This window comes from Pagrus major, chromosome 21, assembly GCF_040436345.1.
Source record: "Pagrus major chromosome 21, Pma_NU_1.0".
Lineage (NCBI taxonomy): Eukaryota > Metazoa > Chordata > Actinopteri > Spariformes > Sparidae > Pagrus > Pagrus major.
The window spans coordinates 4,799,087-4,871,175 of NC_133235.1; the positions used below are offsets into that span (position 1 = coordinate 4,799,087).

General features: G+C 39.9%; 3 protein-coding genes across 3 annotated transcripts in view; all 3 read right to left on the reverse strand.

Annotated features, from left to right (window-relative positions):
- Nucleotides 1–18,720: 18,720 nt before the first annotated feature.
- Nucleotides 18,721–24,223, reverse strand: LOC141016478 (tiggy-winkle hedgehog protein-like). Its single transcript, XM_073490863.1, has 3 exons — nucleotides 23,927–24,223; nucleotides 20,703–20,964; nucleotides 18,721–19,391 (listed from the first exon to the last, which is right to left on the reverse strand). The coding sequence occupies exons 1-3, from the start codon at nucleotides 24,221–24,223 to the stop codon at nucleotides 18,721–18,723; spliced, it is 1,230 nt and encodes a 409-aa protein (XP_073346964.1).
- A 27,304-nt stretch (nucleotides 24,224–51,527) lies between these two features.
- atg10 (ATG10 autophagy related 10 homolog (S. cerevisiae)) lies at nucleotides 51,528–56,432 on the reverse strand. Its single transcript, XM_073491267.1, has 7 exons — nucleotides 56,303–56,432; nucleotides 55,321–55,427; nucleotides 55,067–55,219; nucleotides 54,672–54,855; nucleotides 52,865–52,962; nucleotides 52,670–52,767; nucleotides 51,528–52,400 (listed from the first exon to the last, which is right to left on the reverse strand). Exons 2-7 carry the CDS (start codon nucleotides 55,423–55,425, stop codon nucleotides 52,280–52,282), a joined length of 759 nt encoding a protein of 252 aa, XP_073347368.1. The 5' UTR covers nucleotides 55,426–55,427; nucleotides 56,303–56,432; the 3' UTR covers nucleotides 51,528–52,279.
- An 11,302-nt stretch (nucleotides 56,433–67,734) lies between these two features.
- The window catches only part of fam110b (family with sequence similarity 110 member B), a 7,098-nt gene continuing 2,743 nt past the window's right edge, over nucleotides 67,735–72,089 (reverse strand). The window contains exons 2-3 of the mRNA XM_073491861.1: nucleotides 71,321–71,727; nucleotides 67,735–69,209 (exon numbers count right to left, since the gene is read on the reverse strand). Coding sequence (XP_073347962.1) covers nucleotides 68,312–69,209; nucleotides 71,321–71,727 — 1,305 coding nt within the window. The 3' untranslated portion in view covers nucleotides 67,735–68,311. The remainder of the gene's footprint in view (nucleotides 69,210–71,320; nucleotides 71,728–72,089) is intronic.

A 72,089-nucleotide genomic window follows, 5' to 3' on the forward strand; every position in this document is an offset into this window, starting at 1 on the left:
CGTGTCTGGGGGGCAGGACTTGCCGGTTTTGTCTCCAAGATTTAAACGTTACAAAACAGTACTTCACCTTTCACAGAATCTCACCATGGCTTAATAGATGTACTTTGTCTATCATGAAAAGGATTATGACGTGATTAAAATCACGTATACATATTTTTTCCTAGATCTAGCTTAATACTTGTTAAAACCAAGACATATCAGAGACATTTACTGGTTATAACCATAAACATATTAAACAGAATATTTCTCGTCCAACTGTACCAGGACTCACCATCAGGAGGTGCTGTGGTTCCACCAAACACAGGACAGATTAAACATTAAAACTTGATCTCAGTCAATCTTAATCGTAGAGAAACGGGAAAAAGATCAGTTTTATGAACTTCTTTCACTGTTTCTTAATGTGTTAGAATTAAGAGTGTGAGATACTGACTTAATGGTTAATTAGAAATGGTCTGAAATCTGGAAGAATACAGAGGCCATTTGAATGGAATGTCCCACAGATAGTGAGACCAGATGTGTCGTAAATAACAGAAGACAGAGTAATAGCATAGAACACAAGTCAGAAGGTGTCTGGTGTCCACTCTGGAGAGTGTGTTTGTGGATCAGAAGTCAGACAGACAAAGAGGGTGAGAGAGAGAGAGAGAGACATCAGGCGTGTTACTTAATCTGGAAATGTAAAGACATTGTATTAACACAGTCTCTGATGACCAGATAGCTCTGGTCCCTCCTGATGTGGAGAGAGTAGGTAACTCCATGTTTCCTCAGACTGACCTGTGAGGGAAGGATTTATCTGTTTGGAGGGGAAAGTAAGTTCAAAAATGGGAGTTTAGTTGTAAATTAATTAAAACTGTCCTCATTTGAAGTCTTTATGGTCCAGGAAAACACTGTCCTCTCTGCCAGGAGATAAGGTGGCAGCCTGTAGCCTGTAAATCGTCTTCATCCATATGAAAGGAGTTAACAAGAACAACAGGGCCTCAATGTAATGCAGAGGCGATGGACATGTGTTCCTACAAAAGATTCAACTTGAATAATTTGTTCATCAAGATCTGATGTGTAATTAAAGTGTTCAATTAATTTTTGAGCAGTGTAGTTTTCATGGCACAGTGCTGTAGATCAAATAGGGAATCTCGCAGTCTAAGGAAAGAAGCTGCTCTGTAGTCTGGTGGTACGGCACTTTGTTTCACCCTCATCATCTTTTGTCAACAGGGCCTGAAATGAAAGTTTCTTGTGTTTAATATGGCCCACACAAACACATTGAGCTACAAGGAGGGATAGCATCTAGTGGATAAGAAGAGGATATTAGCTGATTAATTATATCATGCAGAGGTGACAGTGACAATAATCCAAAATGTGTTAGCCACGCAGGTGGGCTGTTTACAATGCAGAGGTCTCCAAGCTCATGTGAAATTTGCAGCCTGGTCCCTTCGATATTATTGGTAAAGAATCTATGAAATTCCTCACATTTTTCAGGAGACCTCTCTAACGGTTGACTGGGAGGGGGGTTGATCAATTAATTGATTTTTTGAAAAAGGAACTTTGGGTTATGAGAGTGGTTGGTAATAAGATTAGAATAATATGATTTCCTTGTATTCCTAACTGTAAGAAGGTAGGTGGCCATACGGTTTCAAGTATGTCAAGCAACACTTGAAGATTATCTTTCTTCCATTTTCTCACAGCTCTTCTGCATTGTCATTTGAGATCCTGATTTTGTTGGGACATTATGCAACATTTATAGGAAATTTAAATTTGGCTACCAATGATAATTAATGATTATCAGAGATAATTATTAATCATACTAAATATATAAGATTTAATTCACATTAAATCACCAAACAAAGTGATGTCTAGGTTTCAAGATGCAAACAGACAAAGAAAAGCTACAAACAAAATGGTTGAACAAAGGGAACTACAACATGGCCAGCGAGGGGTGGACTCAGGTCCAAGATGGCAGCTCACCACATGTTTCTTACCCAAGACCATGCAGAGATCACATTAACGGTCAAACTCTGAATAGACCAAATACACTAAACACATGTGCATACATCAACCAAAATTGAATGGTCCTCGAGCCATGTACTTGCTACATATTGAGGACCAGAACAAATTTTAAACCAACAGAGTGTTTGGAAAGTGAGGACATTTTGTCCTCACGACTTCAAAGGTCTGTAAAGGATAATACTTTGTTTTAAGGGTTAGCTTATGGGACTACAAACACCCAAAGGCATCTGAAAAGCTCTGGCTCAGGTTTCAGGCCTCTTGATGTCAGTACACTACCATAAAGAAAAGATCTAGGGAGTCTGTACAAGACTAAAGAAGACAGGTAAACCAACCAAACCAGCCATGATGACCAATGGAGACCAATGGACCAATGGAGTTAGGGTTAGACATTTAGTTGTGATGGTTACGGCTATGATAGAGGCTAGGGAATGCCTCATCTCAGTTAGTCGTCACAAGCTTAGAGGTATGTCCTGTGTGTGTGTGTGTGTGTGTGTGTGTGTGTGTGTGTGCGTGCGTGTGTGTGTTGTCTACTCCTGTGGCATACACATATCTACACATGGCTGTGCATTTAAGCACTTCTGTTTAAAAATGCATAACACTCCCTGTTGCATGCCTGATTTCTCATTGTAATGCCACATAATCTTTCTTCAGTTAGACCATGCGGACCCTCTCTTGTGCTGTGAGAGAACAGCAGCACATTTTCAGGATAATGCCAATTAGCTGTGTCTAATTCTCCACATTTCCACCTCCAGGCACCTTCCAGAGAAAAGAATAGCTGAATATTCTTGCTGTATTGTAGCAGTAGGGTAAATCTTTGTGTGTGTATGTATGAACACATATGCTCTTGGTGAGGAATTTTCCCTGAGCCATGATGGATTCATAACGATATTATATTTAATTGTAATGTTTGTATAGCTACTAATTCATACTCTAATTCAGGGTGCACCAATCTTCATTTCCTTTCCTTTGGATCTGGATAAAGGGATGGATCCAGGGTCCTTGGCGATGGTAGGCGCTTTACAGAGTGCCACTCTAGCTTCATAGTCTATTCATTAATTACATTTCATTCAGCTGGCCTCCTGCAAGACCAAAAATGTATAAAATGGAAAATAAAATAGAAATTATAATGATGAAATCGGATGAGGAAACGCATATGCTTGTGTTGCCTCCCTGACTGGATAGCCAGGGAAGCTGCAAGTCCTTGGTCTTGCCTGTGGTAAGAATAAAGGAGATACACGTTGCGCTGGTGTTAACTTCACGGCAGCAGGATTTTTTTCTTCCTCTTTACATGTAAATCCGCACTTCAGGTATCAACATTTCTACAAAATTATCAAAGCTAATGGCCTGAGCTTCAGTCCCACTGTTATTTCAGATGGCCATTTCAACGCATGGGTTAATAAAACAACACTTTGCTCACATGCTCATCTTCTTAACAAAAATACAACTCAATTATGCTATTTGGACTTAAACAAATCCACTTCAAAACAATAATGAGACATCCTCTCATGTTCATGAAAAATAATAAATGAATTTGTTTTTACTATGTATTTTTAACCAACAGTTTCTCCAGTATTATGAAATTACCTTTTTACTCTATAGGCTATATAATCTACTTTTTGTCCATGTTCTCTCGAACCAATCATGAACCAAACATTATCCTGAATCAACAGTACACCATCTTCAGAAAACATATTTTCTCACAACGTGGAAATACAACAACTACATTCTTAATGCATTCACTTGATCAATGGCGCTGCACTTTGACTTCACAATAGCATTTCCTGGGTTTGGCAAAAACACATAACTCTATCCATTTGGCTACAGATAAACACCAGAAAACCACATATTGCATGAAAACAGATTCATTAATAAGGTGCAGAATACATTTAGTGCATTCACAGGTGTTTTCCTGTTGTTCTGGGTCAGCTTCACACACTACGACGCAGGTCCGCTTAGCATTAGCCAGTTAGCATATCAGCCGTCTCTCAATTCACATCAAACTCTCTTTATAACTCGTTACTTTGGCTCGTATGTACACAACTAATCCTCGAGTCACACGTTCAACTCTTAACACATAGCATGTACACCTGATTATATGCATATTTACTGACCTGTGGTAAGAATAAAGGAGATACACGTTGCGCTGGTGTTAACTTCACGGCAGCAGGATTTATTCTTCCTCTTTACACGTAAATCCTATCCTACCACCAAGCACGATGCGCCACCTAGCGGCCTGGACGTGCCAGTGCGGTGAAGTAGTGAGACTGCAAGTGAATGATGAAATGAATGAAAATGAATGAAAAATGATGATAAAAAATTATAGTAGGGGTGTCCGTTTTTCTCTTATCTAAGCATTTCAACTTTTTCCTATTGTTTCCAACCCTCTACACTTGATCCAACTTGGAACCCTTTGTCACAGGAAAAAGTAAGAGACATACAGTATATTAATGCGTATTGTATTTCACTTTATATCTTTCTTTGATTTGTTTTCAATTTGGCATTTTAAATTTTCTTTATTTATATATTCTCACCCTGATTTTTTTCTTTATGAGGTTCCACGTCAGAGTTAGCAGACTCTCATGTTGATCTTAACAATTTTCTCACTAATTTCATATTATCACAGAATCTTTAAATCTTACCCACACAGGGTAAGGTGTCAGGCTGTACACACTACAGAGGACAAACTTTAGACTTTGTTTCACTCTTGATTTAAAGGTCCAGTGTGTTTGTGTGCATCTAGCGAACATCTGAATACCCCTAGCTAGACCCTCTCTAGAGCTGGTGTTTGGTTTGTTCATTCTTGGCTGCTGTAGAAACATGGGGATGGAGCGTGGTGGACTGTGTAGAAGAGGACCAGCTCAAAAGTTGATATAATAAGCTTATTCTAAGGTAACAAAAAATATTTTCAGGTGATTATACACTAATGAAAATGGAATTATTACAATTATATTCCATTACTGCCAGTAGATCCCCATAAACCCTACACAGTGGACCTTTCAATATTATTCTATATATTTTTAGGATATTTTTATTACTGATCATAATAAGCACAATCTGGTACTGTCATGCTGATGTTGTTCCTTGAACAACACAACAACTGACCAACCATGTTTTTGTAATGTCATACTGTAGCTTTGTGACTCGGGGAAAAATACCGGAAAAATATGCACATGGGAGAAGTCACCTATTCTAACACACGTTAAACGTTGTGAAAGTGCATATTTTGACTCAAAGCATCTTCTCCTAAACCTCACCAAGTATTTTTGCTCCCTAAACATTACCAAGTGTTTTTATTTCACTACACAGAATACACATCCTAGATTAAGGACAGACTAAAAAGGTGAGTTAAAAGTTTTCTTTGAAAGATTGCCCCCCTCAGATCCTCCAACAGGCCATTCCACAAGCTGGAGCCATAATGCAAGGACAAGCTCCAAAAGTCTTGAGAATGATGATGAAATTCAGTTTTTCAATTGTATTATGAAGCGGTTTTGTAGGATATTGTGTGTTCCACTTGCAAAATAAATTTTTTGACACGCTTTCTTTGAAGTGTGATGATACAAGTGTGAGAGATGAATCCTGCATGGAAATTTGATTGTAATTAACATGGTATACAAATGGGTTAGAATAAAATTATAATAAAGTTTGTCGTTGGTTTCTGCCTGTTAATGGGCAGTTTTTTCTCACCATTGTCGCCAAGTGCTGGCTCATGGGCGAAATGTTGGGTCTCTGTAAATAAGTGAATCAAGGAGTATGGTTTAGACCTGCTACATTTGGAAAGAGTCATGAGATGACTTTTGTTGTGAATTGGTTCTATAAAAATAAAGACAGATTGATTGATTGATTGATTGATTTGATTATCCTCATGACACTGTATCATTTCATCTGCTTTATCTGTGCTTTTCAGATTATAACCAATACAGTCCTTTTTACCTGTTTAAATATCTTTAAAACTGACTGCAAGCAGTTTTTGGTGGTAAAGTTAATTTCTGGAGAAACTCTGTGTGATCTGTCTGGCTTTGCAGCCTGTGTGAGTTCAATTCCTACGTTGATTCTCACAACATTCCATCAGTCATTTGATATATTAGTCAGAATACGATGCACCTGCTGGTATCCTGATCATTTATATTTGTTTAAACGAAGCATCAAACTAAACTGTTATACTAGGGTTGCCTAAGTTCAAACTGCACCATGCTGAAAGCTATTTTCATTTAAATTGTGCAATTTTGTGTGTTGTATTAACTAACACTAGACATTTCATCAGCCTTTCTGCACAGCCAAAACCTACACATTCAGTGCAGTTGTACTAACTGTTGTACAGTTAGATTAGGAAAGCCAGAGTGCCATGGCATGTGTAGATGCTTAATCCATGCTACAGCCTTCTCATCCAAGATAAGAAAAAAGATATAGTGATTTTAATTCCACTGATCAGCTGCATGCTGGCAACCCAAGCATGCTTGGAGAAAGGAACTTTCAGGCCAGAGGCCTGCTATACCTTTGTGTCCCGACTCAACAAAGTCAGGATTGAAGAAAGTGAAGAATGCCTGAACCCCCTCCCAAAGGATGCATGAAATGAAGAGAGAGAGAAAGAAACAGAAAGAGAGAGAGAGAGAGAGAGAGAGAGAGAGAGAGAGAGAGAGAGATGCAGGTTCATTAGTGTAGGCTAGGATAAGAAACACTGAGTTCAAACTTAGATTTCCTGCTTTCTTTTCTGGTTACTGTTCAGATTTGAACAATGCAGGTACAGTCTGTTTAAAGTTTCCTCCATTCAGGGTTCTATTGTGCTGCTGAACACAAATCCATTCATACCTGGTCGTAACCCACAAAACCTCTTTGTCTTGTTTAGTGTCCTGTCACCATAGTTTAATTCGTGTTTTGATGTTGTCATGTCTTTTGACTAGAGTTTGACTAGAATGTTTGACTATAAAGCTGTTGTTTGTGGTTTCTGTACATTTTACAGTTCGGTCACTGAACACATTTTGATTTACTTAAATTACTACTCCTTATTTCCCCTAAATGAATGTGTGTTAAAAGACATACTCTTGTCTGCGCAACAAGGGTGATTTATTGGTATTATTGAACAGACTAGGCTCTTATATCAGATAAATATTGGTGCATTTTGATTACTTGGTACAGAAACTACTTGGTTAGATTTAGGAGAAAAGCTCACATGGAAAACAAGCCCTGTTCCTCTGGGTGAAAGTCCTGTTTGAAACCTACCACTCAACCACAACCCTCACCCCTTTTGGAACTTGGCTACTCTCTGTACAGTGTCTGGTGGAGCAATTGCTTTGATATATTGTACAAGGTACAAGGTAAATTTAGTCCTTTGAGTCCTGCTAAAACTACTTTAGAAAATAGAAACTTTTCTGTTCTTTTTTAACCAGGGTGGTGATGTGTGATGACCGAGATAGGTTTTCACGGTTTTCATGGTTAACTTTTTCACATTCCTGTTAGCCAGCTAAGCAGTGTTTGGTTATTAAAAATGTGGCCAATTGTGGATAAAATATTTCTTCTGAGCTTCAGACTCGTCATTTTATGGCTAATCTCAGCGTTTTGAAGGGGGAGTGTGGCACTGGCACACTCTTTGATTCAAAGAGTCTTTCATTGGGGGGGATGGTGGCTCCCGGCTGGACAGATCACACACCAGTAGGCACTAATGCAGGAGTTCGCTGGATACTAGTCAAAACATTATTTTTTAGATGCAGGTGAAATGTGTCTCCATACCGTTATATTGTGGGGAGTTAAAGGTGAAGTTCTTCCCTATTTGGAACACAGTACAGTGCCTCTCAATGCATCGTAGACAACGGTGTGTGTAATGTGCATCGAAACTGTTGCACCCGTTCATTCCTGTGTAAACTGCAAGAGACCATGGCATCAGCACTCCAGGAAAAAAAACAAAAACACTTGAAAAGCAAACATGTCGGCTGCGCTGTCTTGAAATATCCGTTTCAATAGAATGTGACACAGGTGTTAGTAAATGAGGCCAGGAAAATTAGAGGGAGATTTGTGCCTTTTATACCAACTTTACTTACGTAATTCCGTTATCATAAGAAATCAAAGAAAAACAAGAACAAATCTCATGAAAACTGGTGAGTTTTTAGAAGAGATTTGTAATTAGATGTAAATGTAGTCCAAGTAAAAATTACTTTGGATTAGTGAGTAAAACTTAAGACAAAGACAGACAATTGTAAGTAAAGATTACTTGAGTACTTGTGACTTTTTGACAGTGTAGTTTGCTATATAGTTAGTTAGTTAGTTAGTTAGTAATAATAATTACTAAGAATTTGTGTGATGTGATGGAATGAGTGGTGCAGTGTCTTGTAATAGGGTGAATAGTGTCTCTGTCGCAGTCACTCTATCCCCCTATCACTTGTTTCTCAACTTCAGTGAGAGGGTAGGTTCACATGGATTTTGTGTAGTTGTTTACATTTTAGAACAAGTCTGCAGTTACTTCAGCTGTTGAGGAGAATGTTGCAACGCTGCTGTACTGTGAAGCTCCAGAAATGTTTTGTGGACTACGAAACTTCACCTGATTTACTATCTGCATGAGGCTGAGTCAGTAATGACTACATAATCATTTCTGTTCCTTTAATGCAGTGTTCCACTCTGTAGCTCAGCTGACATCCTTGCATATTTAACGCTACTAGTCTTAGTAAAACTGCTTACATTTTTTGGTCTAAAGTGTACCACAAATTCAAGAAGAAATATGTATTAACTGAATGAGACTAAAACTCTTCCAGCACTTAACAAAACCTCCAAATGTAGAGCAATATTTTATTTAATAGTTCAAAATCACTAAAATACATTATTTTTCTAATATTGGACATTTCAGTGATATGAGTATTCCTATGAAGAGTGATGATGTGGAGGATGACAGACATTAAACTCCTACAGTGATATTGGACATACAGTTTATCAAAAATTGGAATGCCTTTAATATTAGTACCTAGGTTTTTTTCAACGATTGAAATGAACATCAGAACTTACTATGCACAGTTCACTGTTCCAACTGCACTCAAGACCCAGAAATAATGAGGGCCTAAGCACTGACCAAATGAACGGTAAGACATTATTTTTTCTTTTGCATGTGTAACCGGATGGTTGTTTTATGTTTATATATTTCATTTCTCTTCTGTGTCCCTCAGTCTATGTGTATTTTGCAGCAGGCAGGACGATCGCAGCAGGTGTGTGGCACGCCCCTTACCGGCACCTGTAGTGTAGCTGCGTCATTGGCCGCTAATGCGGACCTGTTCATATACCCCCGCTGTTTGATTAGTCTCTCTCTGTCCTCTGCCGAAGCGAGTGCTGGCCGGTGTGCAGCTCCGCCGATTCGTGGTATCCCGGCGTGGTATGTGCCGTGTGTTCGTTCTCCAGGTATGTAGCACAGTCTCATGATGTTGGGAAGATGTTATAAGGTGCCGTGTTGACAGTCCTCTGTTGTAGGTTGGCGTGTTGGGCCGAGATGGTGTGTGTGTCCCCTTCCGGTTAGCTGCTGCTGCCGCCGTAGCTGCTAGCAGCGAGAGTATCGATGTGAGCAGGCTACAGCTAACCACACAGGTAACCAGAGCCTCAAGCTTAGTGCTAGTTGTCTGCTAGTGTTTATGTATTATCACTAACAGCTGGCTCTGTTTCTTTTAAAGCTTGCCTGGCGTTAGGCTGCTGTTTGCCCTGCCTTGCTTCTAGCCTCCTTTTCTTTTCTCTTTTCTTTTGCCTCGTTCATTCAGGCCTATAGTAAATAGCTGCTCTGCCTTCGTCGTTTAGACGCTCTTAACGTTGTGTGTTGTAGTTCAAGTGTGGTCAGCCCCAATCAGACTCGTTGGTGGGGGGTTAGTACAGCAGTTATAGTGGAGGACCTGCCAAACTTATGCATGTTTTCTTGTTTTTCTTTCGTTTTGATTTGAGTTTGCATTTGATTTGTATATAGATATATTGTTTTTTTCGTTTTGATTATTTGAGTGTGCAGTGACCTCTGCTACAGCTAGCTATTGAAGTTGCCTCTCTTCCTAACTGAACCGTTGTGGGTTACTGTGTTGGCTGAACATAATATTCTTTGGAAATAAAAAGAACTATATACATTTTTTTTTTTTGAGAAACATAACTTAATAAAGAAATTATTTTATTGTGAGTAATAAATAAAATCTGTTAAATGACCTTACATTGTGCCTGTATTCATTTGTGTACTGACCTGTGCATGGGTTGTGTTTTTGGGAAACCCTCTGAGAAGTTAAAGTTAAAGGAGTATACTCTTTAGGTGCAAGTCCTAAGGTGGCGTTGTTGGTGTTACATAGATTCTCTAGATCTGCCACTCGCAGTTCAACTGAGATCACCGCACATGCAATGCAATTACATTTTTAAGGGGCTAATCATCCTCTAAAACTCATGAAACTTTGCACACATATCAGAATTTGCGATTTTAAAAAATATTTGATCGAATTGGCTCGCTATTAACACCTACATTTAGGAAATTCGGTACACACGTCTATCTACGAAAAAGCTTTCGAGTCTCATGAGCTCACCACAACAGGAAGTCAGCTACTTTAAATTTTTGTGCTCATTTTTGGCAATTTACAGATGTTGTATTGTAACAAACTCCTAGAGATTTGACCCAATCAACTTCAAATTTTGTCAGGGCAATCTTAATACATTTGTGATGAAAATCTATTAAAAGGGTGTGACCATGGTGGCGCAGCAAATTTCGATGATTCACCATTAAACAGGAACTGTTTCTCCACTGTGCATGGGTGTATCTGCCCCAAACTTACACGATTCATGACAGTCCCCGCCTAAACACATCTACATGCCAATATTCAATTACAATCATAGCACCCCCTAGTGGCAGTAGGACTGTGAGAATGACCACAATTACGGCTGGATGGTGCAGCAAAGACTGATCCACAGGCAGGTTTAAGGTGGGTCACAGAGGTGGTTCTTTATTCTTCCATCTCAGCAAACAGCATAAACACATTAGTACCACGTCACCCAGGTGGTCAAAATGGCACCTATTTATAGGGTGTCACAGCTAATGACCCTGGAAGATTCCATCCACCGGGATCCACTGCCTACCAACATGTTTAACCCACCCTTGTTATTCCTGTATTTACACCACATAATCGGTAACCTAAATACACACCCTCATTTACCTCCACTAACAAAGAAAATACACATATCCACTTCATATTGCATTTACTAAAATACAATACACACATCCACCACCCCCACACCAATTTACACTCGGTTGCCTACAGAACTATAAAAGCGGTGTCCGTCTCCTGGGGAAGCCTTTTGCCTGCACACCCTGAAGACAAAAGAGTGGTGAGTACAAAACACACTTGACTTTTTCAATGCATACACTTATTGAGCAACACAATACACATTCTTAGCTTAGCTCCTTGTTTAAGCAATTAACACATTTAATATGCACATTTAACCCTATGTCCCTCTGCTCTAGGTGGAGCTGCGTGGCCCACACAGCACCCACCAGCAAACCCAAGACCCGACAAAGGACAAATAACATGGCGACCAATATTCAATAAATACAGTAAACACATCCATACAAATGTGCAAAAAAGCAATGTGTTTAAACGTATTGTGCAAATCTCCAAAAAAGTGCTGTTGCTCCTCTTAAAGTGTCTGTGCAATTATTAAAGTGCATATGTAGTCACACTCAGTCCAAAGTGCGTGGTGCCATGTGTACAAAACCAGGTGACCATGTGATCTTCGTCACAAGGACATGTCATATTTTAAAGTGATGCAGCCCTCCTAGCCAGACAACCCAATCTGCCTCAGACATGCTGAGTAAACACAAGACCTTGATGATGCTGGTTTGTGAAGATTGTGAGTTTTCGTGGCACAGCATGAGCATGGCAGCACGGCAAAGATCAATGTTTTGCAATGATTAAGGAAATTGCTATAACTCCACTGTACATAGTCAAATCTGCTCCAGACTTAGACTATATTATATATAACAATCCCTGCCTGAAGACATTGCCATGCCAATATTCTGTCATAGTGCCACCTAGTGGCAACAGGAAATTTCACTTTCTATACTTTTTACAACAGCCCCTTCGGCTAGTTTGAGGTACACGCATTATATTGGGTGCACATATCTATCGCACCTTCTTGTACATAAAAAGTATCCTTGTATCGCTACCTGAATCCAACAGGAAGTCAGACATTTTTACTTTTTCTGCTCATTTTTGAGCGATTTACAGGTGTTTTACAACAACAAACTTGTCATGGTGTGATCGGGATCCCTTCCTGTGTTCCCCTGTTTTGTCCTACTAATTATCCTTTTCCCTGCGAGTGTGTGTGGCTCGGGCGTGGCTTCCCCAGCAGGCAGCACCAGGTGTCCATCATCATCATCCCCTGGCAGTATATGAACCCCGGCTGTCCATCCAATCCTCGCCAGAGTATTCAGTCTCCCTACGCAGTATCACTCCTGCCTCGGCCATTCTCGTGTGTTTTGCTCTTGTGCCTGCTAGCTTGAAGGCTAATGTTTTGTGTTTTTGCCTGTTCCAGATCCTCGTGTTTTCCCCTGGTGCCTGCCTGCTTGTCCGCCTCCCACCTGCCTGTTCCCTCACCTGCCTTTTGTCCTTTTGGTTTGTTTTTGGGATCAAAAATCTACATCCTGCTGTGAGTTTCAAAGTTTCAAATCACAAGTGCAGGCAGATCCCTCCTTGTGTTTGTGTGTCGCTCGGTCGCTCACAGCTGGATGTAAATACCGGTGTGTATCTATCGCGAGTCTCGTTCATCTTGTCTGGCGCGGCTTCCGTAGTGCAAGCGGCTGTGAGGGAGACTCGTGTGAACGTGGAGCGTGCCTCCAGGCAAATATAGTATAGTGACTGTTTAGGCTATAAAAATGTACTAAATGACGTTGTTTCGAGTAAACTCTGGATGTCGCCACTTCAGGACACTTGGATTGCAGCAGACGAGCAGTATGGAGGAATATTACAAAGTTTTTGTGTAGTTTCATGGACCTTTTCGTCTCGGACACCATTTATGCCCGTTATATGGATTTTTGCTGCAGGAGGGTACCCCCGCGGGTCTCCAGCTGCACTTTGAGGAATAAGAAACTACACCGGACTTCTCATCAGCATGAGGGTGAATCGATAATGACTGAATTTCGTTCCAGAGTGAACTATTCCTTTAATATACTTGAACCCAACTTGTAATTAGTGTTCTCTTGTGCCACAAAGTGGACACAGGAAGTCACACTGACCTCCTCAAATCAGAGAACCAAATCCTGCCAACAGTACCAGGTCCAGACTGGAAACAAAGGGGGATCATGCTTTTATGGTTCTCGCTCCGAGGCTATGGAAAAAACTCCACCTAAATATCAGAGCAGCTTAGTCAGTGCCACAATTTAAAAAGCTTTTTTAAACACACCTGTACAGACAAGTATTTTTATTTGCATAATGTATTTTATTTCAAGTCTTAATCTTGCTCTTTTATGTTTTGTCTTATCTGTGTTTTATATTGTTTACTGCTGTTTGCACCAGTATTGTATTTTGTGAAGCATCTGATTTTATTGCATTTTATTTGCTTAATTTGTCTTTCTTGTACTGTATGCTATTACACAGTACAGTTCAGTGAAGCACCTTGTAACTCTGAAAGGTGCTATAGATATAAAGTTTATTATTATGATGCGCAGTGTCCAAACCACATGAAATTTGGGAGGCATGTCAAACAGTGAAAAGTCCTGCTGCTGGGCCATGGCTGCCTCATGCTTCTTGTAGTTTTCATTTTCTTAATAAAGGATGGGATTCATTTTTTCCCTCTTAAAAGAAATGGCCTCCAATCTCTGGCTTCCTGTATATTTAAGAATGGATTATTTATTTTTACTACTGATTTCTCAGATTATCTGGCACTGGCACAATGGTTGATCTGAAAGTATAATTAGATAAATACAAGATTAATATATACGGTGTTTGAATGTTGGTTTAAAAACTGATTTTACCCACCATACCTTCTTCACCTTTTTTTTTAGCTGTGTCACATTAGGGGTTGCCACAGCTGTAACAGTTTCCCGCTCTTCCCACTTGTGGCACCAGTGCTTCATCTGTTGGCTGCCATGTTGTACTCCTGAAGCTTTAAATGTATATGACTATGCATACTACCCACGTCTGTAACCTTATAATTTCTGATGTAATTCTCTTAGCAGACACAAGAGAGCACCAAACACTACAAAACAGGACGACATGATCTCACCTCAGACTGCAGTTGAAATGGTCTGTGGACTAGATTTTGAGAACTTTCATCTGGCATGTGAACTAATGTCTCTCTGCCTGATTGGCAGCTTATCAGACTCTTATCATAAAGAGTGCTGATCCTTAAAGTTGGCTGCTCACTAATACCTCAAGTTTAATATAGATAATATTTACCAACCATAACAGCGTCGGCTGGTAATGTTTTCACCCTGATTATTTGTGTGCATGTCATCATGGCAGAATGTTTTCCTGGAGATTCCTATTGTAGCGTCAACCACGCTTGCCAACCCTCACCCTTTTCCCGCTGTTTCCTTCCCAGGGTCACAATTCTCCTGTATTTCTCCCAGTTTATACATTTAGGGGCAGGGGCAAAAAATAGATGAATTAATGAAAACTGATGAATATTGATAATTAGTTATTAGTTAGTATGCAGCGCAATAAAGTCACAACTCTACTAGATACAGTTTTGAAACATAATGGATGTGTAGCTGAAATCCAAATGAAGGCTGAGTTGAAAGATGGGTCTGGTCTGACCCATGAGTACTGAGTGCTCATGTAGTAATGTTGTAATGACTACTACTACTACTAACGGCATTTGTGAATACTTGATGAAAGGGATAACTATAGTCACACTGTGTTTTATCCCAATTTGATTGCAATAGAAATGTCTATTGTATAAACTGTACTGTATGTCAGAATTTCTATATTTGATGGTAGGAGGTAAAAACATTTACTGTTTGTGTCTTCGTTCAAGGATGATGATTTGAGAATGATTTACAGGATGTAAAAGTCATTTGTCAGATGTGTTACTCTCATGTATCACCAGTATCACCTGCCAAAGCACCCTACTGCATCACACCAGTCTATTCAATTCAATTAAAATAAAAAATACTCTGCTTAGAACATTAATATGTGTCTGATATGGTTTTTCCACAAAAAAGTATAATTATCACATTAAAATGACCCTCATTAAAAACTTAAAGGTTCTGCAAACATTTTTTTTACTTACAAATTCCCAAAGCCCTCTTTGTAAAAACCATCAGTCCAAAACCTAAAGACTCTTTATTTTTCCTACCATAAATGACACGAAGAACAGCAGCAAAAAATTCATTCAAGAAGCTGGAAACAGCAAATGTTTGCACATTTTACTTTGAAAAATGACTAAAATGACTTAAAACACAGTCAGCACTCCTGATTTCTTCAATGATGTGCCCTCTCAAAACTGAGAGCATGCAGGCCAGGAGTTCATATCTGTACTGTCTCAGATGTTCCTTTAAACACAGCAGCACTCTGCAGATGTTTTTGTACTGCTGCATCTAGTGATGCTACAAAATCCACCAGTCCTCTGAAAACACTCAGATTTTCTGAGCATACACTTTCATCATGCAAGCTCAAACGCACCACAGAACTTTACACAGTGTATAATTTTAGACAAGATGCGCCTGTTTTTGTCACCCTCCTCATTGTCTTCGGATCCCTATCCTGTAGTCTTCATCAAGCTGAGCAGCAATATTTACTCTACCAAACATGCCAAGACGCATAGTATTTTCCATGTTGCTCTTAGCTTGTTCATGCCTTTTCACTTTTTCTGCAAAGTGCTTTAAATTAGTCATACCTGACTGGATCCATGCTGGTTCGGTTCATTTTTGAAAAGGGAGGCAGAGAAAGCAAAATTAAGTGCCGACCTCACTGCATGCAGTTAGCCACGATTTCTTAGCAAATCAGCCTCATGAAAAAGACCGGGTGAACTATCTTCCTCTGTCTTGCACCGGCTGGTCAGGTCCGAGCTCTTTCACACTAAGCTTTTCCTGCAGTGTTCTCCTCTCAAATGACGTTGTTTTCAGCAACTTTTCTGAACTTTCTTTGTCCAGTTGGATCTATTCTTCCCATCTCACTCTACCATACAAGGCTCCTCCAACTCTACAGACTTCTACGTCATCTGCACCTACGTCCTAATAATAACAAAAACACAGAATAATAACCACCATTAATAAATGGCAGATTTATAGTTAATTAAACTTCAGTTAATAATTATTTTACTGCTGACAAACAATGATTTCATGAAGGTTTACAGTTAAGTAATTATTAATTAATTATTTATAATATATAAAATGTTAATGTGTGCAACAATAGTTTTCTTTCATGATCAGAATCAAATAGTATTTATCTTATCAGCTATGATTAAATATATAATTTATAGACTATATTGCACAAACTAATGATAACATAACATAAGCTATAGCATCATTATTAATGATCATTTCATTGTTTGTAAACAGTGAAATAACCACTCACTAAAGTTTAATTAACTATAAATTGAATATTGATGGTTGTGAAACACAAACAAATGAAAGCAGCTTTAAATGTATCTGCATTGGTATGGCCATGTCCCTCTTCACAGCTGACCTGTCATATGTTGCTATATATGCAACTGTTAACCTTTTCCCGTCATGAACACCTAGTCACAGACACAGAAAGGGGAAAAACAGCTACTGAACATTTAAGGTTCAGTGTAGCTAAGCTAAGCTTTGAATAACTCCAAACAATGAGATTAATTCCTTCTGCAACTGCTTAACATTGAGGAATGTTTGCATAACTAATCTGCATAATGCTCCTGATTAGGCACTACTGTGCTCCATAGACATACTGAAAACTGCAGAGTTCAATTTGTTCAAATGTGATCAACATTGTATTTATCAGTGTAATCCTACAGTGATACTGATGGTTTATCATGCTTTATAGCCCTTGGGTCTGTAATATAATACATTTTGGGGAGACTGGCCTGTGGGCTGAGCGCCTGAGAAGCTATGCCCAAAGCAATGGTTGTTAAATGTTTGAGGTCAACATCCAGTGTATAAAAAATATAATTTATTAATGTCATACTTTATATTCATCCATGAAAATAGAATTGACCCTAACAGTCAGTTATAACAATCACATTAACTCTGTATTCATTCATCAGAACTACATAGATGAATCATTCAGCAGACTCAAAAACATAAACAATTTGAGCATATTCATATAACACATAGACCATTAACATCCTTTCTGTCAACAATACATAAACAAATAAATAAATATCATGTAGAACAATCTCTTGTATGTCTGTATATATCTGTATATATATTAAATGCAATTTCATTTTGAAAGGCTTGTGCCAACTGTAAAAAAAAAGGTTCCAGTATCTTTGACAATTCAGAGTCATCATACATTAACACAATAGCTATGGCACTGACAGTGCACATGCCCTCATTTATACAAGGAAGTCCCAGTGACTTTGATCATGTGTCTTTTCCCAGACAAATTCCATCAATTTGGACTCAGGTATACTGTAGATATCAGTAGTGGCAGCTACATTCATGTTATATATACTTACTGGTTTCAGAGGAGAAATATCACAGTTAAAGTTAAAACAATGTACAAACCTAGATGGCAACCCTATAGATGGGACCACTAAAATGCTGCATGCATCTGCAGGCAGCGGCTGTTGGCTAACTGCCTAGAGGAGCTACACTTATAATTACGATAGGTACCTAACTGCCCTCAGAACCACAATGTTACATTATATACTTGTAAAAAATAGCATTCTATAAACACAATTTTGGAGTTGTTGGAAGGTATGTGATTACTGGAGCTAGGCTTCTCTATCAGTGTTACATGCTGCTTCTCCACACAGGGGGAGTCATCTACTGCAGGTCACACACTGACTAGGGATAAGAACCTCCTACAAACCCACATCAAAAAACCTGAACTATCACTGTAAGCTAGGGCGCAACCTTGGGTTCTGCTCATATCATTGAGATGGCCATTGTGCTGGATGCACACAGAGAGGAAATCATTTTCTCATGTGATGCCAGATGAGACAACAAAGAACAACAAACATTTCCCGAACAAAATGTGTAATTTCTTTAAATGGTAATTTCAGTTTTAACATGGGTGTCATTTTTGTAGTTTCAGCCATCTTTCTTCACCATAATGATAACACCGTACTTTCCAAAGTTGACTGCTGAAATCTGGGAACATGGGGACATCACTCAAGGAAGTAAGAGAAATCAAGAAACACAATCAGTTAGACAATGTCAGACAGGTTGTAAACAAACCCAAGGTTAGCCAACTTACTTGAAAGAGCAAACAAAGAAGATGTTTCTTGCTCCATCTGACTTTGTTGTCACAGTGGCGCTGTGTTCCCAGATCTCAACAGTTGTTTTTGAGGGCACAGTGTAACTGTTCAGAAGAAACTACAAAAAGAAGATCCAAGTTTTGACTAGGTTTAGGTATCATCCATTGCCGATGGCTGACAGTCATTGAGAACTAAGCCCTCTGAAGCCCTGACCCTAGTGGTGACAAAGTTAGACTGAAACATAATTAAATTTTTTAAAAAGTAATATTTGTGTGCTGTCTCAAAGGGGACATGTGTAAGGGAGTGTATGGTTCTATGGGACACACAGAAAAAAAAACAAAAAAAAACATGATCTTTTACTGCAGTTTGAATGTCTTTTAAAGCATTCAGTATATCTCAGCTTTTTGGGTGAAAAGAGTCGCTGTCCAAAAGCCAACCTCCCACATGGTACAGGAGCTCTGGATACCAGTGGACACCGTCCGCTTGATTCACACTGTCGAGCTCTTTCAACAGCCCAACCAGTGACAAGAAGGAGTGCCACAGTCGTACTGGTGCGAAAACCGAGTGTGCAAGGTCATGATTATCAACCACAGCATAGCAGGATGCCAAAACCCCATCAACTATGATGGTTCCATGAGATGTTATAGGTGCATATGATCCTTCATTATGCTCCACAGAAATTCTTATCACTCTTGCAGAGATAAGATGGTGTGGCCAGTCATTCCCAACAGCATGAAGCCGCTGTCCTGGTTTTATATCACTGGCGAACACAGCCCTAATGTCGCTGTTCTCGGTATTGTTGTTTATAACAAAGACAAGGTGAGTTGGAGTCAGTGTCAGTCTGTGGTGTGGCTCATCAGTCTCTAGGACAAAGAACTCTCGGGTGTGGTGTCGGTCCTGGTCCAAGAACATAAGAAAATCACTGGGAACAATATTTCCTTGTTGGTCAGTAGCCAGCACCTTATCCCCCACATGGAGCTCTTTCAGTGGTTTAGTCCTTCCATCTGCCAGGATCACCGTGGACGAACCAGGGAAGCAACCTCCAGACTTAGCTGCCACTGAGTTTTCTGTAAGATTTATAACAGTGGAACTTATTAGAGTTACTCTGCTATTTATTATAAAACCTGTGATTTAAATGGGAAAAAGTTCCAGAAGGAATATGGGGAAAGTTATCTGTGTGAATCAGAGTGTGTCTTCCTCCACAACCTGAAATCATAGTCTGGTGAATATGACTGAGGGATAAGGACTTTTTCATTTAATGCAACACAGTCACCTTGACTTAACTATGTCTCAGTAAGCATAAAGAAATGTAGGATAGGAGGCAATACCCTAATCCCAATAAACCCCTTGTTCAGCCTAGGGGTGAGGTGTCCTGGTTCTTGGTGGGATAGAGGGGGTGGACAAAGCGTTAGGGCTTTATGGCCCTCCAAACTGAGTTTTTTCAGAACTCTCTGTCATTTCAATATGGCTAACTAGCTAGCTAGCTAATGTTATTGTTTGTTTGTACATGTCAGTACTGCATTTTGATGTATTTGATAACATATGACACACAAAATTTAAAGTCGGGCAGCAGAGTTGCTTCACCTGGTACCGCCCCTCTAATATCAGTGCGGACCCAGATAGCAAAACTGTGCCAGATGCCCTCATCAGGCCCATATACTGTGTGGAATGATGGCACTTGGGCCAGTTCTGGTTTATTAGGTTTGCTCTTGGCTGATATGTGGCTCAGATCTGGCAAACGGGCAGACCGCTTAAGTGCCATCATTCCATGCGGTCTTTGGGACAGATGAACATATGGGGTGTGGGCCAGATCTTGCCTGCAACAATTCTGCCAGCTGGGCAGTAACACAGCTGAAGACGGCATATTTGAAATGTCCAGTTAGGTCCATTCTCATAAACTGCATCGACAACAACTGATGACGTACAAGGGTCAAGAAGGGTTGTGCCATTCCATAGGGAAATTTCAACCACGACCCATTGGAAAACTGTTCTAAGGGGAAAGTGGGCACTTGAAAACGAGGAGTAGGAGTCAAAATTGGGATTGAGTCTAGATCTTACAGGTTTCATCAAATAAGACCAGCTGCTACAAAATGTTAACAATAAGGTGATCCACCATTGTTGTTGTGTTGCTATGTATACCATGTTTGACAATGTTTGTTGTGGATGTACCTGTCACAAAAAAAGAAAAAAATTGACCTAGGAGTACATAAAAAAAATGTTGTATGTCAGCATGGTGAAATATAGCCTTGTATGTATATTGTTTCATTCAGTGATAAGATTTTATATCACATACAGATGAATGGCCCTGAAAATTGCGCTTTGCATTGAGTCATATTCTTTCTATGAGTGCCATGTAATGACAGACAAAGTCTACCCACCTGCTTTCACAGAGCAGTGGATGTGGGCTTTGGACTCATAGTAGACCCAGTCAAAGCCCGCCTCCACAGCCAGCCTGGACAGCATGCCATACTTGCTCTTGTCCCGGTCTGAGGTGGTGATGTCCACCGCTCGGCCCTCATAGTGCAGAGACTCCTCAGAATGATGGCCGTCCTCATCCCAGCCCTCTGTGACCCGAAGTTTAACCCCAGGCCATTGATTCATGACTGAAATAGCCAAAGAGTTCAGTTTGTCCTTACACCGCTGAAAAACGAGAGACATGTCATGTTCAGATTATCAACATACTGTATATATCAGAAATGTTTTTTTAAATTAAAACTGGGATTATACTGTGAGGGTGTCACTTCAATGCACACTTAGTGTAAAGTATATCTTAGTTTCTTACAAACTTTTTAAATGATCATTGCAGTTTATTCCATATTTGGTCATAGCTTCATCTAATCTAATCATATTAATGTTAGTAAAGTTGCTTTTTTTCCCTAGATCTCAGCAATACACTTTACTTAATATAACTTGAGTAAAATTTTATTTTTACCAATAGAAATTATGGCCATTTCTCACTCTAAACTAAATAAATATTTTTATTATAATATATTATATTATTTGGCACTATGTTGATTTGTCTTGATAATATTCCGTCACAGTTTAATGTGGGCATTTGGCAACACGTTTTCACTCCAAGCTTCAAATACAGCAACTTGGTTAGTGGCCTTAAGCCTCTACCCCTTGAGTGTCAGTTTTGCACCTAAAGTGCTCCAGGTTCAAGTTAGCAATAATACGTATGTAATGTCTGGTTAGACTTTCAAATAAAGCTTTCTGACAAACATCTAATATGTTAGGACATATTATGACTTTTGGGCTGCTATTTATGTTGTGAAGCGATGGTTTGGTTGCGTTCAGACACAAAAACCTCTCGGTAGATTTGTGAAAAGTTAATACTTTGGGTTACGAGAACTACATTCAGTCATGTCACTATACGTTACATAACTTCAATAAATTACATTACTTACTTACATATCTTAAAAACAAATTAATCTTGACACTTGGTCACATGCGACCCTCCCCCAACTTGGATTGTCTTGCTCTTTATACAACTACACTACCTCTATACCACTACTGCACTAGAGGTACAGAAATGAAACTGGGGGTAACTACTCTGTCGAACTTAAAACTATAGGGCCACTGAGAAAGCTGCTTTACTTGATGTGTTGAGAGTAAGAATGGGCTGCATTTGGTTTTGGTGTGTGCTCATTTTAGCTTGATCATTATTGTGATTGTTGGCGCACTTCATATTGCAGGATCAATCATATTGCAGCTCCTGCAGTATAATTAAGCTGTATGAAAGCTTGAACAATTTATAGTCTTGTATTAAAGCACATGCCTGGTCTGAGTACAGGTTAAGCTGCATCTTACACTTATGAAGGAATTAAGAAACATGTCCCTTCCTAGTTTGCGACAGAATGACATCCTGCTGTCATCAGGGTTACTTTCTCTGATGATAAAGCTGAGTACTGATGAAACAATTGATCTTTGTGTGAAAACTGCCCTTTTAAGACACAATAAACCAGACACTATTATTTGCAATGGGAACTCATCCATCCATCCATCTACTCTGCAGCCTTTGACCACATATTCTATGGGGGGGTTGCGGATGGCTGGTGCCCGTCCCAGGTCTCAGGAGTGACACTCAGGGTAGACCAGTCACCAGTTTATCACAGGACTGGACTGACTGATTTACAGGCAATTCAAGGTATCAGTTGCCTGACATCAGTGTTGTATCCAAAAGTCATTTTTTAAGTAAAAGTAAAGATATCATGTCAAAATATTACTTTAGTAAAAGTGAAAGTCACCCATACAAATAGTACTTCAGTAGAAGTCTTAAAGTATCTAATATTAGGCTATATGTACTTAAGTATCAAAAGTACAATTATAAGAAAAGTTTTTTTTAATATTTATTTTTCACATATTTACATGTATCGACTGTATAGTATGGGTTGACCAATGATCGGCCTAGCTGATTATCAGGTCAGATCAGCATTTTTCTAATTATCGTATTATCTGTTGTGTTTTTTTTTATCTCATTGCTGATAACATAACATTTTATAACAATTTCACTGTTTATCAACAATAAACCTTTTTTTTCTGCCTAAACAAACTAAATCAACAAACTCTCTTTGTTGTCATGACTGAATAAACTGACCTTAAAAGACAACACACTTTATACTGTTTTACTTTGTTTATATGTGGCGGACCCTGCCACCTTTATAGCTTCAAAAAGTGTTCTGGGACCTTATTTTCCTCTGAGATTAGTTTGTTTATTACCTCATTAATATTGTAAATATTAAAAATGAATTTGAATTTCTTTTCCAAAACTACATTGTGCCCCTTTAAGCAATATAAAGATTTATAAACATCAGCTGTAACTTTATAATGACATCCAAATAATGTTTATAGATGAACTACATAGTATTTATTAACCATTTACATGGTATTATAAACATAATATGTAATGTAACTTTACAATAAACAATTGCTTAAGAAATGGATTTTGAAACATTGAATTATCTGTTAACAGTCAAATAAGTATTCACTAAAGTTTAATTAACTATAAATGTACCATTTATTAATGATGGTTATTATAGTGTTACCAATACATTAATTTAAATATATGGTACTCTGATGCATCATGTAATGTAACTAGTATATCTGTAGAACGAAATAGCAAAAAATGTCAACCAAAAAAAGAAAAAAGTAAAGCACAACAAGGCTACCTCAAGTTGTAGTAGTAGAGTAAATGTACTTAGTTACATTCCATCACTGCCTGACATGTCATTTTTTGTACTTTGGCAGGTCGCCAGAGCCATGAAGTGAAACGTTAAACTTCAGACACCAGCCTTTTATATTAACCCTATTTAAAATATTAATAGTAATAATGTACAATCGAAATGTGTCCGAATGACAGGGAATTGAAAAGGTAGTATGTCTTTTGACATGTTCAGAATTCACTGAAAGCTGCATGGGATAAAGAGAAGCACACTGGGCCGGTTACTGACAAGTTGATTGATGTACAGACATCACGGTTCACTGGCACCAACATTCACATATGAAGAGCGCATCGGTCAGTCAGTCATCTGCTCTCTATATAAGTAAGACCAAATGAAAAAAAAAGAAAAAGAGTGACACAGGCTTAAATATAGTTTCCTACTTGTGTCATGAGCCGGTCCGCGTTGGTGTTCTCCTCATCCTTAAAAATAATATCGGGGTTGTAGTTGGGAGTCAGGTCCTTGAATCTTTCCGAGTTGCGGGTGATCTTGCCTTCGTACTTTCCGCTGGCTCCCAGCGTTTTCTCCGCCACGTTGGGGATGAATTGTTTAAGAGCAAGCGGTGTGAGCTTCTTGGGGTGCCTCCGCTTCCCGTATCCCCTGCCCGGTCCGCAACCAGAGGCGACGGACGCCAGCAGCAGGCAGAGGGCCATCGACAGCATCACTCTCATCAGGACCATCTCCGGTTTACCTGAAGGATCCGGGAGGAGGTGAGGGTGCCTCGGATTGATCTTAGTCTTTGTTTGTCTTTTCTTTCCTTGTACGTATTTTACAACTACAATCAGAGCACTGCAGGTGCCATAACTACTGTAGGTCTGTCTGACTCTCTCTCTCTTTCACACTCTCTTTCTCTCTCTCCCTCTCTCTCTACACAGATGATCACACTGATAATAGTGACAGAGGAATTCAATTGGCACATCTATCTATCTATCTATCTATCTATCTATCTATCTATCTATCTATCTATCTATCTATCTATACTATACACATAATGTACACAGACACAATATATGTAAATATCAAAAAGTAGCCCATAATTATACTTAGGGCTGCAGCGAGGACACACACTCCAGAAAACTTTGACCACACACAAAATCACAAATCTTATATAACTTATTTATTTAAACCACAAAGATTTCGTAAGACAGTGTTGCAGCATTCTCCTAAACAACTGATGAAGAAGGAGATAATAAAAAAATAAAAAAATAAAAACAACAACACATAAAATGGCTCCATACTATAGTCCGGTGTAATTCAAGTCAATTGTTAGACAGGAATAGTATAATTAAAGCAGTTGGGTGTCTGTATTTCTAAAATCATGTGTACAGTCTTGTAATGTAATGGAGTATGATGCACAGTAATTCCCTTTGAAATGTATTAGTAAGTGTAGTAAGTAGTATGTAAAGCAGAATGTCTACCAAAACAAGTACCTCAAAAATGTACATTGGTACAAAATAGCAGTGGGAAGTATAAAGATGCCAAGGGGAGTTATTATTTCTAATCCTACCTTCACCTCTTCTCATTTCTCAGTTTGTACCTCCTGGCCTCCTCTCCTTGTGTCTTAGTCCCTTCCACATGAGATGTGAGTGGAGCAGGCAAGAAAGAAACATGAAGAGAGAGCAGTCCAGACAAGAGGCATTTTACAAACCAGTCGTGTGTTTTGGAGACTCATTTCAAAGCGACGTCAGTTAGCCTAAATATCACGTGGCGCAGCTGCATCATCTGATCATTGTTTTGTTATAGTCTCCTGTATCTTATCATCTCTGTCAGATAAACATAACAATATTCATAACAACCAATGTGTACTTTATATTAAATTCACAACATGGCATAATGTGACCTGCCTCCACCATGGTTTGTATATTCCAGCTGTGTGTCATGGCTCTTTTATGACATTCATGTCAGGCAAACCTCCTCTCCTCACTCCTCTCTCCTTGAGATGCATTTTAGGAAAAGAGCCATCCTTCAATACGGGGCCCTGAGATAGATTTCCGGGTTACAGGCAGAAGGACTGTATCTGTTGTATTTTGCTGTATAATGCACAACAATAATTAATAGCAAATACAGAGGCCCCAGGCATGAATTGTTAAAATGTTAGAATTAGAATTAGCATTTCTTAGAATCCTGATCCTCAAACTATGTTAAGAGTCTTAAGTGGGGAATCAGGCTGGTTAGTGCTTTGCGGTTGGAACAGTCATTTTGGGGCCTCAGTCACTAACAAATACTGAGGAACTAAGTTCTACATATTTGTGATTGTAATATCTTATTATAAAAATGTATCAAGTGTAATTGTTATTGGTGGCCCAGATGGATCCATACCTGGCTCTGATGTCTTCCTCAGTTCACTGTTTGTCTGTATTCCATTTCAGTGAGTTGAATCAGTTTGTGTCATTGATAGGTGATGCCAAGATCCAAAGCAGCCAAGCAGAAACTGGAATTATTTATGCCTGACAAATAAGCTGTTGTCAAGTGGACCTTCACATTAGATAAACCATTGAAGCTGCTGTAAGCGTTGCTGTTTAAGCTAACTTTTTTTGTCATTTTGTACTTAGCAATCCCCTCTCTCCTTTCTGTGTCATCACACTTGCATGACTTGTTTCTTTTTTCAAGGCAGCTCTCTTTGAGTTTTTCTTTTCTTCTGGTGCTCGGTGGGGTTAGGGTAGGGTGTGGCTGTGGAGGGAATTTGTGTCAGCCAGGGCTCCGTAGTCTTGTTTGGTCCACGTGTGGTTCTTTTGGGGCTTTGGGGTGTCTTGGGTCTTTATTCTGCTGCAGTGGGACTGGGGGTCGGAGCGTTTGGGGCATCGCAGTGGTCTCCTTAGGGCACTCTGGGTCATTGGGCTTTGTGCAGACTTGTGCACGTCTGTGCCAGCTCAGGTGCAAGCTGTTGTTGGAGTGGAAGGGGCGTTCCAGGTGCTGGGATGCCATGAGTTTCATGTGCACTTATGTGGGGATTTGGCTTCTTGCTCGGATTGTTGGACTTGCACGGGTGGGGTGCTCTCGATGGTGGTCTCAGACTTGTTGACTGCACTTTGCCCAGATGGCAGCAGGGTGAAAAAAAACTGTGGCTGGGGTGGGTGTTGTCTTTTAGTATCCTTTGGGCTCTGTGCAGACACCTCACTTCACCGATGTCACTGATGCTCTGTAGTTGGGTACCAATGATGTTCTGGGCAGAAAATAGAGCCTGTTCTGTCCTTTTTGAACCAGGGTGGTGATGTGTGATGACCAAAATTGGTTCTTTGTGATGGTAATTCCAAGGAACCTATAACTGTTCACCTGGGGTGTGTGTCTTTGCCTCCTTTTTCAAAACACCTTAGATACCTGGCTGTGTGAGTTCTTTCTGGGTACTTTCTGGGTACTGTGAGTGAGTCCGAAGGGTTGTTCGTCTCTAAAGGCTCTATCTTACACATGCCGCAAAACGGCGCACAGCACAGCACAGCACAATTGTCAGTGCTAGTTTCAGACCAACGCAGTTGTCATTTTCACGCCCAGCGCCCACACTGTGTAAGTAAGTAAGTAGTAAGTAGTAGTAGTATCGGTGTGCCCCTGGGCGTGTTGGTGAGACGTTGTCCGGCACATTGCTGGTGCACTGCTATCTTGAGGCAGCAGAAAGCTACTGCACCATAGACCAACAAACAAGTGGTCTAAAGTCAATGGTGCAGTGTGTTTCCAGCTATTTAAAGCGTGTATTATTAAAACAGTAAGATGCACCTACACTGCTTTTTTGATTGGAGAGACTGCTTTCAGGTATTTTAAATGTTTCCATGCATGCAGTAATGTAATTTTAACAAATATTGTGGCACATTTAATTAGTAAAACTAAAAGCTGAGATGGAAACTTAAAAAACTAAAAAATTTAACTTTTCGTTTCTGTAAAGAATATTCTCTGGATGATTTATCAGGACAGCTGATTCATGCCAAACTATTTTATTGTATGAATCTGAATTGTGTGTGACTTTTCGATGTGTAAAAGAACAAAGAACATTAATTAACATCAATTACTAACCAATCCTGTCAGTGAGTCAGGAGTTTTAAACGATCAATGAAGTTTATTCGCTGTTCCTTGTGCACAAATGTGCATGTTAATGGAGAGATACACATATCATTTCTGCTGTTGGAGGATCGCTGCAGATAATGTCATTATGTCATTATTATTCCTCATTAAAGGTGAATTTCACCCACCTGCATCCCACCCGCTATTAATCAGGATGATAATTTTTCTGACCCATCCCGCCTGATCCACGGACAGAGATCTGCGCACACAGAGGGACAGTACTCCTCCTCCTCCTTCTCAGTTATATATAAGTGTATTTTCTCATATGCAGTCAAACAGAGTTGTTAATGGGACGGATCAGTTCCAGACAGAGATGACAAAGAGTGAAGGTAACTTATTTCAGACCGCTTCATGAAAACACAAGCAGGAATTATTTCATAAATTTGTCTACAATACAGGCCATCCTGCAGTTTTTATGTGACAGTAGTCCTTTTCACAGAGAGACTCCATATCATTGCCGCAGCGAAGGCTTGCCATTTCTCCACCTTTGTTTGTTCACATTGAACCAAGCAGCACCAGCATAAAGCCGCACCAGTGTGTCAATTCTTACAGCACGCCGGCACTGCGAATCCAAAAGATGCGTGCCGGTACACATCATGACGTTGACAATTGTGGTGTTTCCCCCGGTGTCAACCTGTTAATCTAAACATGTATCAGCCGACTGTTTATAATCATATGGATGCTGTTATAATGTGTTGTGATTAAGATCCTGACCCACCATGCATCCTGGAAAGTGTCAAAGTTACGTTTTCTGCTCTAAATGACATAATTACATAATCACCATCAGTAAACAGCGGACACTGTCCGACTCTCTCACTCATGGGGAGGGATGCTGTTTTCTGGGGGAAAGTTCACTGAAGTCTCGTCGGAAGTTGCCAGAGAAAGTAACTACAACAACACAATGGTGGAAGGAGACAAAGTGAGTTAAAGTTTTTTGCTCTGAATCACGTCACATAATCACCACCATTCAACTGTGGGAGCCGCCTGGCTCTGCTGCTGGGCCGGGGACAGACGCTGTTTATCAGGCAGAAATGTGACAAAGAGTCAGCAGGACAGTCAGGATGACAGACAGGATGACAGAGGCTTTTCCACATATGGATGCGATATTTTTTACCTTATATAAGTTGCCAAAGACACTACCAGTTACTACATTACTGTTGTTTGGTCCTGTAATGTTGCTTTGTGGGTTGAAGTGTGGGACATTTCTCTTTTATTTGATGAGTGATGGATCTGTTTAGCTGTCAGACTGTGAACACCATCAGATCGACACACCCCTGATCCGTGCCTCTGGCTTTTCCATTCACACAGACACCAGCTCGCCTCTGTTGCGGCTCTGATACTACCTCCAGAGGCAGATCAGAGGCGGAATGAAACTGTCTTCCCTCTCTGTATCTGTAACTTGCACACACACAGATGGTGATGCGGAAGAATCTGTGCATGATTCCCGCACTGAAACGGCAGTGTGAATGGGGCTACTGGTAAAAGTACTTCTTTAGATGAGGATGATGCCCATCTTTATTAAATGCCATGCATAATGTTACTGAACAAGGGAAAGTAAACTTAATTAACTTCATCCTCACTTGAGACAGACAAGATAATGTAACTGATACGACTTAAACTCAAAAGTTCTCAGTACGTTTAATTACAACTGATCAATAAATAAGGTGGGGGGAGAGACCAATAAGAATGAGTGTGCTGTATATTGTATTTGTGTGCGCCTGTGTGTATGTGCCTGTGTGAGTTTGTAGCAGGGCAATTTGCAAGATTGAATATTTGTCTTGTAAGTGTGTGGTTTAAACTGGCTTGGCTTTAGACGCAGCCTCTGGCTGAATTCAGTTCTTAGAGACCAAGTGTGTCTGGTCACTGAGTGGTTGCTGCAGTTCATCAGCTTTTTTTTTTATCAGCTTTTGACCAGCTGAGTTTGTCAGTAGTCATAGTAATGCTTAACCTGATGCACCATATGAACCAACTGAAATCTACGAGAAGCCGTTTAGGCCAAAAATAAATACTTCACTTCCACATACATACATATATACATCACTTGCACATAGTATGTATGTATGTATGTATGTACGTGTGTAAGAGTGAGTATATACAGCAGGGAAAATAAGTATTGAACGCGTCAACATTTTTCTCGGTAAATATATTTCTGATGGGGCTATTGACATGAAATTGTCACCAGATGTCGGTAACAACCCAAGTAATCCACACATACAAAACATGCATCAAAATATATATGTCCATAAATTAAGTTATGTGTAATAAAGTGGAATGACACAGGGAAAAAGTGTTGAACACGCTTACTGAAATGTATTTAATACTTTAAGCCTTATAAACCTTGTTGGTAATCACAGCTTCAAGACGCCTCCTGTATGGAGAAACTAGTCACATGCATTGCTCAGGTGTGATTTTGGCCCATTCTTCCACACAAACTGTCTTCAGATCTTGAAGGTTCTGGGGGCCTCTTCTATGAACTCTGATCTTCAGTTCTTTCCATAGATTTTCAATTGGATTCAAGTTGGGTGATTGACTGGGCCATTCTAGCAGCTTTATTTTCTTTCTCTGAAACCAATTGAGAGTTTCTTTGGCTGTGTGTTTGGGATCATTGTCTTGCTGAAATGTCCACCCTTGTTTCATCTTCAGCATCCTAGTAGATGGCAGCAGATTCTTATCATGAATGTCTCAGTACATTTCTCCATTCATCCTTCCTTCAATTATATTAAGTCTGCCAGAACCATATGCTGAAAAGTAGCCCCACACCATGATGTTCCCACCTCCAAACTTCACTGTTGGTATAGGGTTTTGGGGTGATGTGCAGTGCCATTTGTCCTCCAAACATGGTGTGTGCTATGACATCCAAAGAGTTCAATTTTGGTCTCATCTGACCAGACTATATTCTCCCAGTATTTCATAGGTTTGTCCAAATGTTGTTCATGTTGTGACGAGTTTCAATGTGCTTTTTCTTCGACAACGGAGTCTTGCGCGGTGAGCGTGCATAGAGGCCATGGCGGTTGAGTGCATTACTTATTGTTTTCTTTGAAACAACTGTACCTGCTAATTCCAGGTCTTTCTGAAGCTCTCTGCAAGTGGTCATTGGCTCTTGGACAACTCTTCTGATTATTCTTTTGACTCCTCTGTAAGAAATCTTGCGAGGAGCACCTGGTCGTGGCCAGTTCATGGTGAAATGATGTTCTTTCCATTTCCGGATATTGGCCCCAACGGTGCTCACTGGAACATTCAGAAATTTAGAAATACGTCTGTAACCACTGCCATCAGTATGTTTTGCAACAATAAGGTTGCAAAGGTCTTGAGAGAGCTCTTTGCTTTTACCCATTATGAGATGCCCATTGTGTGACATCTTGGTAATGAGAAACCTTTTTATAGGCCATCAATTAGGGCTAAACCAGCTAATATTAATTTGCACTGATAGGGGGCAGGATTGTTTTCTAAATACTGAGATTTTAGCTGGTTTCTTGGCTTTTCATGCCCTTTTGCACCTCCTTTTCTTAATGTGTTCAATACTTATTCCCTGTGTCATTTCACTTTATTAACTTAATTTATGGACATATGTGTTTTGATTTCTTTGTATGGGTGTATTACTAGGGTTGAAATTGACAATTTCATGTCAATAGCCTCATCAGAAATATATTTACTGAGAAAAATGTTGACGCGTTCAATACTTATTTTCCCCACTGTATGTAAAATTGAGTATGTACGTAAGAGTTTGTATATATGTGAAAGTGAGTATGTATGTATGCAAAAGTGAGTATATATGTGAAAGGGATTATGGATGTAAGAGTTGAGCATCAACATTGTTACAGGCCTAGGTTTAATCATGCAGGGATTCAGAGGGCAAAGTTATTGCCTCAGGACAGTAGTCACCAATCTTGTGAGCAACTTAAGTCATGGTGCAACTCATCTTTTTATATTAAATTAACTATAGTCCATTCTAACATTTAAGAAGAACGACAACACTGAGCACTGCATAACAGGTAACATTAGGGTTATCTAGAACACTCAAACAGTTTCTCTGGCTTTTGGCTGAAAAGGCATTGCCTCAAGGCATGATGGGGAAACTCCGCCCACCTATTGCCCAACTGAGTCGAGTCTAAATGTAACTGGATGTATGATGATGTTGGGGGTCATTTGCACCAGCACAAAAACCTCAAAAAGAGACAAATACAAGCACTTCTTCTAATCCTTCAGTTGGGAACACTAAGTGTGTTGTGTTTATACACACATACCTATAACTGTGGTCGCGCGTGATTATGTAATTATCGCGGGAACTCCTCGGTTTCGTAACTTCAGCTGTTTGGTGGAGCTGCACCATGGCGGACTCAAAACGCAGCCGGTGGGGGTTGCCGGAGAACGGATCATGGAGCAAAACCGTACCGGAACTGGAACGCAGTGGACATGCATCAAGTGGAATCTTTGGGTAAGTCTTGTTTTCTAACGCTTGCCAACCTCCAGATTATTCAGCAGAATGATTTCAATAATTAGACGCTACACTGGAATGAAAACAAGGTAATACTTGTACACTAACTCCATGCCTCAAATTACCTTTTCATTCGACGAGATTACCTGACAAGCCTTTGTACAGTAAGTAGTGGTGGCAGGTATTTGTTTTGTTTAGCTTCTAGTGCACTCCAACCACAATCAAAACGTTTTGGCAGAAAATGTCCCAGGTTGTGCCAAGAATAAAGATGATGCAACACACGAAAAAGTAGACTAAGGTCAATTACAGGGAAGTCTTTGGAGCAAAATTTTGTTTTGAAAATTTTGTGAAATTCTCCAACTTTGTCTTGTTTGAATCTTAATTGTATCTGCTCTTTTGGCCGAACTGACATTTAAAAAACAAAAAAAACAACAAAAAACACACACGAACAAGGCTGAAACTCAGAGCTCACACGTGTCCTTAACGACTCTATAAGAACACACCCACACAGAGTTTAAAAGCCAGCCTACGCCTCTCTAGTAAGTTAGAAATGAAGAAGCCTCTTGGATGAGAGGTGAAACGTCTTCAAGAAACAGAAACAAGTCCAGTTGCCTACGATACAGTACCTAGGTTTAAAACCTACAAACCATGAAAATAATTTATGTATTGGCTTTACAAACAAAGTCACCGGGCTGTAACTACACTTCATGGTTCAAATGTTAGCAAACTGAGGTTGCCTTTTGCATTTCATGTGGTTAGATTTAAAAAAAAAAAAAAAAAAATGATGCTCTCCACCACCATCAAACGCCAAATGATGGAATATCTTTTGGAAGTTATGGTGTTCCGTCCATCCAGTAGAGTTTGAGACTTGCACAAGTTGTTTTGAAGGCACATGGTGGCCCAACAGCCTACTACACTTGATATTGGTTTCATTTGTCACCTGTCTGTATCTTAATGTGGCAGGGTGAGAGTGTGGGTGGAGGCCACCAGAATCTGACTGCCTGACAACGCCACTGTGGGAATTTCACCTCAGGAAATATCTTATGAAAATCTGACTAAGACCTCAATTACTTGATGGACAACACAAGTTCGTTTAACTGAGACAAGACAGAGACGTGGTTCCAAAATAAAGCCAAATTTATTAATTTCAAGTGAAATAATGAATAAATTAAAATATCTGGAGAAGGGTTAATAACGCAGGGAAAATGAATCAAATAATGAAAATATAACAATTTTATTGAGGTATTCTTTTATAAAACAGTAAAATGGTGTCTTTTTGAAACACTTATTCCAAAATTAACAAAAAGAGTGGACAGAAGCCAGCTAAAGAGAGGCAGCCTACTTAAGGATGTGTTCCAGGAGTGCAACAACTTACCCACCACGCGTGCTCACTGCAAACGGTGCATCACTGCAAACTGTGTCCCGGTGAACTTTAACACTACAAACAGTGAGGGGAACCCCTCCACGGTGCCTAGCCTCCATTATGAGCCGACTAACGCCACTAAAATAAAAAAGGAAAAAAGGGGTAAAAGAAATATTACTACAAACAATTAAAAAACAAACCAGTTGGTCCAGACTAATCATAAGAAATGTACAACAAAATCAAATCAATGAAGGCAAAACTAGAGCAAAGCAAAACAGCAGCTGACAATGACCTATAAATTCAAAAAGGGTGAGTTAATAGTGATAAAAACATGTAATTGGCATTTCAGTTATATTCTGCTTACAGTTAAAATTACATACCTTAATAAAAAGGTGTACAGGCTAACCCTGCTTAACAATGCGTCCCCACAACATTGGAGTTGAACTATAAAAGAGAAAAAGTTTGGGTTTGTTAATACCACTTCACTTGCACATCATGTGTCAGCAGTTTACCACATACCTTCATTCATAGGTAGATGCAGACACCACTATGACCAGGCAAAAGAGAGCAGCTCAGAGTCAGAGGAGCCCACACAACAACCAGGGAGAGACAAAGAGACAGTCGTGAGGCCACAGGTGCCTTAAATGCCCTCGGATTAATCAGGACTGAGTTGGGTAGAGGAGTTGGGAGGGGTTGGCCTGAACACCAGGGTGTGTTCAAGAACCAGCAGCCTAGTTAACATGAGGAAACACTGGTTTCCCCATCACATTAACATATCCTTAACTTCCCCTTACTCTTACTGTTCACTCTATCTATTACCCCTCTAAATTTGGACATTATCTGCACTTTACTGCTTTGTGCAGTAAAAGGAAGTTAGATGCTCAACTGCATTTTCTCATCTCAGTGCACAGTTGTCTGTGGCATGACAATAAAGTTGAATCTAATCAATTCTTTGGGGAACTTGCTGAACAACAGATGCTCTTAGGACAGTCTCTATTAGCCAACAATGGTAGTTGTCACCTCAACCCAGTCACCCGAATAAATGGTGGCAATGAAAGTTCGGCATGTTTGAAATTTACATTTTTTATGTTGCCACTTTACCTTTTTTTATCTTCAGTTTTCAACTTCATGCTGTGACAACATTATGATTACGTTTTAATCAGGTTTAGGCACTAAAAACACTTGGTTAGATCATGTTCTCACTTAAAATGCCTGCTTTGGTCACCACAAACGTGGCTAGAGATGTCCTGATTTCCTGTGAAAAATATACAACTTTTGGTGCTACAAACATGGCTGTAAATTGTCCCGAGGTCTCCTTAAAAGTATCCATGGTGTCACACATACAAATGTATACAGGCCTGGACTGGGACAAAAATTCGGCCCTGGACTCTTTGGTTCAGACCGGCCTGTGACAATCCACACACACAAATGATCAAAAATTGTGAAAATAGCAGATCTACATGCTCAAACTACATCACATTAACATGTGAGTTGTAAGCTCGCAGATTTGCAATTATGTGTGTCATCCTTTGATGAAAATAGTGGTTAAGTGGTTAATAAAAGCAGCTAATCAATTAATCAGGATAGTATGTGAATATGGTTATTGTTTTCCAATACTTTAGGCCTAGTTGTAACACACCACACTATGCAGAGTTTGCTATTTATTATGTCAAGTAAAGTTCATAGACAGTTAAGTAACCGTTCTGAACATTTAATGAGTGTTTATCCACACCATGCTGGCAGCAGGCACACACCTGCTTAAGTCTTCCTCCACCTGCTCCTCCTGCACCACCACCATGGCAGCGGGAGCCTCACTTGCCTCACTGTTTCAACTGACCCACTGCTGAAGCAGCAGCATCACTGCTGCTAGCTCCGGCCACGCTGGCCCCCGCAGCAAACATTTCGGAAATGTTTTTGCTCTTAGCAGCATCAGTCGCGAGAGCTTTTTTTTCTTGTTTCTTTGTTTTTCAGCTCCGCCTTTCCGTTTTTTTACCCACATTCTCCATTTCGTAATTCTCGTTTTTTCATGTGCTGGTGTTTTTTGTTTCTCTCACTCTCTCTCTCTCTCTCTCTCTCATCATGACTGCTTGTCATTAAAGGTGATTGGACGAGGGGGGGTCTAGAACATGCATGGGTGGGACTCCTGGCCTCTGTAGCCTATCATAGGGCCATTGGGCCAGGTATTCTTTAGACAGACAAGCCAATGGGCCTCTACTGTGTCTGCAGGCTGCAGCGGAGCTCTGTGGGCCGGTGCATATCTCTGCCCCTGGGCCGGGAGAGTTACCATGGCAAGGCGCTGCAAAAAATAAATAAACAAATAAAAAATAAAAAACGGGCAGCCACTCCCAATGGCCAATCCGCCCCTGAATGTATAAACATAGTCAGACTCTTCACCTGTTACTCCAGCACCATCACCTCCATCTCCTGATATGAAAGTCGAGTCATAAACATGTAATATGACCATGATATGACATGTACTTGTCAACATGGTACATACTGAAAATGTCAACATGGTACATACTGTATAACACGTACAAATGTGAACAAATCCGTGGTTTGCAGAAACATTAACTGCCAACATTTTATCCTGGTGAAAAGCCTTCATAATCTTTATGGACACACAGGGCTGGTCCATCTACCATTGAATTACAGTATACTTTACATAATGTGAACAACAGGTAGACTGGAAGTCACATCACATAACAAGTACAGCTAACAACACAGTTTAACTAATACTTTTTTCTTGATCAACAACAAAAAAAAAGATTGCTCAGTTCTGTTTCACGTTTGGTTAAGTGTTATGTCTTATTTTCTCCTTTTCATCTCTTGTCATTTCCTCTTCTCCTCTTATTTCATATCCTTTTCATTCTTTCCATCTCCTCATCTCCCTCCTCTTTTCACCTTTGTGTCTCCTCCCAGGTGTTGCCATGGTAACAGACAGTTTGATCTGACCACAAATCTGGTGATGGATGAAAATAGACCCTGATAAAGGAGTGGCTTGTCTATATCAGCCTTGTCTTTGTCTTCTCTCTCTCCTAGAACACTCACTCACTCACACACACACACGCACACACACACACACAAACAAACAATGATGAGTGCTCTGAGACTATATTTCTGTCAATTACATCACTGAATGGGATGTAAACCATGTAAAGCATATTGTTATCAATTGATTATAACTGGCTGCAAAAAGGCTAAATCTTGAAATTAGATGTGTTGTTGCAAGATAAATAAACTTGAATTCAGATGTCTTTGTCTTGAAACTTCAGAGCTAGAAATTGGTGTTAACACATTCTGGAGGATCTGCTAAACATAACCCCATATAAGATCACATTTCTATTGTTGTAGGTTTCTGTTGTCAGTTAGAGTAAAACATATCTGACCAATTTCCCAGTTCATTAGTGTATCTTGTAGAATAAAAATCTTACAGGGATTAATTCTCACTTGAGAATCATCAGTGCACCAAGAAACAACCTGTTGTAGACCTAAATATTTTTCTTCTGCACCTGTTTGTATTCAGCCACAGAAAACAATGAAAAGGTTTGAATTTGTTTCAAGTACCACAGTAGATGTGTGTTTTGTCACTTATGGGTCTGTCTGTCTCGCTTGTCTCTATTTGTTGTCTATTTGTTTTTTGTTTATTGTTTACTGTATGGCACATGCACCTTCGAGACCAAAACAAATTCGTTGTATGTGAAAACCTACTTGGCAATAAAACTCTCTCTGATTCTGATTCTGATTCTGATTTTTATAAGTGTTTGTGTTTAACCAAAATACCATCATTTCCCACTTCAGACTTAGAGGAAAAATATATCATTTCAAATATACATATATCAGGCAGACAAAAAAGATGATATTTCTGGAAAGTAGCTAGTGATGTATGTACACCATAACTGTCATCACTATGATTTACTCAAATAAAACACAAATCCATGACACTTGTTTCATTTAGTTATATCCACTACATTTACCGACTGCTACATGACTTGAAGTTAAATGTACCAAAAGGAATTTTAACTGGTTATGACATACATTTGCAAACAAGACCATCAGCAGAAAGACTGGCTTTTCTACATACTGCAGTTATTATAGTGATCCTAAATGTCTGTCACTAGGTTGGCAAGTGTGCAACAGAATGCTCTCAGTGACATATGAATTTTGAAAAAAAATGCATAACAGTGTTGAAAAAGGATTACTTACAATTAACCATTTAAAAAAATGTTTTGTCAACCTTGTAAATTTGGAGCAATCACACATGTATTAAACATTTTATGATTCATTCCAAATTTAAAAATAAGAAGACTTTATGTAATGCAATACAATCTAACAATTTCATTTGAAATGAAAAATGAAAAAGTGTTTTATCAATTTATGATTTATCAATTACCAATTTCTTATTTTGCCTGTGCGTAGGAATATGGACGTTGTACGGTTGAGGGAATATAGTGGCAAAGGAAAAGGCTGTTTAATGGCAATATAAAGCAGTAATAATGTTAAAAACATAGTGTACACTTTAACGGATATATTTTAGGTAGGGCTTAAATAAGTCTTGCTGCTACAGTTAAGTGATGCTTATTCAGCACTCTTATGCATTTAAGAAGACTTACTTGAGGGATGAGTGTTTTCAACTTTATAATGGGGGTCACAAAGAGCATTCATTACTGGTTAATTATTGTCAAGTAATGTTGGGACAGTAGGTGTGAATCTGATGACTTACATATCAGCCATATACTATATTAGTAAGTACCTTAATTAAAACCTAACCCTGGATAAATGTTAACAAGATACATTTGTTGACAGTAACTTAATGTTATTAATGTATTAACATCTGTAATTGCTTACCTTTGTAATTTCTTTGGTTATTAACTGATGTTAAGTAATGTATCATGACTAGTGTTATAACTGTAAATAGAATCTTTATAAACTATCAAATCATTTATGTATCAACCCTAACCCTAACCCTAACCCTAAGTTTATAACTATTACTTAATAGCTATTACTCCATTACCTAATGTTAAGTTAAGTAACCCTTATTATTGTTGTTTCTGCAAATAAACTATTTAAAATGTATAAAGTATAAACACTACCAGTAAATAATAACTTGACACATCAGTCAACTGTTAACTGTTAATGGTTTTTATTCTATTGATTATTGAAAATGAATGTGTCCTTGTTTATGTTGATACTATTAATAAACAATTACGTAATGTATGAATTACTGCCTTAATTAACATGAACACCATTAGTAAATGATTACTTGACACATTAGTTAACTATTAATTAACTGTTAGCTAATGGTTATTACTACCATAACTAATGTATAAGTTAATTACCTCAAACATTTTCTCAAATGTCAGCCTGGTCCTTTAAGACATTTTGCTCATTGACCTAAAGCCACCCTCTATTTACTTGGAGTGTAACTTAAACCTGCAGGGATTAGAATGACCTGCTGTACAATGGGGGAAAACAACAAGGAAACTGCTTAACATTTCTGACCTGCTAATAAGGCTTAGGGGCCGTGTGGAATTCTGCCCTTCATTGTGGATGAAGCAGTCTCAAAACACACCCAGACTATATTCAGACTGCCCGGAATTGTCTGTATTGGGAATTGTGCTTCCAGGCATCTTACTTCACAAGTTGCAAAATGTAACTACTACTACTACTATTACTAGTTGATTGTTGAGTCTCATGCAGGTCATCAAGTATTGACATTTTTTAAATATTGGCCTTTTTTCAAATATTACCATTTTGGGTTGACCCGAGCAGCCAATCTGCATATATTTCAAGTTCATGTTCATCCATCACCCATATCAATTTGGTTTTAACTTTTAATATATATCTGTATATAAATATCTAAACAGGGGTCCTTAATTTACATTATTTTGTGTCCTTGTTATCTCAACTCCGTCAACAAATATGGCATGTCTATTGCTACCAGACTAGCAGTACTGACACAGTTAACAACGGATGCTAATTCCCCAGATATGAGCCGCTGCCCAGGTGCTCAATCTTCACCACTGCCCAGGTGCTCGTCTTCCCCGCTGCCCAGTACCCCGGTGCCAAACCTCCCCAGCGCCCCAGAGCCAAGCCTCCCCAGCGCCCAGGAGCCAAGCCTGCCAAGCGCCCCAGAGCCAAGCCTGCCCAGGGCCCCGGAGCCGACTCCTGTTCCACACATGCACACTCTCATGTGCCAATGGGCAGCTCAGACAATTTGGATCTCAGTGTCTTGGCCAAGGAGGTGCTAGGGCACAAACCGCCTAACCTGTGATTAGTAACCAACCCTCTCTGAGCCTTAGCTGCCCTCTTGCGAAATGTCCCCAAGTGATAGTTGAGTCAACATTGATTGGGGCTGAAGGCTACGAGTTTGAAAATGACGGCTCCAGGCTATAATGTGGTAGTAGCATAGCACACCTCTGTTTCTGACTGAACTGTCCTGGGTTGAGTTGCATTGTGGGCAATAAAGGCACAAGGTCTTGACAAGGGAAAATAATTTGTGGTATAAAATTTGAAACTGTCCATTGTTAGTCCAATACTAAATCTGCAAAGAGTGAAATTGGAACAATGGGATTTAATTTAATGTGAGAAGGACTAAAAGCTAACTAGCTGAAAGGCATCAGGAGCAAAGACAGATGCAATTTTATTGTCATACTTTTATATATGGTCATTCCATGCCAACTCACCCAAAATCCAGAACTTTTCCCAGCTCATGTCATGGATTTTCTCAAAAAAAAATAATGTTGAAACTTCCATTTAATTCACGAGACCTCGTAAAATCCTGTAGGTGTACTCCAAACACTTTTAAAGCTATAGCCCTCTTAGCTAAATTTCGGCACTTTTGTGATTCCTTGTATGTGTATTCTAAACCTCACCAATAGCTTATTTTTCACTAGATTGGGTTGAAATTTGTCCTGAGAGAGAGAGACCCTAAGGAAACTTGACAACATGAATTTATTTAAATAGTTGCTGAATGGTTACAGTAATCAAATTAATAACAGGAAGTCATTTTTTTTTACCAGAACGAAGAATCTGTCAATTTCAAAAATTCATATCTCCATTATTTTTCACATTTCTTCAACCAAATTTTGGTTTTGTGTAGTATTAATGTAATTCTATGGCATCTAGAAGTTATTCAGTCCTGAATAAAAAATTGAGTGCCATAGATCCTGTTGAGAGCTTTGGAGATGAAAATCCCATTTGCATATATATAACAAAATACCTATTGAGCCTGCTTTTTATTGGGTTCTGGAAATTTGCAAGTTACAACTTGAAATTGTTTGGTTAGTTGCAATGTCATCCTGTTCTGTGTGTCTGGACAAAATAGTAATCTTAGTTCCTTAGCTCAATTCACAAATATTATTTCACAATTTCAAACTCTCTGAACAAATTTCTGACATCAACAACTCCGCCAAACTTCACAAAAATCAACTTCTCCATAGGCTGTTTTGTGACAGTTGGCTTCTGCTTCTAGGATTTTCCAAGTGAGCAGGACTCCATGATCTCACTATCACATCAAACTGCTTTATGATGGAGTAAATTATGATTACACTTTTTACATAATTCAGGTCATATTGCAATCCATTTTGCAGTAATCCACCAAAACCTGTTTCAGTGGGATTATCCCGGACTTTCTCTATTGTTTCAATGCAACTTGATTATGTCAGAAATTAGCTTCTCAGCTAAATTAGCTAGAGTTTTAAAATTGTGATATAATATATGTGCGTTAAGATAAAGATTAAGGACTAAGATTAATATTAATATTTTGTCTGAGTATACCCATGAGGACCCACACAGGCATGGGGAGAATATGAAAACCCCACACAGCTGGCACAGCCCCAGCTGGCATAATGTTAGCCTATAATGTGTAATGTTAGCCTATAAAGCACTGGTAATGGCCAGGTAATGAAGCGGTGTTCTTTTTTCTTTCATTACTTGATTGATAGCATGAAGTTGTGAATGAATTGTGAGCACCATACCTGGTAAATATCGTTATGATAATACCAGGTTTGCCACAATAGCGCAAAAGAAATCACCACAGCTGAAGATGGGCTATTAGAAAAATTGCGTCTGTTTACATAAATGCCATCGACGACAACTGATAGAGTATGAGGGTCTTGAAGGGTTGACCCATTTGATAGGAGGAGATTTCAGCTGTTCCCCTTGTATAGTCGTGGTCAAAGGTTCACATACACTTGTAAAGAAAATATACTGTACGTCTTCATTACAAGTGTATGTAAACTTTTGACCATGACTGTAAATGTGTTCTGAAAGGTAAGAGGGCACTAAAAAACAAGGGGTAAAATTTGGAAATGGGTATGAGCCCTTGTGTACTCCTAGGACTTTCTACTTAACTATTTAATTTCATATTCTGAAGAATATTACAACAGTTTCTTGTTATGCAAATGCTCAGCCAAGATTACAATATTTTGCAAAAGCTACTTAAAATCAGGGCTTTGATTTTCTGAGCAAGAGTTACACAGAGAAACAATAGCTTGGCAAACAGTCTCCAATATGCCTTTTATTTGACTAAAATCCTGTCTGAGAGCAGTTTGCCCTTCATCAGTCTTTACACTGCATTACTTTGGGATGAGAGAGTATTGTGACAAAATAGCATTAGCTGGGGTGGAAGCAGTCATGCACACTTTGTGTTGAGTCACAACACAAACTTTTAACTTCATGTTTTTGTTTTAGATGACTGGTTCATACTAAATTCAAAGCAATGCTCAAACAATATGCACGACCACTGCTCTGATGGAATTTGTCTCCTGATTGGGGAATTTCAGGTCTCCTGAACAGCCCCCCACCCAGGCCTCTAGTGGGAACAACATGAGGCTCTAACACTGGACTGGCAAAAGAGGATTTTATGGGAAATGTGTACAGGAATTAGTGGCAAATCTAGGCACTAATGAGATTTCTCTCTATTTCCTAATCTTTCCTCTAGCCACCAATTAGAGGATCAGGGCAGCACAAATGGTTTGAACCTTGTCACCTCTTAGATCAACATCAGCAACAAAGATCCCTGATAGCTGGTAATTTATTTAATACATTTTCGGGAAACTTACAACTGGTTTCTGCTTAACTTCTGCTGATCATGCAATTTTAATTTCCAACTAGTTTCTGTCTAACTCCCTCTCAGCAGGCCACTAAATTGAAATGAGTTGTTCCAGATTGATTTCCAACTAGTTTCTGCCCAACTTCTGCATGTCATGAATTGAAGTAAATTTTATAAACATTTACATGTTCACCAGTTTATGTCACTTCAGCAAATCAGTACAAATTTGGAACACATTTCCATATTTTTTATAGTTAGCCGCCATTACTTGCTAATTAGCAACAAATACAATTTCACAATCAAGAATCAAGTGACTAATTTCCCATTTTAAGTTTCATTCCTTAATTTATTATTGAGGCCTAAGAATAATGTCTTCACATCACCACTTGAGACAAAACATACAATACATTAGCATATAAATTAATATCAGCAAAAAAAGTTAATATTTACCATCATTTAAGTACCTGCATATATTAACTGGGTTTGTGAGTGTGACAGAGAAAGAGGGAGCCTTTTGATTGATTAATCGATGAAAATGTAAATGTAAAAAGTCAGTTGCCTGACCTTCAGAAGATGGGCAGAAACTATCTGGAAGTTAAAATGGCATGATCAGCAGACGTTAAGCAGAAACCAGTTGGAAGATTCCTGTAAATGTATTACAGAAATTACCAACTACTTATTATGAATATTACAATACAATTTTTGGTCACTACTGTGCTAATTTTGAGGTAACTTCACAGAAATGTCAAATATGTTGCTTGTTAAGTACCATCTATTTACCATGAAATTTCCAGACTTGTAAAAGTCCAATACAAAAAGGCTAAATACAATGTTAGATGGCACATTGTTTTACATTGGTGTCAAATTATGTGATCATAACAACCACAGTCCTAAAACTGCTTTTTAATGGGGGCAGTGAAGAAACATTTAGAAAATAAATTTTAAATTACTACAGAAACAAGTTTCACGTGGTGGTAATCCTAATATACGATGCTTGAGTAAACATGACAGTGATTTCACTGCAGTCTTGACAAAGTGCTCCTTCAAGTGCGCTGCTGTGATAAGCCTTTATTCATTTGCAAAGCCTCTGTCTAAAACACTGCCACATTTCAGATGATAGTTGGTGAGGTTTTATAGCTGCAGCTTGCTTTGACCAGGCGTAGCCATTTTTGCACCACACTGTTGTCATAATCAATGACATCAATTACGTCAATGGGTTGCCTCAGCCTTACAGGCTGGCCACACTGCATGCTTGTGTAGTGCATGGCGGCTGTGTTGCTAAGCTGCTGCTGCTCACAATTGTGCTTGTGCTCACATAGGCAGCTGTGCTGCAGCAGGGCTAATGCCTGCCCTCTCTGTTTACATGGAGTTTGTCTTTGATAAATACCAATGAATATGATGATGTGATTTTCCTTTACCCCAAGGAGGGAGGAAGGGAGAGAGGGAGAGAAAGAAAAAAAATGCACGGGACAAAAAAATGCCCTTCATCTTTGTGTATTCTCTTCATGTTTGTTGTAAACTGTAGTAAAATGCTGGTATGATATTGGTTCGACTGTCTACACGTCATTTTCAGTTCTATTTTTGCCAAGAACCACATGTGTGTCGCAGTAAAAAAAGGCGAGATCTTTAGATGAAGCGCTGCAGCCTTGCTTGACACACAGGCGCTGCTCAGCCACTGTGGCCAGCCTGTTATTGCAGTCATGACTGTCTTTTACCCAGCTATCTATTGTGTCTAATTAGCCTTTGCAGGGTTACAGGGAGGCTGGAGCCGATCCCAGCCGACATTGGGTGAGCGGTGGGGTACACCCTGGACAAGTTGCCAGTTCATCATGGGGCTGCAAATAGGGACAAACAACACTCACATTCACATCTACGGGCAATTTAGAGTGACCGATTAATCTCACTTGCATGACTCTGGAGTACCTGGAGAGAACAGGCATGAGGAGAACATGCAAAATCCACACAGAAAGGCCCTGTCCCTGTCAGGTCTCAAACCCAGAACCTCCTTGCTATTTGGCAACAGTGCTAACCACTGCACTACCATGCCACCAACTGTCCTTTAAACTTCTTTTTTTTTGTTTCTCGATAACGCTATTCCTTGGATCCTCAATGCACCTTCCAGTTGTGAAGTCGATTGGATGAATGGTTATTGAGAAAATAAGAACTTTATTTATTTCTAGGGTCAATGCTAGTCTGGGAGCAAATGAGAGTTGGGGTTATTTCATTTGTTGGTAGTATGGATGGAGATATGAAAAGCAGTACTATGAACATCACACAAGGGGGAGCTAGTGCAAGTAGAGGGATCATGACTGTTCTTAGTGGAGAGGGATGAGGAAAAAGAACAGTGTACAGAGGCTCGTAATGTCAATAATCAATCACGTGTGGAGGAAAGTACAGCATGTTGCAAATTAGTAGCAAGTATGCGGCTGCCTAGGTTGTTTGGGTGAAGACCATCCCGTTTGAACAAAGTCAGACGATTCCAGAATAAACTGAAAATAAAACAAAAATGTTATGGGTACAACAGACAGATTGGAGTCAGGTATGAAGGCTGAGGATCAAACGGCCAACTCCAAGACCCAATGTAGGGATTGGACCCGAGATCAAACCAGACTAAGCACCACTATTGCTAAGCAGGTCAAAGAGGCAGATAAAGTGAGCTTTGGTCAGTCCTGAACGACAAAGAGTGGTGTTATTCGTGCCAGTATGCACTATAATTTGATTAACAGTTGTTGGGAGTGAAGCCAGGAGTCACAATTTGTGCAGTTCCTCTGTAATGATCAGTGGTGGAAAGAGTACTTAAAATACTGAAATCTAGTACAGTTATATTACTGAAATTCCTCAATTACAACCATCCCTCCATCCATTGTTTTACGCTTATCTAGGGTCGGGTTGAAGAAGCAGCAGGCTTAGAAGGATATTCCGGATGGCCTTCTCCCCAGCAACGCTTTCTAGCTCAGCTATCTCAGATGAGATATACAGTTTAATCCCTCCAGCGGGTGTTGGACAGCCTTCAAGGGGTGGCGTCCAGGAGGCATTCTAATCAGATGCCCGAACCACCTCAGCTGGCTCCTTTTGACGAGCAGGAGCAGCAGATCTACTCCGAGCTCCCCTCGGATGTCTGAGATCCTCACCCTATCTCTCAGGCTAAGCCCAGCCACCCTACAGAGGAAACTTGTATCAGTTCCCTGTTCACCATGATGGTCCAGTGCAACGCCTGCAGTACTGTTACGCCACACCAAACCACCTGTCCATCTCACACTCCATGTTCCCATCACTCATGAACAAAACCCCAAAGTACTTAAACTCCTTCGCTTGGGGCTGGAGCTCACCAACCAGAGGGGGCAATCCACCATTTTCCGGCAGAGAACCATGGCCTCAGACATAGAGGTGCTGACCCTCAACCCAACTGCTTCGCACTTGACTGCAAACTGCCCCAGTGCCCTCTGGAGGTCTGGAGGCTCTGGACCGAAGAAGCCAACAAAACCATGTAATCGGCAAAGAGCAGAGATGCAATTCTGAGGTTCCTGAACCAGACACTTTCCTCCCCACAGCTGCGCCTTGAGATCCTATCTAATCATGAATATCACAAACCGGATTGGAGACAAGGGACAACCCTGGCTGTGTCCAACACCCACTGGAAACATGCTTGACTTAGTGTTGAGTATATGGACAGAGTTCTCACTTTGGTTATACAGGGACTGGATAGCCCATAGCAACAGGCCCAGTACGCCATACTCCCGCAGTTCCCCCCACAGTACTCCCCTGGGTACATGGTTGTAGGCCTTTTCCAAATCTACAAAACACATGTAGACCAGCTGGGCAAACTGCCATGAACCACCAGCAAAAGGGTAACAAAGTTGGTCTGCTGTTCGGCAACCAGGACGGAATCTGCATTGTTCCTTCTGTATCCAAGGTTTGACAATCAGTTGAAGCTTCATTTCCAGTAACCTGAAATAAACTTTCCCAGGGGGGCTGAGCAGTGTTATACCCACATAATTGGAGCACACCCTCCAGCCCCACATCTTAAAGATGGGAACCCTATTGGCTTTGGCCGGGCCACCAGACACTCGCCGGCGGGCTCCCCTTCTAGGTCAGGCTCCAGGAGGGGGCCCTGGTGTCCCCATACCAGGCGAGTTACACTTTCCCTTATGTTGCCGATTCATGAGATCTTTGAAACGCTCCTTGTCTGGTCCCTCCCCAAGACAAGGTTTTTAATGCATTATCAATAGCATTTTTTTGTTTGTATGTTAGGGTTTTCATTGGCCCGTTTGTGATTGAATTTCCTTATTGGCTACAAAATTGCAGATGAAAGGTTTGGATATGAATTCAAATTGTACTCAGTACTCAACTATGATTTTAAAAGTAACTGAGTAGATTACATGGTTTAATGCATATGTAACGCACACAAAATGTACAGTCACAATTGATGTAATTCTGTATGTTTTTATTTTGGTGAAGATATTTTTGTGTGAGGAACATTCTATTATGCCATAATGGCTAATTATTTTTGTAAGACTACAAAGCTGCACTATAATAATACACTTCGAGCATTTGGTGTTACCAGCAGGAGGCAGTGTCACACTTTGCTTCACCCTTGGACTCTCTTTGTGAGCGACTCTTTACTTCCTCATCCTGCTGAGCGAAGCTGCACTGAACAGAAGCATTTGCGCCTGTCACATTCTTTCTCCTGTTTCTACAGGTTGGTGGAGTTACATAACTACGTAAACATAAACATGCTGTTAAACATTTAAATTAAATGTTAGTTTGATTTTGTGAGGGTAGTACATTCATATGGTTGTGTGAACAAGTAGGGAAAATACATTTTCTTTTGTGTTGCATGTGGTCCAGGATGGCGTCAGTTATTAACATTTCATTGAGATGAGATTCAAGCATGTTTTAGTTTCCAGCTCTAGTACATTTCATTTCAGGTTAAAAACTATTTTCTTGGTATAAAAGTTCATTCTACATTGATGTATTATTGATATTAAAGCTTTGACGCATATGTTTTTAAACATAATCACTTTGAAAAGTAACTTTGAAGTCTTCAGCTCATGCACTTTAACAGTCTTTAGTAGCAATATGCTGTATTTTTATTTGCACTATGAGTTAGGATAAATAAGGGAAGATGTGAGAGCCCAGAAATTGTGCATTTCATATTATATTTTTCTTTTAGATTGTTGTCAACTAAGTAGAAACATGTTTGGTTTATTTGAGAGCAAGAACGATTGGAACTAGCCTATCCATTTTGGTTTATTTGTGTTATGAAACAAAATACAGAAAACAGAGGTATATTTTGCATATTGGCAAATAAATCCTGCTGAGTGAAGCTGCACTGAACAGAAGAATTTGTGCCTGTCTCATTCTTTCTCCTGTTTCTACAGGACCCATCTGTTTTATGGGTTCTCAACCTGAGGCCTGTAACACATACTTAAGTACGAGACTTAAAAACAATACTAGAAGTACAAGTATCCAGTTATTTGAGTAGATGTAATTTGTTACTTCCACTCCTGTTAATGATAGTAACAAAATATTAAACTCTTGATCCATGGGAATGACACCATATAATCTTGAGTTGTTGAGGCTCATAGGCCTACCTAGCGAAGAAATGTGACATGTTTAACAAGGGTTAACTGGAGCATCTCAACAAGCAAAGACACTTTTACAACCAACCATCCTTATATGCTTATCACTTGTAGCAGGGAACATTTTTCATCAATAATCAATTATCAAAATGCCGTAAATCAGATATGATATATAATTAAGATATTTAATAAAGCAAGCCATTCAAATCTGGACAGTATAAAAAGGGACAGTATGAGTGTGAGTGGTGGCTGTAGAATATCTACTAAATCTAATATATGGCTTCAAATTAGCAGCCATTTTTCTTTTTTATGGATGGTGATAACGAGTTGGTGTTGGAGCGTCCCAAGGACACCTGGACAACTGTTTTGTACTATCTATCACTCATCTCAAGTACCTCCTTACATTGTGCACATAAACTCAGTAGAAGCTCTGTCCCCAGTGCTGGCTGGTCATTAACTGGTGTGAAACGGAGCGTCAGCATTCATCATTACCTCATTTGAACAATAAAACTGGCTGCTCATAAAGCTTACACCCTGCTGACACTCTCTGTTCTCTGCTCTAAACTGGTACGCACAAAGAGTCGGCCACTGTTAACAGCTACAACATATTATTCACCCTTATATTATATAAGGGTGAATAATATGTTAGTATTACTAACATATATAATATAATAAACATATATAAGTTATATATGACCAAAGGTGTTTTATTTTGAGATTTATTTTGAGAGGAATTGGAAATCTAAGACTTTAGGTTTTACATTTTCAATTCATCCAGGCTTTTATCAGAAAACCAAGAATGTCCACCCAAAAGAAAAGACAACATCAGTTGTTGAAGCCAGTGTCCGAATACGACATCTGGTTGTGTTAAATTGGCATGAATGAAGTTGAGGTTAAAGTCCTCCAGAAGTTGTAGTAATTATGTTGGGAGCAAAAGAGGAAGTCAGATAAAGTTACAGAACAACAGTATCTGCATAAAGAGCGGGTTGGAGTAGACAAATAGGTCAACAAAACATCGGACTTATCACGGGAGACCGCTGTTTGTTTACAGTTTCCTAGAGACAGTCAGTGGTAAGTCAGTAGTTCTCCTACTGTTTGCCCCACTAGTATTTTATCAGTATTTAGTGATAGTCTTGGATGCCACTGATAAAAAATGATCCATGTCTACCCCAGTTTGAGAACCTCAAACCTCCTCCTGACAAATCCTGAGCTCCATCAGAGCTGTCTTAGGGCTAAACAAATAATTATGTTTCCTCTGGAGAGTTTCCTCTATATAATTACAGATTTTATTTTTGCTGCTTGAATGTCTCACAATATTTGAGCAATGACAAATGACAGAACATTTTGTGAGGGAGCTGAACATCTAGTTACGAAACTGAACAACTGCTGAACATCATCAGGATGTGGCAACTGAAGAAGTTCAACCTGCCAAAGTCAATAATGGTGCACTTCTACACATCCTTACTTCCCCTATTGCCATTGTGGACACTGCATGTTACATTAACCTGTCTCTCTGCGTGGTCTTACTTGGGAGGAAACATTAATGCAAATCTTTGGATTAGTATTTGTATACTGTGCACACTCCTTGGTCAATAATTGGCACCTTTCATCCTCTAAATTTTTAAAATATATTTTCAAATTTGTACTGTACATTTCTATTTGAGATTTATAATTCTTGACTTAAGCATTAATTATTTTTTCTTTTTCTTTTCTCTTGCAATGTTTATGACCATTTGCACCAAAATACCTAAGCAAATTCCTTGCCTGTGAAAACCTTGGCAATAAACCTGTTTCTCTTGAACTCTCTAGTCCCTGTGGGAATTGAGTAGCATTACATCACTGGTTGGCAGTGGTGGCTGTTCTTACCTAAGCTGCCCTACTGTCTGACTTCACTGCCAGACATGCACCATACACACAATGATGCTTATTTGATGGCATCACTTGAAAGCTTTAGTCCACTGAAGTTGGCATCTAGTTTAATATCCTAAGTGCCCTGGCTTGTCTCACAAACTCCCAAAGGTACCACACCCAGACGTTCAGTCAATACAGGCTGATGGACTGCTCTCAGCTCTCACTCAATGTCCGAAAATGTTAGACCAAGAATACAGGAATTCTTCACTTTATGATCGAGATATGACTACAATGGCTGGGCAGAGCCCCAGTAGCCAAACTAAGCAATCTTTGAAACTTTTGAAAATACACACGTCCTGCACTACAGCAGGACATTTACAGCAGCAGTATGGTATAGACATGCTCCAACTGGAAAGTGGCATTAGATAACTTTTGTTGTAAATTAAGGGCTATACAAAGATTGATTGAATGATTGATCGATCGATCAGTTGGTTGGTTGGGTGTCTGAGAGCAGACCCAGCGTCCCACAGCATTCTGAAATAGTGCAGTTAGGAGATCAGTATAACTAGATTGTGAAAAGAGCCTATTTGTTTTTTTAATGTATTTATTTTGTAATCTTGTGACCAACCTTTATCACTTACTACTTCATATGGAATTGCTAAAATTATTTAAAAATGAACTATTTCACAAGTATTTATATTATTATCTCAATTTCATGCTGGTGCCCTTATAGTACTTACATAAGCAAACCAGACCATCAGCGAGATAATTGGATATTCCTATATAGTTATTCCCTGCTACATCTTAAAATTACCAGGGAAAGTTATGTTTTTTCAACAAAAGTACTGATACCAAGCAACAGAACCTGTTAGCTGTTGGCTATGTCTATGCTATCAAAAGAAAAAATATTTTTTTAACTGGAAAACCCCTTGATATCAGATTTTCAGAAACCCTATGTTCAACATCCAAGCTGGCAGCTCAGCCAATCAACAGTAAGTGAAAGCTGTATATCTACTACCATTGGGGAGTGCCATTGCCACAGCGAGGCATACTTGGTCTGTAACCGTGTTTGGGTGGGTGGTGCATGACAAGTGCACGAATGCCAGGGACCAAGGTTTTACGATGCACAATACACAGCCCCGATAGTGGACAACAATCAAATGATTACACTTTTCCTATTCATAAAAGTTATGTTTAAAGGTTTCAAATTTGGATGATTTAACTGGATTGAATTTGGCTGGAAATCACCCGTATTGTTTCATGGCACAAATGAACAAAGGAGCTGCTGCAGCAAACTGTCTCAAATCCATATTCATTCAAATTAACTATTAAATTCAGTTGGTGAACATTTACCTTTTTGTCAATAGCAGGGAGACAACAATCAAACTGTGACTTTGGAATGACACTGTCAGTGAAACTTAAGAAACAAAGAGCAAAATGACATTGCCATGATTTACTACTTGAGATGCTGTCTGTGATGTTCATGGAGCTATCAGTATTTTCTAAACCCTGTTCAGACATACCGCACTTGGCAATGTAGCTCCTGAGTTTGGGTGTTGCTACCTGAGCCCGTTTGTTATGAGCCAACTATATCCCTTAACGAGTAGAGGCTTTACAGTGTACACTGAAGTGAACACAGAGTATGAACAGGTTGTACAAGTGTTGTAAAAATACTTTATTGTCAGATGTTTTCAGTTTACATCACATAAATTAAACAAATACAGGAGGTACACATTTGGAATCATGCTAACCTCTCACCTGTCCTTGATGTCCATCCTAATGAAAACTCAGATCTTTACAGCATGTGTGAAGAGTGACAAATTACAGCCTGCACATACACCATCCTGTCATAGTTTAGCTTTATCTCTGTTATGTCTGATACAACCCCAACTCCAAAGAAAGATGCGATGCTGTTTAAAACAACTTGTGAATCATTTGCTAATACTTCTTGACATATACTCAATTAAAAACAGTTCAAAGAAAATGTATTTAATGTTTTACTTTATCAACTTCATTGACTTTTGTAAATAAGCTCATTGGGTATGAATGGGAAAGGCTCAGTTGTTCACAAGCAAGGATGAGGCGAGGTTCACTACTTTGTCAGACACACAAAAGGAAATTACTACATGAGCTCAGTGTCCAAAACATTTTGGGAATTTGGGTTGTAATTTCATTAAACAAAAATGTGTATAAGAATGTGTATTGTGCACTGTTTGAAGCTACGTAGGGCCAATATAACCATTTCAGTTATGGCACAAAGTAACTGGCACCTAGACAACTTTGGCCCTTTGGGGTCCCTGAGGCTTTTGGGTGCTGGGAGAGCCACCTGCTTCATAATCGAGCCTTGATGTAGAGACACTCCACAGTGATGCTGACAGAGTGAGCAGCAGAGCAGGTGAAGCCTCAGTCTGGCTCAGTGCTGCTGATGGAGGCTGCAGGATGGAGTTGGGAGTACTTCAGGGTGACGTCCAGACCCACCAGAGGACCCACCACACTGAGCCACGACAACACATAGTTCACTGGCCTACACACACACACACACACACACACACACACACACATAGAGCCATGGACATGACAGATGTCTAATAATAATAAGACTCAACATCTTTAAGTTTCTTGATTTACAGCAACGTGATATTATATCAGCATGATGATGCTGCTGTTGAATGAACCTTGTTGCAAATCTAGCTTTTTATGCAAATAAAAAAATCAGCAGGTTTTATGAAACAGCTTCATGTGTAACAGCCTTCCATTGTGTTTTAAGATGAGTGAATCTAACAGTGATCCTACCTGTGTTGCTCCTGAGCTGCCAGCAGCACAGGCCTCATAAACTCTTCTGTCCTACAGGGGTGGAGCATGAAGAAAGGCTGACCCAGCAGGGGATGCTCCTGACACACACACACACACAAACAGAAAATCTCAGTGAAGCTTTTGGGATGAAGGTGGTGATAATAAAACTGGTGGCTGCATCTCTCCCACTTGTACCTGCAGACTGATTGTATTCAGAGGACTGTTCTGAAGTCTGAGCCTGAAGTTTGGATGAACAGAGCTCCACACCTCCTCTAATGACAGGCTCCTCCCCTCTGACAAGGTGACACATGAAGAAGAAGAAGACACAGCAAAAATATCACAGAGGGCATCCTGACACTGTTGAGATATGACTAACTGCAACCAGTAATAACTTTGACTCGTATTTGAGTCCAACAAACATGCCTTCAAGCTAAAGAGATGTGTTGTGTGATATGCAGGCTTATAGTTATACGACATTACTTATCACCCACCTACAATGCAGTACTGAGTTCCCTCCCCAGACAGCTTAACAACCATTCACTCCTGGGCTCACCTAGCCCGAGCAACCCACATGAAGGCTGGTTGGGTCAACAACCCACAAGTGGCCCTAACGACTCTGAAACTCAGAGCTCACACATGTCTTTAACGACTCTGTCAGGACACTCCCACACAGAGTTTAAAAGCCTGCAACTCAATTATCATGACCTGGATGACTGAGAACCTTCATCAACAATCCTAAGGGTAATTTTTAAATCACCTGTGAAGTTCACTGTTTCTTCTTTCACTGATGAACTTAATTGTTGAACTGTGAAACATCCTCCCTCCCTTACATATCTTTGTCACAGGTGTGTGATAACCACATTTGAGAGAAAACTGCCAAAAATTTTTGTATATCAGCCAACATATCAATATCAAATTTTTTGCTTCCTAATATCTGTACTGACATTGGTTTGGAGAAAGTCAGGCTCTAACACAAATATGCGGAAGGTACAAAGCACCCCAATTTCTCCAAAGAGGTTAAAGGTCAATGCAAGACTCTTGCTTGGACCTTTGACATTAAATAAGAGTGGAGACACAGTGCACAATCAGCAGCAAAGCTTCAGTCAACAGATTACTAACGTGAGGATTGGGCCATCGACTGGTTCATATTACATATTAGATCAATCCATGGCCCCAGGTATAGATGTACTTGCATCTTTAATGTTGAAACTGATTTTGAATTTGTATCTGTGAATCTTTACATCCCCACTGTACTTAAATTAAAACTCAAAACCTTCACCATCTACATCAAATGATTACATCTGTAAATTTTTAACATAGGGTCATTCCATGCCAAATCACCCAGAACTTACAACTCCTTCCAGTTCATGCTGGACACAAACATCTAAAAACTACTAAATTCACTTGACAAAACCATGTAGCCGTAATCCAAATACTTTTTTAGTAATGAATTTTTGGCTGATCATTTAATCATTTTTGTGACCCCTAGTATGTATATTATAATCCTCAGCAATTGATTATTTATTTTACTATTATTATTATTATTATTATTATTATTATTATTGTTTATTATTTATCAAATGACCAAATTAATAGTTTTTTTTTTTTTCCAGAATGAAGAATCTTTCATTTTAAAAAATTCATATCTCCACTAGTTTTCACTTTCTTGCAACTAAATGTTGATTCTCTGTAGCAGTTCTGCAACATCTAGAAGTTATTTGGTAAAAAAAACAAAAAAAACAACAACAGGAACCACAGATCTTGCCAATTATAGTTTTGAAGCTGACAACCTTCTTTAAGATATTTTGACTGTATATTTTCTCTTAAGATACTCCATCATTTATATTTGTTCTGAAAATAGTTATTTTTTCTTAATTTTCACTGGCTGAATATTACATTCAGTTTTTGATTTGGTTCAGGAAATGTGCACACAGTTGGAGAAGCATTGTGTGTGTGTGTGTGTGTGTGTGTGTGTGCAGTGAGTGTCCAACGTGTTACTAACGTAGAGTGGAGGCTCTGAAGTAGAGCACAGGAGTACTGTAGCTGCACGAGTACAGGATGTGATACTCATACTGAAGCACCTGGCTGCTGCCTTTAGACACCGTACAGGCCCCGTCATCTTCGTCATCATCATCATCAATGTCATCTTCGATGGTGTCAGTGTCAACTAGGGCTACAGAAACAGACTGTACAGGGAGAAAGACAGTGGAGACACCGGTGAATGGATGTCCAGTTGCTTAATGTTGGAAGCCTGGACTGGACCTTAATTTAGGGATCAGTTAAAGTGTAGAGGTGTGTGCAGATCATTAATATTTCAATCAAACAGTCATTTTCACTAACTAACACATTACAGGTGCTAATCCCTGACATTCAGTGATATTTAGTTAGGACAGTCACCTGTTCCGTCTCCTGTCCCTGCTGATCAGGCCTGGAGTGACAGGAAGTGTATGGCTCTGCCTCTGGACTTGATCCTTCCAGGTCCCACACTGTGCTTGAGTTAATGACGACTGACCTGAGAGTGGTCTTCCTCAGGTAGCCCTCCTCTGAATCCTAAACCCAGATCACAAACGACCATCAACCACATGCATGGATGACAGCAGGCTTCCAGGCACTGTCTCCTTTAATGACGGTGACAGTACAGACCTCCTCACCTGGACCGCCTCCCAGCTCCAGCCATCTTTCAGCTGCTCTGACTGCTGCAGGAGGAGATGACAGCAGTGATGGAAGTTCTGCTCATCCAGCACACACGAGCTCATGTCTGCAGGGGAACACGTGGGTGTTAAAAGAGGGGAGGACTGATCGATTGCATCTTTTTAATAAGGAATCAAATATATTTTTCTCAATGTTTATTATGTGCCAGTTTGTGCCAGACGTACAGAGTGTCAATACAATATGCACATGGTCTGAGATGATCACTCTGAGACATCAGTTTGTATTTTTGCAGGCAAAGTTTTTCTGCCCACTTTATATCTTAAACTTAAACTGGAGTAAATTGTTTAACGGATATTATTTTATTCTCCGCAGTATATTGTGGTCCTTGTATTTATATGAGGATATTACATGTGTTTTTGCCCCATGTGCTGTTACATCGCCCCCTGCATTTAGGGCCAGATGTAATATTTAACTTCTTCAATTAAGATTGTGACATTATAACATTGATTGTGAAACTGTTAACAAGTAGTACACAGATACAAGCTGCCTACATAAAAATTGCTTCCGAATAGTTCAAGAGGTTTGTGAGGAATGACGTCAAAAACAGAAATTGTCAGTTGTCCCAGGTCTCCCCTACAATTATCACCAGAGAGTGACTTTTGATACTGAACTAGCCAACATTTAATATCATATATACTGTAGGTATGGTGACTTTCACTTTTACCAAACTCATTTTTCAACACAATACTTTTGGGTACTTTTAAAACACTTCAGGAAGGATGTGTAGTGATTCAGTCTAACATACAGATATTAAACTGTAGTAAAGATTAGTTAGTTATTCATTTCCTGCCGTGTTCTTGGTGCTACAGCATCACCTCCCATCACTCCTCCGCGAACTAACAAGGCTATCGATTGTCATTCAGAATACGTAGAGGCTATCTGTTCGGTCCTGTCAGTAATAAACAGCCTGAACAGTCTGACCTGCTCCAATCTGCTCCTGGATCAGTCTGACAGCTTACAGCTCCATGTTGACGTCATCTTGTCGCGGCCGGGTGAACCGAATATTCTGGAACAAACTGAATCACGTAAACAGACAAACAGCAGACTGACAGCTCACACGGCTCTCTGTAGAGTTCTGACTGCAGCAGAACAGCTTCCGTCTTCCTTCTTCTTCTTCTTCTTTGGTGTTGTATGGCACTAGGCATCCTTTGAGTAGCACTACTGCCTCCTTCTGGCTCAATCCATCCCTTCAGTTCTTCTCTGTTGTTTTTATTAGTCCAGTTGTTTTCAAAAAGCGAAAGATCGCTTTTCTTCCCTCCAGTGTGTCCTCACATCCCAGCAGATCCCCAACCACTGTCTCTGTAGGCTGCTGGACACGTGTCCTCTGACTTTTACATATTTCCTACATGAGGTCAGGACATGAATAAAAAGTGTGTTGTTCAGGTAGCTGTGTGTGTCTCAGTCTGCTCATAATAACTCGTTCTCGTCGGTCGGCTCCACTGTGTGGTACTTGTTGACCCTACTGTGTTTTGTATTTTGTGTATATGTCGGCCCTTAGTTGCTCTATCCCAGGACTGTTGCCACTGTTTAATTACTCCCTTCCAGACAATGCTTTTCTCTTCTGATTTTTGAAGTTTAACTCTGATGTCTATATTTTCCTTCTTGATTGCTTCCTTTGCCAGTTTGTCTGCTTCCTCTTCTGCCTGAGTGAGCTGGTATCCACATGAACTTTATGTCCCCCCCCCCCCCCCCACTGATAATTCTTGAATTAATTAACATGAACTCATATTAACATGAACTCAGTATATCTTGATGGATATTATTTGATCCTTTTTTAATGCTGGTTAATGCTGAGACTGAGCCACTGCTGATTAGTGTTTGCTGTTGTCTGTTCTGCCCACTCCAGTGCTAACAGAATTGCAATTACTCAGTTGTATATACACTTAAATAGTGTGAGGTTCTTCTGATAAAACTACTATAATTACACTAATCTGTGAAAATCTGTACAAAAATCCGTAATTGCTTTAACTATACAGTAAAAGCAATTACAGATATACATAGGCTATATATCCCAGCAGATCCCCAATCTCTCTCTCTCTCTCTCTCTCTCTCTCTCTCTCTCTCTATATATATATATATATATATATATATATATATATATATATATATATATATATATATATATATATATATCAATGTTGGTATATTACGTTCCTGAACTAGATCTGCTGATTTGTTTCCATATTCACATGTCTTGTGGAGTTAATGTTTCTCTTCCGGATCGTGCGATCACGTGACTACCATCGTCAAACTTTATCCGTGAAACAACAAATTCATGCTGATTCACTTTAAAAACAATGTATAAAGATGCTCAAATGCTAAAAAACCTCCTTTATAGGATGTGAATTTCATTCAGATGTGGTTTGTATCCCGTTAGTCTGTGAACGGCAGTTTCGCTTTTCAATCGCTAGATGACAGCAAATCCAGCTTTAGTGCTGCAGCTGCAGCAGAGCAACCAATCCCAGGATCACAATCAGCTTTATTGTCAAGTTATGTGTAGGCTGCACACACAAGGAGCTGGACTGTGAACAGCGACAGGTTAACATAAACATAAACGTGGAACTTTTAGGTGGGCTTGAATTGAAAAGTAGATGCATAAACATAAATATATATTGAAAGCAACAATAGCCAACAACATACAATTTGTAGGCCTTGATAGAAGTCAGTTGTTTTTGTAAATTCTAAACAATATAAAGAAATAAATGTTGAATACATGTCTATGCTGCATGCAGGATTAAACATTTTTACCCCTTCCACTTGTTTTCGAGTGCCACCTTGCCCATCAGAACAGAGTTACAATGGGTAGTGGTTGAAATCTCCCTCTGAAATGTGACAACCCTTCAAGACCCTCAAATGTCATCAGTTGCCATTGATAGTGTTCGTGTAAACAGACACAGTTAGACATTTCAAATATGCTGCCCTCACCTATGGTGATTTCTCTAGTGTTACAATGGCAATTCTGGTATTATCACAATGCCATTTATCTGATGGAGATAGAAAAGCATGAGCGCTCGCAATTCATTTACAACTTTACAAAATCAATCAAGTCGTCAAATCGAAAAGAACACTTCTTCATTACCTGCCCACAAGCAGTGCTTTATAGGCTAACATTAGCAACCCGTGCTCCTACCCTGCCATTCTGCACTGATATTAGAGGAGCAGTACCAAGTGAAGCCGCTTCACTGCTGGACTTAAGTTAAATTTTGGATTTCAAATGCTATTGATAGGGGGGAATGCAACATTCGAATACATAAAAATGCAGAACTGTCATTCTCAATTCAGCAATACCAATGTAACATTAGCCTGTTGGCTAGTAACTGAGACATTTTATGCTTCCTATGAAGAAAAGATACATAACACTTTGAAAAGACAGAGAGTTCTCATCACCCTCGGTTGAAGTGTTTCTCTGAAAAACCTCCGTTTGAAGGGCCATTTAGCCCTAAAGGCCCAGACACACCAAACTGAACCAAAGACAGATTGTTGTGTCACAGCATGTCTCCTTTATCTTGGCCAAAAAGCTGCACTTTAACACAAGTTCCACGCCTGTGTGAAAGGGCATTTTTTGACATTACTCTCGCTAATATTGCTGCCTTTCCTTTTTGGGGGGGCTTTTTTCCCATGGCTTTATTGGACAGGACAGCTTTTTAGAGTGACAGGAAAAGGGATGACAGAGAGAGGTGAAATGACATGCACCAAAGCGCCACATGTCAGATTAGAATCCTGGAACAGCCACTGTACATGGGGCGCATGCTCTACCAGCTGAGCTGCAGGGGCGGCCCACTAATGTAGCTGCTTGTAATTGATATTATGACTAATAAAAAGATGCAAATGCAAAAGAGGGTTTCCCCTTAGGGCCAGATGTTTCCCCTTTTTCCCATTTCTCTTTTCTGCACTACGGTACCTGAGCAACCATTCAGAGTGATTTCATCACTGATGAGCCACTGCCAATTCTACAGGTTCAATCGCCCAAAAAGCCACAGATGAGGGCTGTCCAGTGCCAGTGGTGCGGGACACACCACAACGACTAGAGCCATGGATGCTTACTGACAGCCCTGACAATGCCCATCATCAGCCTGGTGAGTCAGGCCTCTCAGGGTAGGGCTAAGTGGTAGGGGCAAGGGGCTTATCTAGATTGAGCAATTGTGTCATCTTCAAACTTAAGGAGTTTAGCAGATTTGGTCTCCTGAGGTGTGATTTTCCTCACCCTCACTGGCTTCTTCCTTTCTGTCAGCAGAGCTGATTGATCAGAGCAGATTGTGAGCCAGTTGCCTGGCCACCATAGCGACATATACATTTATACATTTAACATGTTCATCATATCAGTCTTCAGTTCCAGTGATTCCTACAGCTCTCATGTTTCTGTGATGAATGAGTGGAACACAAACTACTTTGTCACAAAAACATTCATGAAGTTTGGTTCAATAATGAATTTATTATAAGTCTTCTGAACATGTGACCAAATCTGCTGGATCAAAAATATACATACAGTAATTCTAATAATTGGTTAAATGTCTCTTGGCCATTTTCTCCTCAGTTAGGTTCTTTTGATATCCATCCACAAGCTTCTGGTCATCCTCTGGATGATTTTTTAACCTCTCCTCCAGACACAATTGGTGAAGTTCAACTAAATTTGTTGTCTGTGCTGAAGAAACACTGTTTCTGTGGAGGCACAGACTTGTTTCTTCAGTACAGTCCACATGTTCTCGATGGGGTTCAAGTCAGGACTTTGGGAAGACCATTCTAAAACCTCAATTCTAGCCTGACTGATCCATTCCTTTACCACTTCTGATGTGTGTTTGGATCATTGTCCTGTTGGAACACCCAGCTGCACCCAAGAGCCAATCTTCTGCTTTTGATTTGAGGTTTTCCTGAAGAATTTGGAGATAATCCTCCTTCTTCATTATTCCATTTACTTTCTTTAGAGCAGTAGGTTTTTTCTTCATCCATGTGATCAGCAGCAAACTTCAGGTGAGCTTTAAGGTGCTGCGTCTGGACCAAAAACTCTCAGCTCATGTTGATGTAAAACACACCTGACTGTGGACTCTGTCACCTGTCTTCCAGCAGCTTCTAATTCATTGCAGACTTGCTTTTTGGTGGTTTTTAGTTGACTCTTGACCGTCCTGACCAGTTTTCTCTCAGCAGCAGGTGATAGTTTGTGTTTTCTGATCGTGGCAGTGACACAACTGTGCCATGCACTTTATACTTACAAACAGTTACGTACAGTTGATCTTGGGACCTGTAACTGCTTTGAAACGGCTCCAAGTGACTTTCCTGACTTGTTAAATCAATAATGAGCTCTTTCAGATCAATGCTGAGCTTACCTTACCTTACCATAGACTTTCCCATTGTAGGGTTTGTGGCTGACTCTAATGGCTGTATCAAACAAGTCCTGTTAAAATGGGTCCAGAAAAGTCACCAGCTGTTATCAACCAGAATCACTCAGAATCTAAATCTGTATTAGTGAGCACTTCTCCTTTGCCAAGATAATCCATCCCACCTCACAGTTTTGGCATATCAAGATGCTGATTAGACAGCATGATTATTGCACAGGTGTGCCTTAGGCTGGCCACAATAAAAGGCCACTCTGAAATGTTCAGTTTTATCACACAGCACAATGCCACAGATGTCGCAAGTTTTGAGGGAGCGTGCAATTGGCATGCTGACTGCAGGAATGTCCACCAGAGCTGTTGCCCGTGAATTGAATGTTCATTTTTCTACCATAAGCCGTCTCCAAAGGCGTTTCAGACAATTTGGCAGTACATCCAACCGGCCTCACAACCGCAGACCATGTGTAACCGCACCAGCCCAGGACCTCCACATCCAGCATGTTCACCTCCAAGATCGTCTGAGACCAGCCACCCAGACAGCTGCTGCAACAATTGGTTTGCATAACCAAAGAATTTCTGCACAAACTGTCAGAAACCGTCTCAGGGAAGCTCATCTGCATGCTTGTCGTCCTCATCGGGGTCTCGACCTGACTGCAGTTTGTCATCGTAACCGACTTGAGTGGGCAAATGCTCACATTCGATAGCGTCTGGCACGTTGGAGAGGTGTTCTTCACGGATGAATCCCGGTTTTCACTGTTCAGGGCAGATGGCAGACAGCGTGTGTGGCGTCTTGTGGGTGAGCCGTTTGCTGATGTCAACGTTGTGGATCGAGTGGCCCATGGTGGCGGTGGGGTTACGGTATGGGCAGGCATATGTTATGGACAACGAACACAGGTGCATTTTATTGATGGCATTGTGAATGCACAGAGATACCGTGACGAGATCCTGAGGCCCATTGTTGTGCCATTCATCCAGTTCCTGCCAATATCCAGCAACTTCGCACAGCCATTGAAGAGGAGGTGACCAACATTCCACAGGCCACAATCAACAACCTGATCAACTCTATGCGGAAAATGGTGGTCACACCAGATACTGACTGGTTTTCTGACCCCCCAGACCCCCCCAATAAAGCAAAACTGCACATTTCAGAGTGGCCTTTTATTGTGGCCAGCCTAAGGCACACCTGTGCAATATTCATGCTGTCTAATCAGCATCTTGATATGCCACACCTGTGAGGTGGGATGGATTATCTCGGCAAAGGAGAAGTGCTCACTAACACAGATTTAGACAGATTTGTGAACAATATTTGACAGAAATGTGTTGCGTTTATATTTTTGTTCAGTGTGTGTGTAATTAGTAAGTATATATTTATATATATATATATATATATATATATATATATATATATATATATATATGTATATGTATGTATATGTATATATATGTATATGTATATATATGTATATGTGTATATATATATGTATATATATGTATGTATATGTATGTATATATGTATATGTATATATATATGTATGTATATATATATGTATATGTATATATATGTATATATATATGTATATATATGTATATATATATGTGTGTGTATATATATATATGTGTGTATATATATATATGTGTGTGTATATATATATATATATATATATTACACACATACACACTGTACATATATATGCATATGTGTATATTGTCACAGTCTCACTTTAAGCGATTGACACATCAGTGGCAAGAGATGGCAAAAGAAGCCATTTATTGAAATAATCAAAAGAAACTAAACATGAACACTTTTTTTTTCAATCAAGCAAAATATAACAGTTTCCACGTCGAAAAACAGTCAACACTAAGTCTCTGAAACAATCCTGCCAAGTTTGATCAGGCAGTTCTGTACCGAGGGCAAAGAACAAAACAGCATTTTTTTGTTCAGCATCTTTTGTAACACACAAACCTTCAGACAGAGAAAAACTGAAATCCAACATATTGCCTTTTTTTTTTAAATCAAATATATACATTTTTCTTACAGCATTTACACATAGAAGAAACAATGGAAAAAATACCACAGAAGAACTCTATCTGTCAATCAAAGATAAAAACAAACAAACAAAACATAAAAAAACACACCATGTAGACAGAAGTGAAACTGAAGCATGATGATGCTGCCAGAACAGTACAATATTGTTAATGCTGACAGTAAGAAGCAACAGGGTTTCCTGGGTTCCAAAGGGGAGAAGACACATGGGAATGACGGATCAGGGTACTAGACAGGAACATGCTCGGGGGGAGGGTCTCTGAACTGAGGTCACTTCACTTTCATTTTGGTTGAATTTAGAAAGCATCAAACATTGAACATTGCTCTTTTGCTCGGACATGTTAGATTCATAAGCATTGGCAGCAGGTCGGTAATCACCTCATGTCAAGGCCTGGTTTAAGTCGTCTTGATACAGTAGTCCCTGTAATTATTCCTCCTGTCAGTACTGGCTATAAAATTATAACTTTTCATGACTACACTGTGTGGGACAGTGACTAAGCAATATCAAGCAGGCATATTTCAAATTTACTTTTGCTTTGGACCATATTCCCTTTGTGTTTCCACGGACAGCACTTGCCTGTTAAAATTAACCTCGACATCACTTTCATGACGATGGTTAAATCAGTGATTTAGCTAATGTAGACTGCTGAAACATCGTGTTAGCTTCAGCTGAAGATGTCATTTGGAGTCATATACCCCTTTCCCCCTGGACAAAAGATCTACTAACACCCACACCTGGCTTTGTCTTTAATGTGAATGGGTAGAATCAGCATTCATTCTAGGTCAAATGTCTCTGCAGTAGTCACAGGTGTTTATTGGCTCCAGCTCTGATTGGTGGTGATTGAAACACACCCGGGTGGACATGCTAATTTACTCTCCTTTTCTAGTGCGATGCTATGATGTGTGTTGAAATGAAGTTAAACATTGGTTTAACCCATATATAATCCCCTAATTTTGGTGTAAAAATGGGAATAAAAGTAAGGGATAAGTTCATGGCCAACATGGGCAGGAGGAATGAATTACACATGAGGGAAAGTTTCAGTATGCCTCAAATGACCGCAGAACTGAACTAGGTAATCTCTCCAACCTAGCAGTGCAGAAAAATGATAAAGTTTTATACATTTTTTAATGACATACACCTGAAATGTTCTTCTTCGTACAACACAATGGAAGCCTAGACCCTAGACCTTACAGGTTCTTGCAGGCTGAGGTGTTGGAAACCTTAAGGTGACAGGTCATAATGGAAAAGACCTGATGGAGATAATGGCACACACTTTCAGACTGTCTCTCCTCAAAGGCATTCATTGGTTGTGCAGATAAAAAGTGATGAAGTAGTTGTGTGAAGAATGAAAAGACAGTTTAAAGAGAAGTTCAAAGGCTGCTTCCAGACCCTCCAAACACCTGACCAATCACCAGGTAGGTGAAGTGGCCTCCACTGTTGGATTGTCTGTTTTTGAAAGTTAAACTGGCAATTAACTTATCCTTCTGAAGTACAGTAAACCCTTGTCACTATATACATTCTAAACCATATGTCATAATTTAAGAGACAACAGTTAGCTCAGATGTTGATGCTTCTATATTGTCATATCACTAATTGTGCAGGGAAGTGAAGTGAGCCCAGCAGGGTTGTTGCTGTAGTAGAAGCAGAACTGCACCCCAGATTTAAGGAGAGGGGAAGCAAGGTGGTGGAGCCAACAGACACACTGACAGTTGCTAGACACTGACTGAGGCGCTGCATTCACACCAATATGGCTTCAGGCCTTGAGACATGTCAACGATGTGCAGTAAGATGACAAAGATAAGAGTGGAGCTGAACTATGTAATGCATCCGACTTCATCATCAGGGAACACACGGGTAAAGCAACAGGCTTCTTCCTGTGGCTGGCTTTGACAACAGACAGGGAGGCGGCGAGAGAGAAAGCAGCGATGAGGCATCGACAAGGTGTTCATCATGAACGCAGCCTAAATCTTCTGTGTGTGATTGTAGGATGCGAACTACAGTATAAACAACTATAAACACCCTAAATCTTAAGTGGCATTGGGAGAGAACGCTGACATAAAATGACCACAATCTTTCTTCCACCTTCCTATGCTATAATGTTCTGTTATATGTCCTGTAATAGTGAACAGACAACTTCATTAGTATTGCTTTCAGTGTAGGTTTATAGTGCCTGGTGATCTACATAATCACAGATTTTTACGAACATTGTTTTGAAAGGAGAGTTTTGGTGTCCTGTAATTTCCTGCTGGGAAATGTTTGAGGCATTGTTAATTTTATGGCAACCTTTATTCGTGTACAACTCATGACTCATGTAGCATACTCAGGCATTTTCTGGTAGGGCTTCTTTAACTTTTGAATTTTCCCACAGGTCTGTGCGTGGGTGTGGATTGCACTGAGTGGCAAGTGAAGAAGTGATTTCTCATGTAAAAGTTTTAATGTTTAAGTCAGTTTAACACCTGTAGTTTGGCTCATTTGGTAAGCACAAAAGACAGAAAACAATGCACAGTGCTCTCTTGGTTGTGGTCTGTTTGATGTTCTAATAAGGAGATGTAACCAGTAGGTCAGATGAAACAAAAAATGAGTTTGAGGTTTTAGAATGACCTTCCCAAAGTCCTGACTTGAACCCAATCAGAACATGTGGACTGTGCTGAAGAAACAAGTCTGTGTCAGGAAGCCAACAAATTTAGATGAACCTCAGTAATTCTGTCTAGAGGAGAGGTTAAGAATTAATCCAGAGGACGACCAGAAGCTTGTGGATGGATATCAAAAGAGCCTAACTGAGGTGAAAATGGCCGAGAGACATTTAACCAATTATTAGAATTACTGTATGTATATTTTTGATCCAGCAGATTTGGTCACATTTTCAGAAGACCTATAATAAATTCATTATTGAACCAAACTTCATGAATGTTTTTGTGACAAAGTAGTTTGTGTTCCACTCATTCATCACAGAAACATGAGAGCTGTAGGAATCACTGGAACTGAAGACTGCTGTGATGAACATGTTATTCACAAGTGGATGTAAACTTCTGACCACCAGTATATCTACCAGCTGAAACTACTACTACTGCTGAATGTTTTAAACAAAAAAATACTGGCCATATTTGGTCATACTGGCCACAAATTGCTCCATTACTACAATTGATTAGACTTTGCAAATCTCTTATTGTAGGTAGCTAATGATATGTGGACCTTTTAAAATGGCATGGATCTGATAAAAAGTAATTCATACTAATAACAGAGTTCTACTCTCACAAATTCATGCAGCAATTTTGGTATAGTTCATTGGTCTGCAGTTGGATCAGGTTTGGATGAAAACATTCACACAAGTCTAAACTAGACCAAATTTAACAGACCAAAAGTTCAGTTGAATTCAAGTAAAATGGTTATGTGTAATTCGACCCACAGATAGCGCCATTAGTGATCTATTAAGCCTTAAAAAATATTTAGTATTTTTAACCTTTTGATCAAATTTAATTTATTTTAGAAAATCCCCTAAATTACCACTAGTCATGTGGAATTTTAAATGTCACGGTTCTCGTTATGTTGAACAGCCTCTGAATGACTATATCCCATCACAGAACACTAAAACTCTCCAGTGAAAAGTTTTGTTGGTTAACATGAACAGGTTGATGACACATTTGTTAATCAGCATAATGATATGATAGTGTAGCCTTAATGCTGTATGATAATATGCTCAAGAGATTATATTTTATATGTTGTGTGCATCTGTCCAAACCAGTCATTGTCCTGTTTTTTCCTCATCACTCAGTCATCACACATTCCTTCAAGGCCTTCATTTAGCAACTACAATATATAGCTTAAGAAGCACTAGCTTACCACCATTTGTGTCATGAGCTTCTCAACATTTTGCAATATCATAGTTAACACCTTGATTTATAACCTCACCTTTGTGACCCATAAGTTAGTGCTGAATTGATCAATTACTCCTTCATCAAGAAGCTTCACTGAGCTGACTTGTGGTTGCACAGTGTACCAGCATCTCAGACTTTTCAAAGTGATTTCTAATTTTTGACAGATAGAGTTCAGTATCTGTTTTAAAGTTTCTTTAAACTGAGACATTAACACTGTCACAGGCCTTTCTCAAAGCGTACATTTCGACTTGTCATTGCAGAAAAAGCACAGGTAGATCTAGTAATGTCAATGGTACCTGGAGCTAGCACACCTAAATACTGTATGTCTAATAATTAGACTGAATTACCGTTTTATTCAGGGACAGGAGTGAGAAAATTTTGTTTTGCCCTGACCAATCAGCCAGTTTGGATTTCACACAAGCTATGGTATTACTTGCTACGAAGAGCTGAAGGAAAAGTTCACCCAAAAATGAAAATTCAATTATCCACTCACCCCCATGCCAACAGAAGGTTGGGTGAAGTTTCGTAGTCCAAAACATATTTCTGGAGCTTCACAACAAAACAGCATAGCAGCATTCTCCTAAGCAACTGAAGTAAATGGGGACTAATTTCATACAGCTTGTCTGCCGTAAAATCTGACTTTCCATCAGCATGGAGGTGAGTAGATAGTGACTGAATTTTCATTTTCATTTAAAATTCTGAGTACCATCCAGTCGTAGGAAATACATTAATATTTTTTTTATTAAATATTTACACTATATGTGCAACAAGCTATGGCTTGTACTTTTGCAGGTGGCACTTAATTGAACTGCCACTCTGATCGGTCAGTAAAATAGGCTGTAATTTCTGTCTCTGCCAACACAAATGTGTCCAGCTGCTTCCATAGAGGGCAGAACGGAAGTTGGAGTTGAAGTCCACTTGCAACAACAACTTGATTTTTTTTCATTTTTATTTTACAGATGTAGCGAGGTAGCTTGCAAGCTATGTAAAAAAATGAAATCCCCATTCCTAATCCCACTTACAATGCTTTGATTAGTCAACTCTATTCTGCTGGGGAAACAGCTGTGAATGAGCACATTGAGGGTGATGATTCTGAAGTCTGAAACCAGGCAAGCCTTAATAGATTGTTAGTCAAATCTTTGTTTGACATGCCAAAATGTTCTCTTTGAGGAAGGCCTACGACCCTCTGTCATGAGGCGGTCACTTTACGGGTCCGTGGACAATCATAGTGCATTTTGCTCTTGTTGCTCAAGCAGATTGACAGACTTTGTCCGTCAGAATTATACAGTGTCCATAGAGAAGCATTGTATTAACTATCTAGTTTTCATGTCCCATGTTTGTTTGTCTCTCCAGACTGAACATTTTGTTCATGTGACTGTCCAAGTTTTATTCCTTTAAGCTCGTTTGGTTCCTGTTGTTCTAAACCTGGGAGGATTAGAGTCTTTCTCCTCATTTCTTCATCATTTCAAAACAAATTGTTTTCTTTTTTCTTACCAAGCTTGTGTTAGACCTGTCAGATTTTCTCTTCCATCCATTCATTAATCCATCTTTACATTTTGACAGATTTTCAGTTCAGATCCAAGACAACAATCTCTACACCTGTGAGAAATTCTGAGCCATGTATCAGTTCTAAAACATGGGGCAGTCTGTCGACAGTACATCCGATCCTCTGTAGTGCTTGTCCTAAACATGTGAGACTTTTTGCGTCTCTCTCGCCTGTTTGATACTGTATAGCCACTTAATGACTCTTGCATTTCGCTCCACAGCTGAGATGCCATAAGGAACACGCTCCCCTGCCTCCTCTTCCTCGTCCTCCTCCCCATCTGACAGTCCGTCATTGGAGGATCGCCGTGACCGGTCGCAGTCGGAGGAGATCATAGAGGCTGATCGGAAGTTCAGGCTGACGATATCCGAGTTAGCCCGCGCAAAGTTCTCTGGACCGACTGCCTCCAACTCCTCGGGATCAAGGCCGCAGTAGTTAAAAAAGCGTTCCACGTCAGCTCCAGCGCGGGCATACCGGTCTGACAGGTCTGATTTAGATCTGTGTAGCGAGGAGCGACGAGCCACAGACGAACCAAGCCCTAGCTCCACGTTGGGATCGCTTGAAGTATTGGAAGGGTCTCCGAAATCACAAGGTAGCGACTGAGGGGTAGTGTTGTCACAGGGAGAAGGGGATAGAGATGGACGAGGCAGTGACAAGGAAAGTGCGGGCGGAGGGAGGGAGGCGGGGTTGGGTTTCGGAGGGAGGGGTGGAGCTGAGGAGCTACTTGATCGGGCTGTGCGGAGTGGCTTGCCATTGCACAGTCGCAGGAGGTCGGAGGAGGAGTGGGATGTGAGCAGAGGTGGTAGTGGGGAGCGAGATCTTTCGATAACTCCACCTTCACCTCCTCTCTCGTCAAGGACTCGCCTGCTTAGGTTGAGGTTTCCTCCCTGTTGAGGACTGCGACGTCCCCCGCTGTTGATAGGAGGGACCTTCAGAGAATGGGAGAAGGATCGGAGGGAGTGTGAGGTGCTTGGACTCGGAGCTGAGTCTGGCGGTTGCTCATTAAGTGTCATTGTAGATCGGTAGGTTAGCGGCATCCTAGAAACAGAAAACAGATAGATAAATATATACAAATTAGTACTATAAAGTATAAAGACTAAATTAACAGTTGGCTGATGGCTGATTCAAACACTGCACTTGCATACTTATGGACATAAAAAGCAACTTAACAACCTTTTAGCTTGGACATACCTCCTTCACAAACGCTTGTTATCCCATGACCACCGATGCTGGGTCACAGCTTTATTAGACTGTTTCTCTGTGTTAATGCCCAGGTAATGAATCCAGGGGCGTAAATGTTTAATAGAATCTCATATCATACAAACTTAAAAATCCCAAGAATACTCCAAGACCATCTCTTTGTAAACAATTAAAATGCCTTTGTAGTCATGACGGTCATGCACACCCTAAAGGTGTAATTTACGGGAAGTACGGCCAGAATTCGAAGGTAGCTCCAAAAACATAGGGGGCAGCATATGACCAGATGAACCGACAACTATCGCTTTTTGCTAGCTATCCTTGGCTGTAGCTACCGTTAGCTAATTAGCTCATGGCTCAGTTATCCATGGAGCCAGTGGCCATAAAGTCTGTACACAGCTGGACACCAGACTGGGACTGAAGCCAGCCTCCAAGAATGATGGAGTTCAATTTGAATACAGGGGATACAATATGGAGGTGATTTACAAGGGATCTGACCAGGGAGGGAGTTGGACATTAGCAGCAGGTGAAAATAGTGTCTAGAGCCTGAATATGTTCACATTTTCTCTGTGAATTGAGGATTTATTTTGTCCAAACCAGAGGTGATTGTGGAAAGACAACCAACACTGTTTTGGTGAGTTTAATCTCGTCTTTGGCGGGTTTGAATTAAGTTTGTTTAATGATGAGGTAACAAGGCAATTACGCTTGTCTTAGTTCAGTAAAAGAAAAACTTGAATTCAGAAGGCGTTTGATTGTATTTGTCTATTTATTCAGGAAAATATAAAAATTCCTTTCTTTACCTTTTTGTGAGTTAATGTAATTCATTACACTTAAAGCTATGGGAGCTTGTGATACGTAGCAGACCCGCAGCTCGAATACCTCTTCCAGCTGAAACTACTGGGGCTACTGGGTATCATGAGACCGGATGGGCCGGAGCTATTTGGTTAGCATGCTAACTTCAGTAGACATCACTGGAACGCAGTACACAGGCGTCTTTCACATTCACACTTTCTGGCCATATCTTACACATTGCCTCTTTAAAAGAAAACTCTGATCCAATAAAATCCATTAAAATTTATGACCTGAGAAAACTATCAGGATCATATCTTGAGTTAGGCCTTGAGTCCCCTGTGCAACGTGTGACACCCTCCTGTCTTTGTAGGGCCTGCTTTGTGTGTTTCCCTCTGTGTCCGCGCAGGTACTTGGTGGACGGGGTTAATTAAGACAACTGGGAGCACCTGGCCAGTCTCCCAGCAGTCACATCCCACACTCTCTGTCTCATCATCATCATCGCTCCAGGGCCATGGTCCTGTTTGGCTGGCTTTGGCCTACTTAGAAGTTTAAGTTTTGCACCTTTCAACACTTTATACCCATCAGCCTCAGGCATCCATCTGCTGACACACTGATATCTCTAACTCACAAACCTCATAACCATATCAGGTCTTTTGAGGTCTTGTTAATTACTTAATAAATCTGTAAACCTTTCCGTTAAAACCGTGTGTCCCTTCTCTACATAAGCAACAAGGCAGTTGCCAGGTCATGACAACCACCTTGTGGCTATGTAGTTAAGCAAGTTGTCCACAGTAGTTTGCCAACTTGTATAAACCAGGAATGTCCAATACTTATTGGATAGAAAAACTCACAGCTATTGATTATTTGGAGGGAAGATTGGCAACTGTTACTGACCACCTGGAGCTTTGACACTTCAAGACAGATATAACCATGACGAGGTATCTGATTCACAATGAGCAAATAATGGCTAATTGTATGCACTTATGTTCAAACTATGGTGAGTCCCTATCAACTCTGTATCAGCAGAGAATTTGGAAAATTTCAGTCAAAAAGTGATCAATTTACAGTAAATGCGTTTGAACACAAAAACAGCTCATAATTAGTGCCTAAATGTTAAATTAGTACTTTACACAACACGTATTAGTAAGATATGAATTTACCCTGATGGTGTCCAACTCCTGGGAATTCCCCCTGATGACCTCATCAGCACAGCACTCTTAGCTCCACCTCCTCGTCCTTCTGCTCCTGAAGAAGATGATGAGTTCAGTAGATTTTTTAAAATTTCCAGGTTTAAATTCTCCCGTTTGCTGCTGCCGCTGCTCGTTGCACATGTATCTGACTTGGCATTGTTATTGGATGCTTTGAAAGGTATCCCGCCTCCATTTCCTCCTCCACCAATCCCAGAACCTCTCTTGGACAGGAGGGGGTGACCGACAGGAGGCTTGGCCAGCACGGGTGGTTTGATTGGCTCCTGTTTGGCGTTGATAACTTCCTGACTCTTGACATACTTGGCCTTGTCAGCTTCTAGTCTCTCCACAGCACTGAGGCGCTTTGGGTTAGGTTCCACCTGAGACAACAGATTAAAAACAACACATGTAAATGAATACAACACTCCACTTCAACAAGCTGTATACTTGTATACTGCTCATCCCTGTATATTTTATGTTGGAGAAAACCCAACATCAAGAGAGTGGCAGGGAACACCCAGAACAGGATGCAAATAATTTGAGGGCTAAAACTTGTAGACAGACCAACCACTGATATTCACACTGAAACCTATTTTAGGCTCACTGATATGTGCTAGTCTTCGGACTCTGGAGTCAGGGCACCATGGGAACATGAGGAGAACACATAAGGACTCAGTCAGTAAGATAGGGCTCAAACCCCAGAACTCCCCTGCTGTGATACAATGGCACACCACTATGTTTA

Coding starts and splice junctions, on each gene's coding strand:
- atg10 (XM_073491267.1), bottom strand. CDS start 55,425: ATGAGCTCGTGTGTGCTGGATGAGCAGAACTTCCATCACTGCTGTCAT. Junction 54,856..55,066: donor AGGGACAGGAGACGGAACAG/GTGACTGTCCTA, acceptor CTCCCTGTACAG/TCTGTTTCTGTAGCCCTAGT. Junction 52,768..52,864: donor TGAATACAATCAGTCTGCAG/GTACAAGTGGGA, acceptor TGTGTGTGTCAG/GAGCATCCCCTGCTGGGTCA.
- LOC141016478 (XM_073490863.1), bottom strand. CDS start 24,223: ATGGTCCTGATGAGAGTGATGCTGTCGATGGCCCTCTGCCTGCTGCTG. Junction 20,965..23,926: donor CGGACCGGCTCATGACACAA/GTAGGAAACTAT, acceptor CTCGTTTTTCAG/CGGTGTAAGGACAAACTGAA. Junction 19,392..20,702: donor CCACTGCTCTGTGAAAGCAG/GTGGGTAGACTT, acceptor TAAATCTTACAG/AAAACTCAGTGGCAGCTAAG.